The 72,089-nt window shown below is 45.5% G+C and overlaps 1 protein-coding gene across 10 annotated transcripts; it reads left to right on the top strand.

The window, feature by feature from the left end:
- Positions 1-12,149: 12,149 nt before the first annotated feature.
- Positions 12,150-71,505, top strand: LOC111639153 (myelin transcription factor 1-like). Of its 10 annotated transcripts, none has more exons than XM_023384950.1 (21): positions 12,150-12,294; positions 46,236-46,268; positions 46,576-46,618; positions 47,177-47,198; positions 47,262-48,433; positions 60,967-61,036; positions 61,115-61,152; positions 61,237-61,264; positions 61,542-61,604; positions 61,684-61,763; positions 61,841-62,063; positions 65,406-65,687; positions 65,761-65,889; positions 66,127-66,186; positions 66,369-66,509; positions 66,579-66,641; positions 66,716-66,805; positions 66,891-67,048; positions 67,744-67,889; positions 68,319-68,560; positions 70,497-71,505. In XM_023384950.1, the coding sequence occupies exons 2-21, from the start codon at positions 46,260-46,262 to the stop codon at positions 70,525-70,527; spliced, it is 3,090 nt and encodes a 1,029-aa protein (XP_023240718.1). In that variant the 5' UTR covers positions 12,150-12,294; positions 46,236-46,259; the 3' UTR covers positions 70,528-71,505. The 10 variants fall into 10 exon arrangements, with proteins under 10 accessions (XP_023240718.1, XP_023240717.1, XP_023240716.1 ...); XM_023384949.1 differs by having other exon boundaries at positions 67,744-67,895; XM_023384948.1 differs by having other exon boundaries at positions 66,354-66,509.
- The last annotated feature ends 584 nt before the right edge of the window (positions 71,506-72,089 follow it).

Here is a 72,089-nt window from a genome sequence, read left to right as displayed (position 1 = left end):
ATTAGAATAATCTACGGATTATTCGACGGAAACTTATTGGTTACGTCTATATACAACGTCGTTTATGGCGGATTAAAAAGTCCTACGGCTTATTTTCGTATACGGTAGTATTAAAATGCGTATCGAAGGGAAAGGAAACGATCCGACTAAAGTTACTAACGCTTTACTGTATCGTCGTCTACGTCGGACTCTTTAGGCTATATTAACGGGATTACACCGGTATAATAGGTCCTATTAATATAAACGGTATAACGTAGACGACGATATAATAAAGAATTTAATAAGGACGTACGGGCGGAAGAATTAGTAACGATTTTACGAAAACCGCCATAATATCGATAATTTGTCCGCATTTATCGAAAAGTCGTCGTTAGTTGGTCGAGACGTTTACTTCCCCAGCGAAATACGAATTCGAATTAATCGGAAACTTTCGTTTTTGCCGAAAGACGAAATTCGTCCGGTCGGGTCGAGTGGGAGGGAGACGTAAAGTTATCGACGGCGCTTTCCAGTCTCGGTGGTTGGGCGGCGACTACCGGTAAAGAGTAAGACGTCCGCCGTCTGGGGTGGGAAGAGGAGCTCCGTCTATTTTCCTCTGGAAAATACGGAAGCCACGCCACCGCCGGACGTAACCACCGGAAACGGTCTTTCTTATTTTCACCTATTTCTATCAACAAACCGGAAGGCCGCCGATACCGCCCTTAATCTTATTTTTAATTATTAAAATGATTTCGGTAGTCTTCGGGTCTGGGCGGCGTTACGTATCGTCGGTAATTTCGGTTATTACGCCGGTAACGGAGAGCGGGAACGAAAGGTTTCGGCGGAGGGCCGACGGAATCGATAGAAACTCTTCCCTCAAAATCTTTAGTTATTAAGGCCATTAAAAACTAAATTCACACACGGAATAAAACGCTAAACCGTAAAAATTTGGACCGGGGTATAAAATTGGTCGGAGTTATTATTCGTTTAATTCGGTGATTTTCTCCAAATACCGTAATAGTAAATAGGTTGGCCCACCCGGGTGGGCTTTACCCGTCCGACTGTGGGAACGGCGGAACGTCGGGCCGCGATTTTTAATCGTCTTTTAATTCAAAAATAGTGGCTGGACTTCCGATCCACACCGGAATTTCCTATACGCTTAATTGGAACGTTAGTTAACGGCCCGGATTTTCGTCCGTCCGGCCGGGCGGTGGAAACTAACGAAGGGTGGACGGACGAGTGCGAAATTCGAAAACTGCCACCAATAAATAGTTGTTAATAAAGAAAAGTAGCCTTTGGTATTTTCGTCTCGATATGCCAGATTTAAAACGTACCGGCCGGTTTAGGTATTAAAAGGGCGTTTTTTACACCCGATTTTTCCCTAGTACGCTAATTCGGAAAGCCCGGCGCAACGGCATAGCCTACGAAACCCCGGCCGGTGTTTCCATATTGCGCCGGTATAAAACGCCGTCTTACATTCGAGACGATAGACTTTCGGCCCAGTCGTTTTTCACCCGACCAAACCGGCGCTACAACCAACCACGCTCCGGTCCGGTGTCAAGATTCGTAAGCGCCAGTTTACACTTTTTGCATTTTGTTTTCCGCCAATTCCTTAGGTCCGTCTCTTTTCTTTCGCCAGGTAATATAAACGGAGAATTACTTGGTAATTACACAGAAATGATCCACTTACCGTCCAAGATTCTTTCCGTCTTTTCTAAATATCGATAGTCCGGACTAAATACGTCGGTTCGTTTCGGGCGGCGGCAATACCGGTCTCTATTCTCCTATTCGAATACGGGTACCCACCCCAACCGTCAGAGATAACCTCCAAGCGGATCGTACGGCGGCAGACGACTAAAAGTCCTAATAAGACGGTCGTACGCCTGGACTAAAGTCTAAGCGCGCTTTGTGGCAGTGGGTTCGTTCCCGACCTAACTGCTCGTTACGTAATCGACCAACCGTCCACCGGGGTTAACGTGTCCGAATTAAACGACGTAATGGTGTTGGAGAGAGCTTCGACCTGGGAACTTTCTTAAAAGACGACTTCCTCCGTCACCGGAAAGGGCGTAAGCGCCTCCGTTCTTCCGTCTTGGCCGCCGTTTTTGTCAGAAGCCGAAAAAAGGGGCGGACGGTCCGGCCATTCGTAGATCCGTAAGACGAGGATAATAAAAATCCCGGGAAATTCGCCGTAAAAGACCGACTCTGTCGTGACGTAAAAAGCGTCTTTTAAACGTTTACCAACAAGTTCACTTCGTCCTACTTAACGTCGAACCCCGCCGATACTGCCGGACTGGAGAGACGCCGGGGGCCACCGGACCCGCGGTAATAAGTAGGTAAAGCGTTTCCCATAATTATTCCGACTTAAAAGCGCCTTTATTAACTAATTAATGCAACGGATCCGCTTCCACCTAAACGAAAGACTTAAAATATTTCCCTCTCGTCCTTTCCCCGGCTCCGGGGATGGCCCATCTTCCCCTAATTTCGCTTCCGCCGGCCGTAAAATTCCCCGATATTAAGTACGAACGGTGGGTGGAACTCGACCCCGTCCGGCGCCCTCATCCTCCACCCCTACCAATTTTCGTGGCCCGGGTAATAAAGTTATCCCCGAAACCGTCTTTCCCATTTCCATTCTCTATATTAACCCCAGGTTCGACCGGTACGACCGTCCTTTATATTACGATAGAAATTCCGTTCGGAATTCGAATCTACCGAAATATCGCCAGTAAAAATAATTACAAACGGCGCCAACCGCGCATTTCGTTTTTGGGAATACTCGACCGTGTCTTACGGTTAGGACGCGTGTCGTTCGTATCGTTATTAAGACGCCGGGGGAGGAACCTTCTTCTCCCCATTCGACTCTCTCCCCTACGAACAGAGGGAATTACCCGCGTTATATCGATTAGTATACCGGGAGGGCACTACCTGGAGGGACCGTTCCCATTGTCGGCTTCCGCCTTTCGAGAAAGGGGTAGGAAGACGATCGGTCCGAATGGTTAAACTTTTCGATCGTCTCCCGGGTCTCTACCGATTTCGGAAGGTTTCCCTCGGACGAAAATCGGGGAATCGAGAAACCGACGAAAGAGGGACCCGGGCGTAGAATCGTTATTTTTAAAAAATGTGGCGGTAAGGACTTATTTTAAGCGTCCGCGTGGCCGAGATAAAAAACAGAAACGGCGGCAGCGGGAAGGGACGAACGGTGAGGAAATTTTTGTTACGAATAGTCTATATTAGGACTAAAGAGCGAAGACCGCGCGGTGGGCCAGCCCAGGGAGCGGACAGTCAATCATTCTTCGTACGAATTCGCCGCGTAAGTTTTATTTTACCAACATTTAACCAGCGTCAGCGGAGACGAAAACTTTGGGGTGGCGCGTCCGGAAAATAAGTGTCCTTTCTTTGGCCGCGTAACGTTCGGGAGGTCCGAAATGGAATCCGGGTGGGCGGTAAAGCGCTGGCCGTTTATTTAAATTCGCGCGGCTAAAACCAAGACGGAAGAATTAAAAGTAGGCGCGAAGACGGAAGCGTCTTCACCCGGGTGGCAAATAATTACGGTGGAGAGGAAGGGAACCCGGAAGAAAGGAGGCGCCGGAAGGGGAATTCCCGCCGGTAACCAGCGGAAGTAATAATAAAGGCGGGATTTTCTAAAAATATCGAAGGTAAACGGTTATCGACGCCTTAATCGATATCGACGAGACGGGGGAATTTCCGGGAGGGATAAGTGGGGCCCCGATTATTTTTCCGGGCGGAGGGAGGCCGAAAAGTTTATTCGGGCGAGTTTGGCTCGGACCGAAATGACGAGCGCGTCGTCTGTTATAAGGACTAACCTACTAATCCCCGTAGTGTATTTCACTCCCGAAGTAATTGGAGTAGGTGACTCGCCGTATTGATGGCGTTCGATCGTTGGACCCTCACTTTGTAGTTGGCGCTCTGCCAATTCCGTGCAGTCCACCCCAAAACCCGAGAAAAGTCGCCTTCTCTCTCTCTCTCTCTCTCTCTCTTCCCCCTCGGTAATTATTATTTACGTCTAATTACGGCGGCCGAACCCTCCCGCCTTTGAGGGACGGCCGCGGGGGATTCGGGTCGGAGGCCGATTTTCCCGGACCCCCGGGTAGAGAAGTTTTAAAATATTTGGAGAGGAGGAACCACCCGGGCCTTTCCGTCTTTCGTAATCGACGGATTCCGCAATTTAGGAATTCGAATTTCCGCCAAAGGTTCTTAATTACTTTCTTAATTCCTGCGGTGGAATTCGGAATCGGCTGGCTACGGGAGAAGAGCGCCCGACGCCTTTATTTACAGTGAGATAGGCGCTTTGGTGGGAAAGGAGGAATTTGGAAAAGTTTTCCACCTCGACATTTAAAATGTAAGAGGGGAGGCGCTGGAAAAAAGAGAGAGACCGGCTCGGAAATTTATTTTCATTTCCGAGTTCGATAGTTTAGAATAACAAAATTTCGGTTGCCAATCAATAGGAAGACTTCCACCGCCCAAATAATCGATAACGCCGGATCACTCTCGGTGGAGGACGACGAAAAAACCCCCCAGGCCGGGTGTGGGGGAGGGAGACGACCTCTACCTCCGCTCCTTAATTAACCGGAAGGGAACCGCTAAGCGACGTCTTACCACTTCCGCCCGGTAACCGGCCCACCTTCCGGGGGGTGGACCAAAGGTCGGCGGTTTTTGTTATCTTCTCCGGCCTAGGCGGAGAGTCGGCGCGACCGGGGGCCGGGGGGAGGAAGGCGGAGGACCAATTAAAAATATTAGGAGCCGAAGAGAAAAATAAGACATCGACTTATTATTAGTTTCGCGTTTCCCGAGAACGGACAAATAAAGAAACAAACAAAAACTAATCGAAAGATGAACAATCAAAAAATGACATTCGACCGCCGCGCGCCGGCCCGGAACGTTTCCGGTCAGAGTCCACCCCCCGAGAGGGGAAGAAGGAAAGGACCGTCCCCGGCGGCCGGAGAGGGAGAAACTGCGGGTTTTAAAATTGGAGAGGGTCGGCGGCGAGTCGACGCCCGTCTAGCGGAGAGGAAGTAAACACAAACAACGGTGGGAGTGCGGGAAGCCGAAGGGGGCGAAATTATCGATCCGAAGACGGACCGCTCCGCCGCGCGGTCCGACTGCCGACGACTAATCAAAGCTCTCCCGGATCCGCGGCGCTGGCGCTCCGCCGGCGCGTCCGGGCGCTTCCTCTCAGAAATTTTTCCCCCACCTTTATACCCCAGCGTCGACCCGAGGGAATTTCCGTTTCCGGGTACCGAGTCGACCTTCCGGAAAAAAAACCAAAAACAAAATTCGGCAACCGCTGTCCGGGAGACTCTTTTCCGCGGCCGGGCGGCCGGAAACGGGCGCAACGTCCGAAGGGGAAAGAATCCCCGGGGGGTCGGCTACCGAAGGACTCGGACGTAATTTAACGGCCACAAAGCGCTCGGCGGGGAGCGACAAATTGTCGTCTTTTGTCGAGACGACAAAAAATTCGCAGGCGGGGGAAGAAAAACGGCGGCGGCTGCCGGACTTTCCGGTTTTAAGCCCCGACGGACACCAGCACGGGCGGGGCGAGAAACAAACGTCCGGAAACTCGGCGGCCGTTTTCGGCACTTCCGAAAGAGGAAAGGCGTGAAAGGCCCGATTGGTTAAAACAAAGTTTCGGCGGAAGAAACAATCCATTCCGCAGTTAGGGTTTTCGGTCCCGGCAGCGAAACGACGGCCACGCGAACAAAAACAATAAGAGTTAATACTTTCGGCCACAATTTCCTAAAGTTTTCGGCCGAAAATCGCACCCACGGACGTGGTTAAAAAATAGAATCGTTTCTTTCCTTTTTCTCCGTTGCCGGTTTGCGTTCTGTCCACGTATTTATTTCCACACCGGGAAAAGAGCCGTAGTGTCGTTTAAGTTACGTAAGTAAATAACGAAATCCGCCCGGGCTTCTTCTCTCGGGCCGACCCGCTTCCGGGATCCCGGGTGGTCCTTTATTCCCCTACGGAACCTCGGGCCGGGGACGAAAGGGTTAAAAGACGGGAGGGTAATTAGGAGGGAGGCCGAGTGGCCCCGCCGTCAACCGAAAGAGCGGAGAGGGCGCCTCCGCCGGGATTTCCTCCCGCCCGACACCGACTCTCGGCTGTCATATTACATCCACTAACGTGACGCGCTTTTTTAACTCCTCCGGGAACCGGCACTCGCCTCCCGCCTCCCCCTCTCTCGGCCTCCGTGACGAAAATACTAAATGCCGGCTCGGACGCCCCACCCCCTGTGGTAGAAAGGCCCGGTCTCCCTCCACCCCCGGCCCTTCCGGCGCGGTGACCCGGAGAGCGCGTAGAAGTTTGGGGAGAGGCGGAAGACCGGTGGTCGGAGGTATTAGAAATTAAAATAATTCGAGCATTTAAAGAGGATTAGCTTAATTGATTCGAAAAATCAATTTTGGCGGCAAGGAGGGAAAAAAGAAGCGGAAAAAAGGAAGAAAGTCGTTATATTAAAAGAATGGCGGCCTTAACAATTTATAATTAAAGATAATTACGGAGCGTATTAATGCTCTTCGGACGAAATTTCCAAAATAATTTCTTACCGAATAATTAATTCGTCCTAAACTAATTACCCGCGGCGTTTAAGGGACGGGGATTAATCGCCTCCCAAAAAAGCGGCCCGGGCCGGGGAGCGCCTCCCGGGGCGGGTGGCCGGAGCGGAGCGTTTGCCATTCGGTCCACGTACTTTGCTTGATTAGAACAAACGCGGCTAATTCCGGACGCGTACGGTCAACAATATCGCCGCCGCCGATCGAATTAGACCCGCGCCGACGGCCCGGAGCGCTCCGTCCCTTTTCCCTTCCACTTGCCGGTCCCTTATTTCCCGGCTACTTCTCTCCCGGGGGACGATTTCCGCCTCCTCCCGACACCGAACGTGGCACGTCACCCCTTTGTTACGGGTCGGACCCGTCTACGACGGAAGAAGAGGGAAAACTTTCTTCTTAAGTGTATTGCGGAAAACCTAACAAAACTTACCTTCTCCGGGCGGGCCAATCCCTATTTCGCTAGGTCACCCGACACCTCCCTCTGCCAGTTTGTGGACTTTTTGCCGAGAAGAAGAGGGTCCCGGCCCGCTTCCCTCCCGAAAAATGTCTCGGGGAGGGCAATTTTACGTTTATTTCTTTTGTCAACGATTTTGTCCACCGGCGCCGAATTTCGTCCGGACCGGACTCTTTGCCCCGAAACGCCACGGGGCGGGAAAATTTGTTTGGCCAGGGAAGATGCGAAGAAGAAAACACCCGGAATTGTCGGCAAAGTTCGGTACCTTCCTTATTTATCGGCTAAAGGACTCGTTTCTTGGCTTTTGTCTGCGTTTGGAATAATTCGAAGGAAGACGAAATACCGCGCTCTCCCACTCCACGCCTTTCTTTCTACGGATCCACTTTCGGCGCTCTTCGAAAAGGAAGGAGTCGCGCCGAAAACACCCACCTACGGATCGGAAACCGTCGGGGATCCTTTCCACCCTTTTCCCTTCGGAACGGAAAGCGTCCATTTCGTAGTCTTTCGGTCCTCTCTCCTCTTCTTTCGCTCTCTTCCCCCTCCATCTCCCTCTTCCGTTTTCTTCTAAATTTGCCATTTTCCTAAACATTAGAGAGGTTGCGGCCGACGTTTTCGACGCGAAAACTCGTACGTCGGACGTTCAGCGCCGCCTTCCTGTAAGCCTAGAAGTTCGACAATGGCGTTTGGAAAGTCGAGCTATTCACGTTCCAAACTTCTAGGCTCACGGGAAGGCGGCGCTGAACGTCCGACGTACGAGTTTTCGCGTCGAAAACGTCGGCCGCAACCTCTCTATTTTTCCGGTAAAATCGGAAAAATGCAATCCTCCGGAAGTCGGCAACCGTTCCCGGACCCGACGGAAAATTCGTACCCACAAAAGTTACACGTTGCAAATTTCGTCTGGACCACGAAAGTAAAACGAAAAGAGTAGAAGGCGTTGGGTGGTCGTCCTTCCGGCAGGACACTTCGAACTTATTAAAGGTGCCTAACCAGTGGCGTAACGTGGGGTCAGCCGCCCGGGGCGGAGGAAAATTACGGCCCCCTTTATTTAGGTATTTCAATTTAAAAGACCAAAATTCAGTTTTGTCACAGAACAAGCAATGAAAAATTCGGTGGTAGTGCAGCGACCTGTTTAAAATAGTTCTGTTGGATATTGGTGGTGTATATGAACGCGAATGAATCGTACAAGCAAACAAAAAAAAAATGGTCAACGGGTTTCGCAGGATTTCCTCGGATGAAAAAATTACCGATTGCCGGACTGTCCGGACGATAGCACTATCGTAGGCGCCATGCGAGTATACATTAGGATGTTTCAAATTTTTACAAAATATTATTATTATTTATTGTGAAATTTTGCCGCCCCCTAAAAAGCGCCCCCACTACGGACGCCACTGTGCCTAACCGGGAAAGCGATGGGCGGTGTCCAGGGTATTTCCCTGCTCGCCAACGACCAGAGTTTTCAAATTCCTCTTCGCAGACTTCCAATTGGAAAACTTCCCACCGTTTCGGTTCCTGGCCCGGAAACTTCCGGTTTTGCAACAAGAACCCGGACGGGTGGCCTCTTCTCCGCATCCGCCAATTTCTCCCCTCCGCGGGGCCGTCTTCCTATCGTTCGGTCCTTCCTTTACTCCCTTAACCCGGAAAACAGAAATCGTCATTCTTACGATTATCGTCCGTCCTTTCCCCTTCGCGACGTCGCGTGGGGGCGGAGTAGCCGCCACCCCGCCAAAATCGACCGAAGGATCGATACGTTTCCGATTTCCTCCTCTTCCTACGTTTTCTTTACTAATTCCCGGTGTATAATAATTAAAGGCCGCCGGCGCCCCTCGATTAGAAAAAAAGACAGAGAAAAAGAAGGGGAAGAGTAGGCCCGCCGACCTCCGCCGGCATACGACGGTCGGACCGAAACGGCGGCCAAACCGTCTTCCGGTCTTCCTCTCTCACCGCATCGTCGGTGAGATATTTGAATTCCGGTGAATTTCCGGACAGTTGGAAATTCACGCGCGACTAATCTCCCGAGGATCACACGGTCACGTTCACTCGATTTTCCACGTCTGTTTGACCTCGGGGTCGACGGGAAACCGGTTTTCGGTTTCGGCCTAGGCAAATGCGGAGTCGGCGCCGCAGTTTTTGGCGGGCGCCCCCCCCCCGACGCCACGCGCGCGCCGGTCCCGGAAGAAAACTCTCCTCGGAAGTAGGACCGGCGGAAGAGGGAGAGCTCCGGCGGCGGGGTCCTCCTCTCGCCCTTCCCGCGCGCCAAACGTCGGTAACTAGCGAATTTCCTGAAAAACGGGCCAATAAACGCTCACCCCCGGGCGGGGTGGTCTTCCGCCGAGGGAAAGCCCCGGGCTCCCTCCCACCGGCCGATCGGAATTCGAATAAACCCGTCGACCACGTCCACGAAAATAGCGCGATTTACGGGGGAGGGAGATTCGGAGGTGGAGGGACGGGAATCTCCCAAACCGGAGGTTTACTTTACCCCCGAAAGCGCGGCTTATGGTCGGTAACGATTAACGGCGATTAAAGGGGAGAAGCAGTTTGGAGTTTGGCGGAGGGGGAAGAGTAAAACGCGATCTCGTGCAGAAATCGGAGGCGGAGGAAAAGCGTGCGCGCGGAGATTCTTCGACCGGGCGTCATTAGGAGGGCGCTCGGCCGGCTATTTCGTTTTAGCACCGGGCCCGGTGGCCGGCCGGATTATAAACTTCGCTAACCGTGACGTGACGGACTAGCGTGAGCCAGGGCGGACGCGCTCCGGCGCACGCTCTCCGCACCGCCCCCGCCCGACCTCTCCCGCAGCCGGCGCGTCGATATTAACGGCCGAGCGGCGGAAGCCCGCGCGCGGGGCCGGCCGACCCCGTCCGGCGCGCTCCCGAAATACCCTAACGACGCGTTACCTGGGGCCGGGACCGCGCCCCACTCCTTCCGCCGGAAGATTTGTCTCCCTCCCATTCGGGCGGGAGACAAATCCGATGGGATTCCCCTATCGGCGGAAGGAGGAAACTGTCCCGGGCGGGTCCTTTAAAATACGAAATTCTACTCGGCATTCGGACGACGTAATAACCGGTAGGAGGCAAAAACGGAGGAAAGCGACGATAAATAAGCGCCGAGACAAACATATTTGGCGGGCAGAGAAACAAGGGCTTTCGTTTACACGCCTATAGGAACAGGAAAATGATAGGAACGAGTATAACAACTTTTAAATAAGAGTACGGCCAAACAACTGCCCTAGAAATTACCGGGCGGAATAATAACGAGTACGAAAGATTTTATCCATTTCTCCTTCCTCCGAATCGTTATAAAAAGAAGCATCCCCAACACCCGTTTCTGCCGCGTGGCAAAGCGAAACTAAATAAGGCCACCACCCGGTCCCGGGTTCGTTCCCGGCTGGATATTTCCGGGCGCGCCGCTCCGAATTCTTCCTCTTCCTTTCCGTTCTTCTAATTACGGCCATTTAGACCCGGAGCCGAACCGGTGATAATTAGGGAGGGGGAGAGGAATTCCCGAGTCCCGGGGCGCGTTTTCCCCGCCGACGGAAAAAAAAGGATCCGGATGGGTTCCGCCACCCGGGAAAGACGGAAACTATCCGTCTCCCGGTCGGAAACTTTTCGCCATTTCCCCCTCGGGAGCGGCTAAGGCCGGAGGGCCTCCCCTTCGACCAGGCGGAGGGAGCCCTAAACTGGCGGGCGGCGGTTCTTTGTTTTTGGCGGGAAACGGCGTCTGATTTTGTTTGTTTTGGCGGTCGTCGCGTCGCGCGCGAGAAAAATATTTCGCCGATATTTGGGTCTCGGTGCGAGGATTAGGATTTCCCGGCCAACGTCTAGACAGTGTAGGTGATGGGAAAATTTCCGCTTTCTCCTTCCAGACCGTCTGACGTCAATTTCGTCTACCCCTACCCGCCGTCGGTGGACGCCGTTCCGAGGGTCCTCTTCCTCCCTCTTTCCGCACCCCCACCTTTATTCGTTATTCTCCCCGAAACGTTTCCCGCCGGAATACCCTTCGTTTCTGTTTTTTCGACGCTCGGCGGCGGCTCTTCGAAATACGAACGAGAGGTTTCCCTTCCCGGCCAAAGAAAAGATGATCCGCCCAGGCCGAATAGTACGAAAAGGGAGGGGTCTGCCTCACCCGGTTCCCCGGGGCGGTTGTTGGAGGGAGATTTCGCCCTACTCCAGACTACTTATTTCAACTAAACAAAAGCGGTGCGAGTGGGTAGTAAATAATTACGTTCTTATTTTGTGGCAGCGGCCATCGCTACTATTTGAATAAATTGCGATTTAAAAAGAAAATAAAAGCCGGGACGGAGACTTTCCGTCGGAATCCGAGACGGGGTGGCCGGAAGTTTAAAGCGCGCCGCTCCTTAACCCCGGGTGGTTTTTCGTCCCCGGCCAAACTCTTTAAAAGCGTTTTTAAAAATTTACGCGTCGGAAAAACACATTTATTTAATTCTGTCTTCCGCTGCCGTTTTCTCTACGCGCCGACCGAGCTAGAAACAGCTACCTCGGCCCCCCCGAACAAAGGGGGAAGAGTCGCGCTCTAAGTGGAAGGCCGTTTCGGAGCGATTTGTCGCCCGACCCAGCCAGGGGTCGAGACTCGGCCGGAAGACCGGGTAAGGAATTCCTAAGGGGTTAAACACGAGAAACGGATATTCCGACAAAATATCCCGCGATTAGGAATCGAAAATGCACTTTCTTTAGATTTGGACGGCGCCCGACCAAAGTTTTCTCTCTTTCCCAAAAAGTTTTTCCTTCCTTCCCCTGGCTCCTTCCACCCCTCTCCCCTTCCGTCGCTCTTCTTCGTTGCCGAACTAAGAAACCCCAGGAAGAGGTCCGGACTTTTCCGTCCCCCGTCACCCTCCTCCCGTCTAGGAAGGAAAAGGGGGACCGTTCGGGTCTCCCGTCCAATTTTCGGGCAATCGAACCCGAAGACCGCGCGGGTATTTTTTATCGGCGCACTTCCGCCGCCGGAAGCTAGGGGTGACGGGCCGCGGTCGGGGGGAGGCGGAAAAAGCGCGAGAAGAGTAATTAGGAGCGGAGGAGGGAGCGAGAGATGGCAACACGTTGTCGATAATACCTCGGGAGGGAAGTTTTGGACTCGCCCTGCCGTATCGACGGGAGTATCGTCGGAGGTCGGCGATCGATACCAGTCATTACTGCTCGGGAGCTGGTACGCGTCGCACCGCCGGCATACGGTGTGCGGCTCCGGTGTGGCCAGTCCGAGAACAGCTGGCAGCGGCGTGGTCGACGGCCCGGCCACCTCGTCCCTCGGAGCCCGGCACGGGCCTCTGTCTCCGCCTTCGGCCCGACTCAGGTGAGACTCTTTCTCTTTTCTTACCTTTATTTATCTTTCCGACGGCCGATCGACGGCCCGACCCACCTCTCGTCTTTCGCCACCTCGGCCTCTGACCTCGATCCCTTCCCCTGGCCTTCCGGTCTTCTCCCACGCTTTTTAATCCGTCGTCCTAGTCCGGTGGCGCCGGGCCCCCGAGAGGAGCCGGGGTATCGACAATAATAGAGACTAACGGGTGGCGACGCGTTCCCCCACCCGTTAGTCTCCATTATTTATCCACCTTGGACTTTTCGCCCCTCTTCACCTTTCGTCTCGCGCGGTCTCCGACGTCCGCCGGGTGGGCGAATTATTTAGGGAAGCGAAAAATTCTGGCGGCGGTCGCGTTGGGAAAATTTGGGCCGGGCGCGGAATATTTAAACGCGGATTTGTGCGGACCTCCCCGCGGTTGGGGCGAGGAAATAAGGCCGAGTGGAAGAAGCTCGTCCAGGCTTTTGTAACGAGCAATTAATTGCAAATATGCAGACTGGACTGTCCGCGGGGTCGAAGGTCGGAGAAACGAGCGCTATAAAATAGACGGGCTGCGAATCTGCCTTAAAAATCTTCGGTCGGAGATAAGAATAAGAGGGAAAAAAGAAAAGATTCTCCTTAGTGGAATATGACATAACGTTATGTTCCGGCAAGAAAAGGAAAGGTTTATTGTGCTTGGTTGCGAGCGATTTCGTGATGACTAAATAATATCTGTATCCATAGCGACAACCACATCTGCACGTGACAGCTGGTACTTTCCCATTGCTGCCAGTTTTTAGGTAATTTTCTAGTGTACACAAAACTCTTCAAGCTGATGAAGTCTCCCTCCCGGCATGAACGCCTGTAAATGTCACGTACGATGCCAACGCTGCGGAGAAGTATTGCCGGAAAGTCGATCCCTCCGTCCGCCAAGAAAACCTACGCTTTGCGTAACAGTAATTTGCGCGGCGCCCGACTTCCGGTTCTCTTCCTCCCCCCTCTTTGGCCGAAATTCGTCCCTCTCGGGGACCCACCGAAACTTCCCTTCCGGCTCCGGCGGGAGCCGTTGGCGGGAGGGAAGGGCGGCGGCTCCGGCGGGGACGACCCCCCCGGACCGGAAGAAAGAAGAGAGCGCGTGCCGAACGGGACGGGCGGAAAAGGGGGCGGCCGGGTTTTCGGCACGGGGCGTTTACGGCGAATTAAGCCGTTTTACGCCGGGAAGCGGCGAAAGAAAATCGTTTAGACGAAAATTAAGACGGACTAACATCGAATTTCGATTAGCAGAGATATGCGGAGTTAATAAAACATTCCTATCCAATTAGATTAAGACACCTGAGGCAATTTTATTAGAGAGGTGTCAAAATTCCTCTCTCCTCTCGCTTCCCGGCTCCTTCCTCTCCACCTTTATTATTTCGCTCGTCTCTCCTTTTTACACCCTCCTCCCCGACTTCTTTTCTCGTTCCTCCGGCTTTCGGACTTTCCCTCTTTCCAACCGTTTTATTCCCGGAGGGGGACGTAATTAAAACCCGGCAAAAAACGTCCGACCCCGGCCGCGTAATCGATGACCCGAAACCCCCTTTCCCGCTCCGAAATTTTGAAAGGGATCCGCAATCCGGAGGAGGATTCTGGTCGCTGGGTTCCGCTCCCTCCTCTTCTTTGTCGCGGACGTTCTGTTTACGGCTATGGCCGCGTAAGCGATTTTCTTTACCCGAACGTCGTCGCCCTCCTTTAATTTTGCTTGAGAAATTTACTCCGAAAGCAACACCCGGGGGGTTTACGGCATTTGTCTCCGCGGCGACAAAAAAGACAAATACTGGCCGGCGATTTTCCAGCAGCTACGATTTGCAGGAGGATAAGTTGCCAGGGAAGGCTTCCGCCCTCCGCCTTTCCGCGGGAATAAATGTTTTAAAATCATTTTCGCGACTAAATGAAACGAAATTCTACCATTTTGCCCCCAAAGTTTTTCTTTACGGGAATAAGAATTTAATAAAAGTTTGAGTGAGTCATTTATAAAAAATGCATCAGATTTGTTCCTTTGGCAACACTTTAAAAATATATTAGTTTTAGTTTTAAAAGACTTTTAAAGCGTTTATTACGTGCAAACCCCGAGAAATATTTTTAGATCTCTGGCTTCCCCCCGCCAATAAATATCGGCGCAGAAAATAAAAAGGATATCTTTTCTCCAATTAAACACCTCCGCCTCCCCCCCGGCCAAACGTTCCTAAATTTTCGCGCTTGGGCAGATTTCCCGTTGCGTAGAAATTAAGAAGGCGGAAAGGGGAGGCTTCCCGTCGGGGGGTGCGACCGGGGGCGGAAATAACCGTTGGGTGGAAATCCGAAACGATCCGGAAGGGAAAGACGCTTAGTGCCGCCGACCACGCGCGATGTCCCTTTAGTTACGAGAGTGGCCATTGTTCCGAGCGGCACGTGTGTGACACGGCCACGTGGTACGGCCGGTCTGACATAAAAGCGTGATAAATGAGCCTCACGCTAAGTGCGTGAGGGCAAGAAGAAGAGAAGAACAAAAAAGGCGTGACGTAAGAAGCATCTAAAGAAAGTAAAGGGGGAGAAACAGAGAGAGAGAGAGAGAGAGAAAGAAAAAAGGAAGACGGGGGTGGTCGAGTGGAGACCCCGCCAAGATCTGTTCATGTTGGGTCTGTTGTGTAGTATCATTCATATTTCATGAGTGTGCGGCCAGACACCAGATGGCAATAGACGACGTATTATTAGTTCTTCGTGCGGGGAATTCGTGCGGGAGTCGTAACCGTTGCACTCCGGATTAACACCTGTAGACACGTTCGTCACCCTTTGATTAGCAACCTCTTACCGACAAATCAATGCTTTTATCGCGTAATTTGTTTCCCGCCTAAAAACCGATGCCGTTCCGGGCGGAGGACGGAATTTACACGTCTCTTTACGGCAAAATTAAGCGCGGTTAATAACGAAAGAATCGTAAAACGGGCGACGACGAATTTTTAGAGTCCTCCTCCCCACGAATAAAATCCCGCCCGCACCCCAACTCTTTCTTTAATTCTCGTTTAATCGTCTCCCCTCTCCGCCCTCCGCGCCTTCGGCTTCGGCTCCTTCCCACCGCCGTTCTCCGCCAGGAAGAGCGGGGGGGTGTTCCCAGCGAACGGGAGGTAAATTTGGACGGAGGAAGGGACGGGGTAAGAATCGCTGGCAGAAAAGGGTGGTTTTAGAATTAAGAAAAAGAGAGAGAATGGCGCGCTCTAAAATCAGACGTCTTCTATTGATCACATCGATTGGCGATAAACGATTCGTAAGTCCGTCACTTTCGTAACGCGCCCGGTCGTCGACACTTTCTTTTTGTATCGGCTTAAGACGGATTAAATTGGGTGCCGGCCACCAAACGTTTCCCCAACGTCCGATCCGCGCTTTTCTTAAATAGACGTTTCCCCGGAAGAAGGGAATCTCCTCCCACCCCGGGTGGGGGATAAGTCGGTCGGAAGGTGGAAAACGAAATTTGCGAGAGGGGGAAGGCGCAGTCAATTAAATGATTGACGACGATGAATCATTTAATTTTCTTTAGACGAATAACAATTATTTAGTAAACACGGTGTTTTTTCTCCCGTCTCCCTTTGGGTATTATCCGGCGCTGCAGAAATTTATGAGGCGGATCTCGGTTTTGTATTATTTATTCCGGTTTAATATGACGTCGACGTCGTCGTTCGGCAACTTCCTCTCTTTTAATCATTAATAAGTCACAATTGTCTGAAGCCGACATGAAATTTTAACTCGGACTTTCCCGCCGATGGTCGCTGCCTCCGCTCCTCCTCCTCTCGTCGCTTCCGCCTCCCCACGCGTACGCGCGGATCAAGCCGTAGCCGGAAGGGCGGAGGGAAAAGAGGCGAGAAAGTTAAGTCGCCGGGAGGGAGGGAAGGGAGGGAAGGGAGGGGAGGAAGACGCGGTCCCGGCCTGCGTTAATCCCGTTCAGAGTTTGAAATTTTAATCGCGGGGAGTGGGATCCGGCCGAAAAAGGTCGTCGCAGCTCGGTAAATCTGGCCCGGAGAAATCGTCTTAAAAATTAATAAAAGAGCGAGAGGCAGAAAGAAATCATTAAAAATCGACTAATAACATTCAAAACGGGCGGCGATACAACTTTTACTTTCTGCCTCTTTTTTTCCTTGTCGGAGTTAGACAATTTTAAATGGCGAGTTGCGACACGTCTGAGCAGAGTTTCTCCCAGAGAATTAAATCTAGTCTGACATCCGCCAAGAAAACTTCCAGACAACATCAATTACTCCTTTGCTAGATTATGGACCGGCTGCAATTACTACATCGCGCCGGAAAATACTTTTAAAAACTTTACTTTCTCCTCTTGCCGGACGCCCCCGCCCAACCGCGCCGCTTTTTCTCCTCCTAATAATTAATAAACGCGCCAAATTTAACACTTTCTCCGCGGTGGGTAGTCCCTCCTCTTTACCGAAAACGACGGCCCCTAGTGTTGAAGGGTCGGCGGCTACGCCACGGCGCCCGCCGCCCTTCCGTCCTACGCGTCGATCGATGTCGTCTCTCCCCCTAACCCCAAAGCGCCAATTCGCCGGCGCGTTCTTTTCGCGCCGCCAGTTATTTAATTCTCCCTCCTTTAATAAGTACGTGCGTGGAGCGCGCGCCTAATTTGCCGAATAATTTGCGCGGAAAAATTAAAAGTAGGAAAAAGGAGCGCTTGGGAAGAGGCAAAAAGTGGAGGCCCGCTTCTCCGTCCAAATACTCGCTGGGAGAAACTACCGACTAAATACTAGCGCGTACATCGGGGCGGGCGGTAACCTTAGTGAAAGTAGTCACCATAAATTTTCACATCATCCTACAAATTGCTTTGTGCATTCTAATTACCGATAACACTAAACAGGCTTCTCTGCCTCTCTCGCTCTCTTTTCTAATCCTCTCGCCCGTGCGCCTGCGCCCGCGCGCCAACCGCCGGTGCGGAGAGGTGAGGAAAAAACCCCAGATTTTCCCGGGGAAGGACGACCGGAAGCCAACTTTCGATGTCGACGTTTCTCTTCCTTTTCTCACTCCTCCGCGCGGGAGAGAAAAAAAAACCGTCTAAGGACGTAAGACGGAAGGGGAAGAGAATTCGGAAAGAGGAGGGAGCGGAGGCGGACGAAAGAGGGTCCGGAGTTCGGGGGCCGAGGAGTGGGAAATTGGCCGCGGCGGGTCTTCCGGGAGAGGGAGTTTTCCAGAGAAACTCGCCGCCACCCCGGGAGAATTTACGGAAAGAGGCGGGGGGAGGCTGTTAGGGTTCGAACGGCGGGCGGGGTCGGGCGCGCGGTTTGTTAGTCGGGACCCGAATAAAACTATATAACGCAATTACCGGTTGTTTGATAACGGTGTAATTAAAATTTCATTAAGAGAACTTACTAACGAACCGCGGCTCGAACTTAAATATTTGAACAACACTAAAGTGCGGGACACAAAAGGACGAAGTTTTTCCTTTTTTGGACCCGTTCTAACTAAATTTAAAGTTGGAGTTGTGTGTTTTTTTAATTAGGGCGACGAGAAAGAGCGCGATTTCTCGCTTCTTTCCTCGATTGTTATCGATGTTTTAACCGCTAAATTATAGGCTTCAATTAGGAGGGAGAGCGCGACCGTGAATAAATAGCGTCGGCAAGATGATTGATTGGTAAACAGCGGTTCGAAAACGATAGCGGTCGTCTTCCCTCCTCCGCTTCGCACCTCGTCACCTTTCCTCCGGCGCACCTCCGCGCTTAATCCGCTGCCCAAATCCCCCTAAACCCGGTCGGGTTTGGTCCGGCCGGCGGAGAACCCCAGCCAAAAAAGCCGGATGGCGTTCAGCCGTTCAATTAAACAAACAACCGACGAAATCCTGCAAGCAAATCGTAATTTAATAATTCTAATCTTCTCGGAATAAAGCAAAAATTGCGCATTTTAAATGAAGTATAAACAAAGGGGGGGAGAGCCCAGCCGTCGCCGGGATTACCTTTATCCGAAGGAAGATTCTATTAAGAAAAACACTAATGAAATTACCACTCCGGACGGAATAAAGTCACTTAGAAAGGTTTATCCCGCCAATCGGAAAAACAGTCGGACGTCTCTTAATTAGTCGAAGTTTCCGATTAAGAAGTCCTTTCACACTTATTAAATACGTCCGCCTTGGTTAAGACCCGGGTTAAAATAGTTTCGCAGCTCGCGTTTATTACGGAAATAATTGAACGGACGGCGCGGAGTCGCGCGCGGTACCTATCGCTTCTCTCCACTCGTTACCGAAGCCCGTATCAAATTCCTTTAATTACCAATTTATTAAAAAGTCCGAGAAGTCCGTCGCCCCCGAAAACCCTAAAATTTGGGCAAAGGCGGCTCCGGGCGGCCCGCTTATTAGTATTTGATTGTTAATTAACCCGCATCCGGTGGCGGAAAGCGAGACGTGGGGTTTTCGTCCTTCCACTGTCGATTTCCTCTAATCTTTCTTCTTAATCCACTGCCGGTAATTTTCGTTTCGACGGCGCAAATCGTCATTAGTGTTTTCGGGAAGTCGGTTATTCGCCTGGCTCCCTCTCGGACGGACTTGTCCCGGTTATCGGGCCCATGGTCGGACGAAATGTTTCGATAGGAGAACGGTTATTTTCGAATAAATGTTCCGAGAGGAGCCCCGCTCCGAAGACTGGGAAATTCCAACTCCGGACATAAGGGACGATAAATGAGCCGACGGCGGGTAGAATTAAACGGGAGGCGATAGAAAAAATAATTCTAAACAATTAAAAGACTGCACGCGCGTCAAAGTAAACAATCAGTAATCGTTACGTAATCTTTTACTCCGCAGCAAATTTAATTTACGAGAGAGAAGCTTGATATTTCCGCGTACACAATACTTAATCACCCTCTCGGACGCGGCGGCCGAAATTTGTGTAGAAGAAGGAAAAAGAGGAAGAAAAATCGGGTTTTACCAAAGATATAATCTGTTTTCTCTGTCTTTTTTATCTGGCGAAGGTTTGATGCAAGTTGTAGAAAACACAAGAATTCTCAGGATGGAGTTACAAAAAAAGAAAATCCAGTTTGCACTCGTAATCTGCTATGTTTGATCAGAGATAAGACTCATAATTCCATCCGACTGAAAAGAGTGAAACAAACGAAAACTTTTAGATTTACTCGGATGTAAAACTAGACCTATATGTTTACCGGCCGAATTTATTTGCTTTTACTTGACAGCTTCCCTTAATATACTATTCCAGACCCGAATACAAGTACGCTCTGTTCCATCGATCTCGCTTCCGCTTTTTACTGCGCTTGCCCGGATGTCGACGTCCGATCGATTCCGCTCGAATTTTGCGCCTCGATTAATTAGGTGAAGGGCACAGTCGTTTGTAATTCTCGCGGACGCGCGCCCCTCGCCCCCTCCTCCCGTTTGCGCCCGATTCTATCATTCTTTCTTTAAAATTCTTTTGCCGTCACCTTCCGGGTGCCCGACGAAATTTACCTTCCGGTTTACTTTCCAAATACCGTTGTCGGTTCTTTTCCCTTCCGAAAATCCCCTGGGAACGGATAATTGCCACCTTATCGACCGATTAATTACAAATAGATCGATAGTTAAGACATTTTTTTTTGTCTCCCCGAAACAATCGGAGGTGGAAGAACAACGAAAGTATTCGGTTTACCGCCAGGCAGACGTTGCTAGGGAGGACCGGCCCCTGCTTAGGTGTTACTAACGCGTAGAACACCCGGAAAACTTTCCCGCCAACCCTCTATCGTCGGTATTAGTCTAGGCCGAAAAATGCGTTATTTGCCAAAGAAAGGTAACGTACAGTACCGTATTTGTAAGAGCCGGTTATTTCTGGCCTTTCCAGGGAAGAGCGGAACGGCGTATTAAGGATATTTTTCTATTTCCCAATTTACCCCAGGCCAGAGTCCCTTTCGGCCCATGGTTAATTTACGTTTCGGAAGATTTAACCCGGTCCCGATTTACCATTAAGCTAAATAAGCCAAAGCTCGGGAGGACCCGTAAATTTTTATTTTACATTATATTTTGTTTAATTTATATCGTATACGTCTTAAAGTTAAATCAAATAAAAGACCCGGCTACGTATTAACAACCCGCGTAAATAGACGGGCGCGTCTTTTTTACACAATTAAAAAAATTGGAGAAGGGGCCCCAATTTTTTCTTAGCTTTACCGTTTAGGCTAATAGGTTCGATAAGGCCCGCCCACCCAGACCACGTACAGTACGTACTGTACGGTGATGCGCGCGATATTTCCGATTTAAGCAATCTTCCGTATAGACGTACGGTCGGGACGGCCGACGCCAAATTCTACGTCGTCCAAACCGCAGACAGAGTTAAGCGCGGACCGTCCCCCGGGGTTTTCGACTAGTTTCGTAGTTTAAACGACGAAGTTGTCGATACCGAACGGGGTTTACGTAAATTATTTATTTGTAGCGGCAGAACTACCAGTCGCAGTCGTAATACAGTAGAGCGTCGTTTATCCGAAGGTCGGTTATCCGAAGGAATTTCAGTCGACAAATTTAAATTTTCTTCAGTGCTGTGGCGCTGTAATCTTCGGCTATGTCTCCGGCTACTCAAATATTTTACGTTTTTGATACTAAATTAACTTCTGAAGTATAATTTTTTATTGTTTTTATATTTTTCAATATATTTATTTTGTTCGTACAAAATAAAAAAATAATTTTTAACGATACAATAGTCTTAGTTAGGCTTAACATGGACGAAAATTCAACGACACGCAGCGGAGAAAAATTTCAACACGGTATAAATTAATATATTTTTTCGTACATAATCGGTTATCCGAACAACCCCAGTCCCCAATTGATTCGGATAAACGACGCTCTACTGTATTACGATAAAAGAATTCTTTTAAATTTGAAAAAAGTTAAAGTCGTAATAATAACCGGGGCGAATATTTCGTTTCGTCTGCCGAAACATTTGGTTTCTCCCCAGAAAACGCCAAACGGAGAATTCGGAAGCGAAAAACGTACGAAAGTTGCCGAGGAACGTTGGCCGAGTTTCGGTCACTGGCCATTTTTCTGGCGTTTAATTGGCCGCGGACAAAATTAAAGCCTTTACTGAATATTCCGCATCAATCCGTAGGTGTTTCTGGCCGAGACGACTTTTCTCGCGCAAAGTGTCGCCGCTTTCCCCTTTGGCTTTTAAAACTCGTAATATAAATCTTTAATTATCTGGGGATACGTAGGGAATTTTTTAATAGAAGATTTCCTTCCGACCCCTCTCCGTTCCTCTATTCGCGGTCACGGGCGGCGGGCCACCGAAAAGCTCGTAGTTTCCGCCGCGTTTTAAATCCCGGCCGAGAAAATTTCCGACGGTTTTAATTAAATTCGGGTCATCCGGTTAAAGTATTTAAAGAATTCATTGGAAATTTGAAGCCGGTGGCGCCGGGACGATTCGGATCCGGTTTAGTTCGGACGGAGGATTAAAATCCCTTTCATCTCGTCCCGGCGAATTTCGGATAACCTTACACCTGGAGTGTCGACGCCTCTTTAAGACGTCTCTACACCGTTATTAAGATCCGTTTCGCCCGTCGATTAAGAAAATTTCAAAAACTTAATTAACAAATAAGGCGGGTGGAATTAATCGCTCCACCCGGTTACGATTTACGCGGCAGAAAAAAATACGGGGAACGGCCACCGGGAGCGGTTACGCTTTAGCGCGCGCCGGGCAACGAATCCCAAATGAGTAGGCCTACCCGACGATAATACGAATTAATGCGCCGGCGGTTAATGTACTACATCGGTTAACAATAGTCACTCCGGGCCGCCGTTAATCCCGCACCCTTCCCTTCCCCGCAAAAAACCGAATTTCGAGAGGAACGGAATGGACGAAGAGTACTTTTTGCCACTTCCCCAACATCCGCGGAGCGCGGTTTAGTTAAATTTGCCCCCGAGTTTAGACTAATAACCGCGGCAATCGAGAGGGGACGAAGGGAGCCGACTGCCCCCGAAGAAGCGGGCCCCTACGCCACTCTCTAAGTTTAGCCGCGATTTTATTATAATGGCTTAATTGGCTAGTCCCGGTAACGAAACGGAACCAAGACTTAGGAATGTTTTTATTGTTGTTTGGGAATAACTTACGGAATAAACATTGGGCGGAGCGCGGACGGCTTTAATTACCGAGCCGAGTTTTGATAGTTTGGGTGGAGACGCGTCGGGAAATTGATTTATTTTCTGCGAAGATAATCTGCCTCGGACTACGAGCGCCTTAATTAAAGATAATTAAATCTAAAAATGGCGACCGGGTGTTCCGCGGGTCCGGCCCGCCGTAAACCGTAGAGTGCTGCCGAGAGAAAGCGTACGTCCGCGGGGTCGGGGAAAGTTTCCCAGTCGCGTGACGTAACTAAGCTCCGATCGATAGAATCTTTAATTGGAAATTTGGCTGCGAAACGAGTTGCTTCTAGTAGGCGTTTCCGGGCCGATATCAATGGCGAAATCGGAGAGAATTTGTGGAAAAGGGGACGGGGGCGCGATCAGGGTAAAAGGTAGGAAAATAATTTGATGGAAAGAAAGGTCGAGTGGAAAAAGCGGTGTTTTTTTGTGTGTCCGCGGCGTTGCGTGTTAAAAACCCGGGGAAAGAATTGTCGGACTAAATTTTGATCCCCGTCGAGAGAAAAGCGTGGTATCCGCTTTCTTTCCTCCTTCCTCCCCGAATGGAATGGCGTAACCCTCCTTAGCGGCCCGTGTATGCTGGTAAGTTAATCTTATCCGGGCGAGGCGAAGAAGGGTGGGAAGCGGCTGCCTAAAACTGACACGACCTCGACTTATAAGCAATTGCCTGGTAAATTTACTGTCTCGGACGAGATTTGTAAATGTAAATTTTGTTATCTGAGTGCCGAGCTAATCTATACCAGCAGCAAAAGTTGTCTTTCCCCGAAACTCATCTAATGAGTGATGGACCAACCGGCAGGGTGTCTTATCTGTCCTCAGATATCCGAATATCTGCGATTCCTCCGCCATCTTGTCTTAATGACGCCCAGATAACAGGAACCGCAGTAGTGTGTCATTAAATTCTGGAAGCAATTTGATTGGAGAGTAAAAAAAGAAAAAAAAGAGGAAAAACCTTTCGACCATATGCAGTTTTCTAGGTTGCCCATTAGTGTACTTCGCCGGCTGAATTTCCTCTGGCAAAAAATTTTTAGGTGTTTGTTATAGTTTGAATTTTGTCCGCGCTCGTGGCTCCGGTCAATATTAAACCGGAGCGGAGGAAAAATTGTTCCTTTAGCGGAAAACGGCCAAAATTAGGTTACGCCGGCTAATTCGGGCCCGATATTACGTGGAATTTGGAAATAAAAATGATCGGAAACCGGCAGAAGTTTGCCATTTAATCCAAAATCGATGGGTGTTAATTAAATTTGATTTAGCGTCGAATGCGAAGACGAGTGCGGAAGGGGCGAATAACGATACAGAAAAATCACAATTTGCCTTTAATTAAAATCAAACCCCGGACGAAATTTTCGGGGGGGCTGGCCCGGCTTAACGGCACCCAACTATATTAACGTTTCGTTTCGTTTCCGATCCGTCGCGATCGATAGAGAATTCTCTATCGATTAAAACCGCCCGGCCCGGTATTGGCTAACACCGAGAACGGCCACCTTCTTCCGAATAAGGCGTTCGAAACTTAACGTTAGGAGATAAGCCGTTAACGTTGCGCCGACTACGACACTCCACATAGCGGACAATAATCGCCGGTGTTTTTTACCCCGGGTGGAAAATTCGAATCGTTTAATTAATATTCCGCATCGGTCGCTTAACTTAAACGGAACCCCGTCCTTTAGCCGGGGTTTATTAGGGCCGGCAGTCCGTACGGGTAATTGGGGAGAGGGCAAAAGACGTCTCTTTTCGTCCGTCGGCTACGCTTTGCTGCCGGAAAACAACTTATTAATTCAGATGGGCCATACAAAATTAGAATTAAAATAGCATTTTAATAAGGTTACGGGAGATGATAGCTTCTTCAGTTTAGCTTAAATGAATCGAACGTCTTACGAATCGGTTAACTTTCTATCGTCCATCATAATTAAAGCTTCGTCTTGACAATGAAAATTCAGAAATTGCCGATCCGCTTGACAACTTGATCGGGTGCGCAACCGTCCTAGATTAAATTTCTTGCGCCCGCATTCTGCATTTTTTCCGTTCTTAACCGCGTAACGGCTATTGTACCAGTCGGGATAATAAGGCGCCGCCCTAATTGTAATCCGGTGAAGTCGCCACCTCCGAAAACCGCGTCCACGCCGAGCTTTTGTTACGAGATTATGGATGGGACCGTCCCGGGTCCCGCCGGACCGTCCCGGCGTTATGAATTGCGAAAAGATTTCCGAGACGTGATTGGACGGAGATTGTCGAACGTTAGTTTTTATGTCCTCGATGGGGTTAGCCGACCGCCCGGTCTGTTTTACTACGAAATTTCCCCAAAGAAATTCCTTTTCCTACCTTCTCTTTCTTATCCCCTCCGGGTCTTTTTTTAAAATATTTTATCGCTTTCGGCTTATTGGAAAAATTAAAATTTACACCAAACCCCAACCTTTCGCCCTTCGAACAAAATATAATTACCGAACGGGAAAGAAAATTCTTCCCCCCCGAATACCACGCGCTCCTCTGTTTATTTATATATTTTCAAATACTATTTTGCATTTGCCAAATCCTAAGCCGCGTTTGAACAAAGCAATTTCCTTATCCAACATTATCGGAATTTCCTAGTTTCGTAGAGGCATTAGCCGCGGTTGGGCATCTCGGAACCCCCGGTCCCGCCCCTCGGGCAAACTCGTCAAACGTAGCTTTCCCGGTTTAAGTACACTATTGTCATTTTTGTAAGTTACGGTCGACACTTAACATCGGCAACTACGAAAATTTTATCGTCCGGGGTTCGTACCCGGTGCCGCCAAAGAGCGTAAACTGCACCGCCGGATTGATCATTTGTATATTTTCCCAGGCTGCGATCGGTGTGGTCCACGCCCGGTTGCCAATTTAAAATTCGGCGTCGCTGATTTTCGCCGCTTCCGTCCGTTTCTTTGCCCACCCGAAACCTTCCTGTATCGGGGAATAAGAAACTCGACGCCAATCCGGAGAGTCGTCTCTGGCGTGGAAGCGCGCGTACCGCGCATAAATTATCACGCGCGTCGGGGCGAGACGGCTAATTTCCGCGCCCGACGTTTTCCGCCGCAAATCGTAAAGCAAACGTTTATCCGAGATTTTCTTCGCCACTCTCGGCCCTACCAGAACGTTACCGACGGGCGGTAGATGTTAAAAAATTTCCGGGGGAAAAATCTCCACCCTCCGCACCGGGCGCTAAACGTCGGACGACGTTACGCGGCGCGGGTGAAGTCGAGGGGTGGGGAACCCTCCGCCGGGAAAAGTTTCCGATCACCGAGAGTAAAAAGGTAAAGGGAGTCGGCGCGGTGGAAAGGCGGGAAGAGGAAATAGGCCGAAGCGGGAAGGGAGAGAGGGAAGGGTCTCGAATGCCATTCGTCAATTAGATAAACAAAGACGTAAACCGGCCGCGCCCCGGACGGTCGATACATCGGTTATTATCCGAAAGAAGTTAAGCTAATTCCCATCGACACAAAATGAACAAAAGTTGCGGCGGAACGGAGTAATTAAAAATACAAAACGTCGGTCGACGGAGAAGGAGAGAGATTCGTAACGAGGCATTTTCCGTTTATAAAAAAAGGAGTGGCGAGGGGGAGGAAAAAAAACGGCGGAGAAAAAGCCGTCGGAAATCTACGCCAGAACAAGAAAACATCTGCCGTTATCGACTTGGCCTTTACGCTTCCTTCTCCTTTAAGACGCGGCCACCTCCGACGCGGCACCGGGCCACCCTCCCTCTCCCCACTCCGGATTATCGACGATTATCCTCCGATCGCCGGTATTTTCCCTTAATTAATCTTTAAACGGTCTCGTTCCTGGCCGATCGTTTTCCGAAACGTCCCTATTTTACCGGCCGGGACCAATTTTTTCCCGCGTAAATCGATAGGGCCGCGAAAGGAAAGGAAGTTCGAGTCGGATTAAGTAATTATCCGGAAACGGTCCGTGGATTTAAATAGAAAGGTCGAAGGCTAATTACCTGGCCGGGTGCGAATATTCGTCTTTAAAGACGGCGGATAATATTTTCGAACCTTCCCTCCCTTTCAATAATAACCGGGTTAACTCCGAGTGGCAACCGGATTAACGGGCCGACATTTGGGTTTTTTCGTCCGTTGCCTCCTTACCGTTGTTCGACTGGTAATTTTTGTCGCCTCCGCCCAACCAACGCTTGGCCGTTTGTAAATGAATTGTTTGCGCGGAGATAATAAAATATATTCAAATTTGGATTTGATTTTGCTTGCCCGACGATATTAATCGATGCGTGCCGAATGTGTTTTCTGCATAATAATATCGATAATATTAAGCCTGGGAAATCTTATTGTTTTGCGGACGTTTTAATTGGATGATTAGGGAAGGGCCCGGCTCTTAAGCCCAGCAGCGCCAAAATGCCAGCCGGTTTGAACGAGAGCCGGAATATGGCAAGCTGCAGAAGCGCGTAGCGAGGAGGCGAGACGACCGGATGAATCAGAAGGGCGTGCGGTGTGAGAAGTGGAAGGGTCTTTGGCGAACTGCGCCTAATCGAATTTAGCCGGTAGCGGGGCCACTCGTTGCCGGGAAGAGGGGGGCGACTACGGCGTAATTCTTGCCCCTCTGCCCACACGACACGAAGGGGGAAGTAGTACACGAGGGGTGGAAGCTCCTCAATGAATGATAGATCCAATTCCGGCAGTATTGGTGGAGACCGCCTACTCCTGGGATCAATCCTGGAGCCTTTCTGACTTTTTTCCTCGGATGTGTAGTTCCAGCCTGCTAGGTTGTGTGATAACGGTTTCCTGCAGGGGGTGGGGTCAATCGTTAGAACAGCCGAACTAGGTAGAAAACCGGAAGTCCACTAGATTACTTCTTTTTTTCTTCTTGGCTTCATCCCGAAGATCAATAATTGTCCCGTTCTGTAGAACACAACACAAGCTCGCTGCTCGCTGCACTTTCCAAAAGATGAAATGCTCGAAATGATTGAGGGATTCGACAATTGCATCCAACACCGGCTTTTTACTATCTCTCTTTTTTCCCCTTATTATTTCTTAACTTATAGAATTATAAAATATCCAGAGAATATTTTTGAAAATCTCTCCCCCTTTTTAAAGAATTCGTAAATAATAATAATAATAATAAATAGATAGGATAAAGTAATTTCTGCCGGCTTAAATGGCAATTAGTAAGCCGAAGAAATGGATAATCCGGGATTAAGAATTTATAAAACGGACGTTTGCGAAATTTGGCCGTTTTAGCCGGGTGTGCGGAATAATTTTGCAGCTTAATTATTATTAACTGGAGCCGTTTACGCTAATTAACGGAAATGCAAAGAGAAGTAGCGGAATTAATGCACACAAGTCAAATTTAAGACAAGAAAAACAATTATTCTGGCAAAAAAGAAAAAAAGAAAGAGACTTATACACGGCATTCAGTTGTAACGAAAGGAGCTAATTCTATCAATTGGGCAGAAACAAAAATTGTCTCGTCCACGTAACTCTTCTTTCTTCTCTTTCTTTTTAGCTACTTCGTCACGTCTTCTTTCTTCTTAGCTCGTCTCTCTCTCTCGCTCGCTCTTCTATCGCATCTCCGTCGCAGCTCGTACAGTCGCATAAGAAGTTGCCAGCGCTACCAGGCTTTGTTTAGTAGCCAAGCGGCGCGAGGACAGAAATATTTTTGCATTTTATGCATCGCAGTGCATATTAAAGCGGATAATCATCTTAGCTTAGGTGGCCCGTCTCTATATCGGGCTTATTCCGTGCCGGATAACGTAGCCGAATACATTAGAGCAAGTAGGAACGAGACCTCGGAGAGAGGTCGTTGTCTTATCTTTAGACGAGTTTCTTATCAGTTAATAAGGCAAGTGCAGCAGATAACATTAAACGAACAATAGACTTTCAACTAGAGAAATCGATTATCCTCTTTTAATATGCAAACTATGCCATTAATTATAAAACAATTAATGTTATCCGGCAATCCGTTTCTCCATTCGGAATTTTATTTTAACAATATATTATTCGGCTAAAGAACAATAACCACGAAAAACCTATGGGCAAAAGTACCGACGAGTTTTCCAATTGCAACGAAAAAGAGAAAGGTCGAAGAAGAGCGAAAGGTTAATTGAATGATGGATGAAGGGTTCGGTCGAAGTATTAAGGATTCGTCGGCATTAAAATTCTACCAGGAATAAGGGACGAAATTTCGTCTGGCAATAATTTCACCGAAAAATTAACGGACGACTTTATTTTCTTATAAAATCCGACACTTTTTTTATTTTTCGGCCGACCTTATCGATTGTTGTACTGTACATCCTTAGAGAATAATCATTTTTTCCTTAAGCCGTCTGTGCTCGAGATTCACCATCCGAACTTCCTCAAAACTGTATCCGAATTTACCAGAAAGGACGTTAAATTCCATTATATCGTTACGAAATTAGAAATTAAAAAAATTGCGTAAAAAACAGAGGAAAAAGGTTTTTTTTCTAATAAATTTTGTAGCAGATAAAATGCAATTCTAAATTCTATTCCATTTTTTTTTTTTAAATTAGAAAGATTGGGAATTTTTTTATCCAAAATTTCCAAGGTTTGAAAATTTGATGAAAAAGCAAAGGTCGACGGGGAGAAAAGGATAATAATAAACGGAGTAAATAGATAATAACTAATTTAACACGTTTAATTTCGTATAATTACGCTTGATATAATTTAATCGAATCGTTATTATCCCGTAACGTGGAATAATAAGTCGGGATAAGGGCCAACTCCATTTTTGAATGGAGGAAATAGGTGGAAAAAGCCACCTTGGCACTTAAGAATATAATAATTATTGGGTTTTCCGTCGGTCGGACGACCCGTTAAAAATCGAATTAATTAAAGTGGAAACTTAATCGAAAAGTTTAAGACGGAGGCAAAGTTCGGATTGTCGTCTCCAAAATGGCCACTCGCCATTGCCAGTCGAGGAGAAGGAAAGAGGAATTAAGAGGCGAGGATAGGAAAAATTAATTAAAAAGAAATCGAAACGAGGCTAAAATAAATTAAAACGGAAATAATGCGGGCCCCTTCCCGGGCCGGCTGCCATGGAATTACTAAAGCCGGCCCTTAAACCCGGCATTAAAGAAAAAGAAAAAAGGCAGAACTTTGGCGGAGAATATTAAAACGCTATAATTCCAGTTATTTAAAGAGGGCGGAAAGGAAAGGGGAAGGAAGGCGCGAAGCGCGTTTTAAGACCCGGCGGAGTGGGCCACCCCCGGCATCCGGCAGCGGCGAAAAACGGGAAATTTGATTACGTACGTGTCAGATAGTAAATTAACGTGACTCGGTCACGGGGCACGCTCGCCGGTCGGGATAATTGTCCGGTCCCCGGAGGAAGCTCGGCACGCGTCTACCTGGCCGTGATTGCGCCACCTGATGTCCATCCCGGGCAATTTGTTTGATCTCAATTACTTAGCGTTGCTTAGTGTTTCCAAGGATTCCAACTTTTCTGTCCGGCTGTTTACTAGAAAGACGGTATCGATCGTCCACACCGGCTTCTATCTAGATAGCTTTCCAAACATTGCACCAATCCTATATTGCATTTATAGCACGATGACACTACACCTCGTTAATTTTGCATCCTCTTACTTCTTGACGTCATGCATATTCATCCTTCTCGCTTTGCATATTGTTTTGAAGGAGGAACGAGCTCTCGTTATATTTCCGTGCCGAGAGGTTAAGCAAATCCGGGCTTTATTAACGTTGGCTCCTCCAAATTACTTCCATCTCCTCCGCCGGGCGGAAGAAAAAGGGCCACGGTCCGGGGACCGTCGGTGCCGGCGGCGCGTAGCGCCTACGCCGAAATTACGGGCGCCCGAGGTGTAGCGATGGGTGGAAAGACGCTTTAATGCAGGAAACGTGCTAGGGAGTGATGCATGCGGTTTTGTTTTCGAGTGGCCGGTCGGTCATTTAACATCGCTTCGTCATTTGCACTGGGAGGAGTTGTTGCCACGGCAACGCGAAGGGTGGCACCGGCGGCGTCACGTTTGTGTTGTCGACAGTCCCCCTCTTTACCCCGGGGACAAACTCCTCCTTTCTCGCCGTGTTAAAATTATTCGTGTCCCGAATTAGGTGGCCGCTTTATCGACTGGTCGACCCGATCGATCGACAAGGTCACTCCGCGGACCCAATTTTTCCAAGGCGGGAACTGGAAGGAAAAGAGCCGCGGACGACCTTCGACCTTTGCCCGAAAGGGAAAAATAGGGACAATTGCGTAGGCGCTACGGATACCGGCGCTTTTTTCTACCCGTCTCGGCACTCGTCCTAACCCGGGGATTAAGCAGCTTTGCTACCGTCTGTCAGACACAATGCATAGGAGACAATCAGTTAGTAGATTGTGGATCGATGATGAGCGACCTTCTACTGGAGGAGCTAACAAGTCACAACTCTCCCAGGAACTGTTTAGCTGCGACCATTTAAATCGTGTCAATACATTCGCTCCTGGCAAGACCCCGTTTCAAATCTCCACTTTTTTTTCTTTCTCCCCAACGTTTGCCGGCGCTTGGTTGGTAGGGGTCCACCCTACGCGATTTTCCAGTTTCTTTCCTTCGTATAACGATAAATCCGCTTTGCCATAAATTAGCGCCTGGGTTGGAAAGTATCTGGCTTTCGTACATTATTAATATTTGCCGAAATATTTACGGGCGTAAGAAGTAATAGAGAATGTGGGAGTAGAATTTATCGAGACGAAGAGATGGATCGATACCGTAGATGAATTCCAAATTAAGAGTAGTCTATTCGAATTCTCCTGCAAAGTTTCGTCGGGCATCGATACCGCGCTGTAATTTTTGGCCGTGGCGAGAGAGGAAAATCGATATCGAGTAAATGTTTCGAACCAAAAAATTAAGACGTAAACATTCCGATCTCCGCGGCTTTTACCTTATTCCCCGATTAATACGTATTGATAATATTCTACCTCGCACCACGTGGTATTTATATATCCGTAGACAATACTTATTATAAATACCGTATAACGATTTGTTGTAATGACGTCTACGCGCTTATAACTACACGAATAATTCCAAAGAATATCGTTATTCTTCGTAGGGGGGAGTAATTAATTGTAAGAAACTCGGTAAAATATCTGTAAGAGAAAGTAAAACGTTTGGCTCTCCCGGCCACTTTGGCCAGTTTCTAAATATTAAAATTAGGCCATCGCTGGTAACATTTTAATGATTTCGTACGGATATTTTAATGAAATTTCGGTGTCGGCGAGAGAATCGATTCTCGGCGGTCGGGCCGAAAATTTCGCCGGCACGTCCCCTCCCCCTTAAAGGCCGGAATAAAGTCCAGAAGGTATTTCCTTTACGGCGTTTATTAACGGGCAGGAAGCGACGCGTGCCGCCGCTTCGTCCAACGACCCGCCCGCAAAATTTCGATATAAACTAACGTAATTCGAATCGAAAGGCGAGAAAGTGGAGGACGTGACGACACGACGAGATGCGGCGGGTGATTAAAAATCGAGAAGACGTCGAGTGCGACGACGAAAGAGAATTAGGCGTATCGATTATAAAATAGGAGAAACTCGAGTACGGAAGAGACTGGCACACGTACACACACGAAATTGCTAGAAATTAAGAACGTAGAAAATGGAAAAAGTCGAGAATCTATAAAATCGGAGAGAAGCAAGAATCTATAGAATTGGGAAAAGTCGAGAATCGCGGAGAGCCATGATCTATTGGATTGGAGAAAGGAAAAATCTATACGACTGCAAAGAGTTGAGAGTCTGCAGAATTACGGAAAATTAGAGCCAATGGAAAATCCTTCCGGATATTCTTTATAATTAATAGCCGAGCTCCTTTAAAAATTTCGCCCAATCGTATTTTTCCGCCATCGAAACCGTATAAAAATAATTATCGATCGTTCGGAATATCTCCTATTTAAATATAATTATTTTAAAAAGCCAGACGTTTCTCCAAATCTTCGTATTTTCTAAACTACGATAATTACGTCGTAATCCAGAAATCGATGCCGGATTATAAGCGATTTATTCCCAAACATCGGCTAAACGCAAAGAAATTACGGGCCCGATATTTTCCGTACAATTCGCCGCCCACCCATTTTTAATCTGGCCAATTAAAATCGCCAATGATCCGGAATATTTCGGATAAATGGCATTCCTGATATTACGTCTGATCCGAAGAGAAAAAAGACGGAATGCGCGTTTTATCTACCGTTATAATTCGAGTGGATTAATGGAAACGACCAGAATCTATGCGCAATAATAAAAATGGCGTATTTAGAATTTCGGAGGTTATCCCAGACGATAAGCGTAATAATTACGTAGGGGGAAAGATAACGGAAGAACGTCGACCGGATAATTTGGTTTTAATAAAAGTTAAGAACGACGTCGACGGTTTTGGAATTATCTAAGAAAACGGATGACCCAATTTCCAGCCAGATAAGTTCACCTCTGGTCCGAGTGCCGGGGAGCGGCCAGTATTTATTTCTTTTTTAAAGTGGCGGCCAAATAATTCCGGTCGACGAATGGTAAGAAGGTAGAACGTCGGTGGAAAGGAGGACAGAGGCGAAAAAAAGAAGAGCGAGCGCGAGAGAAAGGCCTAGATGTTGGATGCTTCTCATTGAGACATTTCATTACTGTCTGAAGCTACAAGCGGCGTGTGGCGCCCGCGTGGAAAGATAATTTCCGTCGCCATGGCAACGAGGTGGACTGCAAGGATGGTGTGCAGGGGAAGCGCCTCATCTGACGTCGACAGTGAGTAATATTATTTGAATTTACAGCAGGTTGTGATCTGCTGGACGCTGCTATCATAAAAGTTAGAAGAGACGGCACAACTCGCTTTTCTTCCACCTCACCGAAAAGCCGGCTAATTAAGGTTAGATCCTAGAAAGAAATATATGTATTTTTTACAATTTTTTAATACTCTTTCCCCTATTTTCTCCATTTACATTCCACTTTTTCCCTTTTAATTTCTATTTTAAATTCCCTATTTCCCCTTTATTATTAATTGGAATATTTTTCTGTAAATTTCGTTTTTTGACTTTATAACAAACATATTTTGGTTTTTATTTAAATATATGTATTTATCTCAATTTATTAATCATCAAACTTATTAGATTGTGCTACATTTTGGTTGATTAATTTGGCTAAAAATTTATCAATAGAAACNCCCTTTATTATTATTATTATTTTAAATAACATAAAATTTGGAATTTTAATCCCCATTTCAATTTGCGATTAATCGTTTTTTAAACGTCGGTTTTGTTATTTTAAAGCCGATTTAAAATATAATTAACGGTTTAACCACCGAAATTACGTAGGAAATAAGCCGTTGCCCATTGGATATTTTTATTTCCGCCTAATTTTAGGAGGTGTTAAATTTATTAACAAGTTTTATAAAAAAAAGGGGGAGGATCGATTGATTGGGAGCCGAGCTCGAATCTTTTATTCGGTTTGCCTGGCATTTCCGACCCGACTGGTTTACGTACGCGTGATATTCGTAATTAGAGAAAAATACGGCAAAAAACGGAATGTCTCGCGGTTAGTTTTTATTTGTAAATTGCCGGATGGTGGCGAGTTGGCTTTTTTCGGTACCCGTTTCTATTAGTGTAGTTATTTTGGTAGATTTAAGCGTGTCTGGAGTGAATTATACCTCGATGTTATCTCGGTATCTACTGCGGATTGTCTGTTTTGTATCACTGGCTGTCCTCTCCGCTTCCTCTACTATTTTGTTCTGCTTGTCTGAAGATAGAAAATTGATTGCTGTATTATACAGTATGACGTGTTCTGGAACTTTGATTTTAGCACTTTTATAAAACATACAAATATTGTCCCATGTCGGCGATACACTGGCTTTTTTGTTTCCAAAGTGACGAATAAAGAAGAATATGCAAATATTCTCCAGTCGTTCGGTAATTAACGTCTATCCGCATTTTACAAATGAAAAAACGACACTCTTTTGAAATTCGCATCGTATATAATTCTGTAAGTACTGTACGCAATGTAGACCAGTGGATAATTTAAATTGGGATTTCTATTTGGCCGTCGATACAGAAATAATTCGGGGAAAGACGAGTAATTTTTGCTGCTATCGATCAAACGGATGCCAAAATTTGCTGGGAAATACGTAGACTTAACTAATATCGGACAGAATTTTAGTGTGATTCGGTGTTTATTTTGAAAATTCCACGGGTTTTTTTAATCTTCGGCAGGAATCGATATTCGAAGGTTAATTAATGGACTGTGTTTGGGCGGAGGCGAGATGCCGGAGGCACAATGGCTTTTTTGGTGCCGTTTGTCATATTGTGTTACAATTGTTGGCTTAATGTTCGGGTTGATCACGTATGGCGCGAACAAAAGTCAAAGTAGTCTGGCGAATGCGGAACGAGTCGGGTTCATCTTTCTTCCTCTACTACGTGTAATGACTACATATTGGTGTGTAGCGAAGCCGTACGATGTTTTGCACACTAATGACGTTCAAAAATTGTCTGGATCTAATGAATGTCGAAAATTTCCGATAAGAACACTCGCTTAATTAAAAATATCGGCGTCGTTTCTTTACTAGAAAAATATTAATTATAATTGGAAATATCCGTATATAAAATAGTATATTTTCGGTATAAAAAAGAGCGTCGTTTCTGCAATTGCCATTCCGTTTGCAAAGGTAAACCTTTCTAAACGAGCGAGTAAAGAACCCTTTGGGGGAAGAGCCAGTCTAGCTTTGCCTAATTACCGAGCGGGGAGGAAGAAGAAGAGTCGAGAAAAACTAGTCTCGAATGCGGAACAACTCGAATGTTTATGAGTTGGGAGGAGGGGGAGCCGGTTATATGACGTACGACAAGTCGCCAGCAATGATAAAGCGTGGGAACCGGTGGCGGTAGAGGCAAATTGTAGCGCGTCACGTGATACTGGGCCGACCTAATCTGCAGCGACCCACCCACTGGTGCGATAAGGCTTCCCTCTGCACGCCGACTGCGGCCGGAATTAATCCTCGTCCCGTTGCCATGGCGACGCTAACTTCCCCTCGGGTCGATTTCCTTCTAAAGTCCAACCCTCCGGTTACTCTCTTCCCCCTCCTTTGCTCTGCCGCTCCCTCTTTCCTGCAGTCGGCCTTCTATTACACTGTCCGTTCATTTTCCTGTAGGTCATTCGGAGTTACCCGAACAATGCCATAGAGCAATAGGTGCAAGGAGCAGGCGCACTGCCCCAACATTACCTTAATGTTGGGAACGAATAAATTAATTCCGGAATTAAAATTTACAGAGAAATTACCCAGAAAAGAAAACACTATTATTTCAATTACGAATTTTATTTCCACTTTTATATTTAAAGGATAAAATTAATTTTTTCTTCCTCCTTCCTTAAAAAGCTATTAGAGATTTCTTTAAGGGAATTTACCTAATGATTTAATGGCATTTAAATTAACTCGAAACTATTTAATTATTAATTTTGTTTTTCGCTGATATTTTAAACAAACATGTTGTTTCTCCCAATATTTTTTCTTCGATCCCAAATTGCTGCCAACTCGAAATAAACAATAGAAAATCGAGTGACTTAATTCTCTCTGTGCTCAGCCAGAAAAAGGCATTCAAATGCCAGTCGAACAGTTAAATTTTCCAGCAGGAGTACGGCCAGAGAGCGCCATGCCGGTGCCGTTCTTATTACGATTTGTGACGAAATTCGGCGCATTTATTAACGTATTGGTAATAAATATTGTAGGTGGAGCGGGAGAAAAAAGAACTGTTCTTCAAGTTAAAAAAATCGAGTCAACCTTAATGGGAAATGACGCCTAAAAGTTGACGAAGCTCATCTTCAATATTAAATGATCCATGACTCGGCACCGAATGCGGTCGACTCCGGAATCTTATTTCTGGTTCTTTATCCAACCGTTAACAAGGAACATTTTATACATTCAGAATTGTAAGTAGTCTCCAAAACGGTATACACTTTCATCTTTTAGCTGCACATCCTCTAAGGAACCGGTAGGGTTTTCTTTACTTCTTGATGGTGGCCCAAACCCTAGGGAAGATTCTCCATGTTGAACTCATAAGAAGAAAACAAAACTCGAGTGCGTGTAGTTGACAGGAAATGTGCTGTAGGTAGAAGAAATGGGCTTCTCTCACACGAAAATAACAGCTTTACTCCTCCGCTATACTGCACTTGCCTCCGAAGAAAAAATAAGAAGTTTTTTAACCTACTTGGATGTTTACCTCCCGTGATTGGACCATCATTTCCTCATTCCAATTTTTACTCCTTGTATTGCGAAATGACGAATTTTCTACTTCTGCATCTTGCACATCACGTGACGTAATTACGGGAGTGTGTACGTCATTCCAGGCATTATACGTAGGAGCCGGGAATGGGAATGGAAGGTATTGACGTTTCGAAGACTCTAGTTTTGAACGATGTGGTAATTTGTAATCAGGAGAGAGTCGGCGGCGCTTCCAGTTAAGAAATTCGTCAACGCCAATGATATTAGGGGAGGGAGGAAAGGAAGATAAAGAAAAAAAAAAAAAACATTGTTTAAAAACGTATGACTTTTCGTCCAGATATGTTATTCTTACATGAAAGATTCAAAAGGAGGTGAATAAATAACAAACCGTAAAAAAAGGAATATAAAGCGATACTAGATCATTTCTTTTCCTTTTTTCCTTTGTTCTAGAATAAGGCTCATTTTAATGTTAAGCTGCCAAGCAACGCTTTCCTATCATTGCTATAATGATAAGCCGCTTAGTGCGTGTTTGTTGTTGTCCTCCACCAATTAGATTTCGTCTTTCCTACGCTGGCATTTATCGTCGAAGCACCCTTACGTCGTCGCTGCCTCTACCGACGCGAATTATTATATAACGTCCCGGTTGTTACCGCAATAGTTTGTTTTACGCACGGGCGAGAGGATTCCGCTCCTAATATCCGTTTATCGTTCTTAATGGCGGCAACTCTCGAGACATTCCTTTTCGGTGCCTCTAAGTGGATACGCCAAATTCGACACTAATAAATTTCGCCTCCCTCCCACCCGGCCATTGATTAGTTACAACCAAACGCGGCCCGTATCGCCCCATTTTTCGTATACTCGAAATTTACCAAATATTAACGAACTGGGGCGACATTTTAGACGATACTCGGAAGACGGATAATTATCGACAGAGGTGGTAAATTTTCCATGTGGCCATCGCGTTATATTATTTATTACTTTTGTCGGTCGGTCGAAAAATACGTACTGTACTTAGGAAGTTATATCAGGGAGAATACAACGAACATTTGTATTCGTTAGTTCGATTTCTTTATTTTATATTATTATTTTCTATAACAGGCAATATCGTAACGCGTACATTTCTGTTTGTATCGGGCGCCCGGTTGTTATTTTTCGTTTTAAGGTTATAATATTAAAACAATTATTAGGGAATATTGGCCGCTGGGGCTTGGTACAAGGCGGATGCAAAATATTCTTTCGGAAACAATAAATATCGGTAGAAATTTGGCCATTGGCAGTAATACGGAAGGCGAGATTTTAGAGCGAGGAAAGGGAAAGAGAGAGAATTGGTGGGGAATCCAATCGACACGAAGAGAAATTAAGGTTTGCCATCCATTTTTGTTACGGTAGCGGTATCGACGCTTCCACCCGACGATCAAATTCGCGGCCGCCAGTGCCAGAATAACCGATAAATATTCCAAAGTTTTCGACTTTTAAATAAACTGGAAAAATATTATACCCTGCGATTATTTTACCGGTCCTATTAATTTCGATACTTAATTGACTTCGTTTTGTCATTTCCATCATTAAATATAATTGAACTTTAACCATCGAACCTTAATTAATAATGGTAAAATACAAAGAAATATCTTTATAATATATATACCAGCCTCTTTTTATATATAGACGTTCGGAGACAACCTTCCTAAAGAAGGTACAGTCGATATATTCCTACCGTTCGACGAATTCCAACCAACGTATTATTACTATTAATCATTCCCATATTTTTGTATAAGCTATAATTATTACGTAAAGAAATGATCTGTATAAATAAAAATTTCGTCAATTCGTAATTAGTCTGCCGAGACAACGGAGCGCTTCTCTTTCTCGAATGGTCTATATTAAATATAATTATTAATTATATAAAACTTTCCTTCCGTCGAATTGTTCCTCCGTCGTTCTACGTTCGTTTACTTTCTGTATAATTTATCCCGGTGTGCCGCGGACAAAAGTAAAATCAAATTGTCGAAACATGGCGCGAATGTATACAATATTAATAATAATGATTCGGAGATAAAAAGCGTTCGAATCCGATATTTTATACGGATAAATACTTAATTTATCATTTTAAGGAAACGATTATCGTCCGTCCGTTCCGGAGTTAATCAAATTTAATTAAGATTTTCCTTTAAAAGAAATTTACAGAAAGTTAAATTTAAAAACACCAGCCGTCTTTTACCTCTTAAATACGACGGAATGTTCGCCGTTTTTAGTAAATAATATCTTAAAAAAGGGGGCGAGAAACGGCCTCGTCTTTATAAGGAAAGGCGTTAAAAACCGGCGTAAGCGTAATTACGGCGATTTAATCGTTTACCTTTATTTGGACCAAAGAGTGGGAGGAGGGAGAAAAAGGAACCGATGGAAAATTAGTCGTTTTAAAAGGTAAAATTCGGTATAATTTATTAGGGTGGAATTCGGTCATTAGCGCCATCTACGGCGAGGTAAAATAAGTAAATTGTATTAATATATATAAGGGATTTAAATAATTACGGATAAAGTAAAGCGGAGAAGATGTAACCCGGTCGACGGTTCATAACGTATCAAATGGAAAATGTTTTATGTATTAGACGAATGTTTTACTTAGCTTAAACCGCGGAAAACAAAGTACGCTTCGTCGATCGATATTTACAAACTTTGCTTATTTATTTTTTTCCGCTAAGAAATTAACTTTTTGGCTTATAATTAATCCCAGTCGAAGATTCGGACTTTAAATCGGACCATTTTTTTTTTCTTTATTAAATGGACGACGAACTCGCTCCCTTCGGTGGAATTTCGCTACTTTCGGAGAGAAAATTCGACCGTAACGTCGCCATTAGGAGACAAATAATTTTGGTAGGAAATTCGGCGGATTCCACTTTCGATTTCGCCTCCCCCATCCGCAGAAATTGGTCGATAAGTTCGAAACGTCGGTGGCTTTTACGAAACCGGTCCGAAAATAACCGCCGCCGAATACTTAGACAAAAGTGCGCGGGCGAATGAGCGTCAAAAAATAAAGCGAAAGGTAGGGGGGGGCTACGCGTCGACGCGTGGAGACGGCGTTATCCGTTAAGATATTCGTTGGAATAGTAAAAATTATCTCTGATATTTAAAATATTAAAGGCGGTAGTCTAGAGTGATAAATAATAGATCCGCTTCTACCGACTCCTGATCGATATTTATTTACAAACTTCCCACTATAAAATAGTTATAATCCGCAATATTGTCATTGGCAATTTAATTGTAAAAATATGATTTATCCTTATTTTCCTTCCAGTCTGATTCCGTTCTTCCCATACGTTATAGCTCTATTACGTACGCGCGCGTAGGCCGTAAAGTTCTCCGGGATAAATTGTCGGCCGCTTCGCTCCGAAGCTCGTTCGATTAATTACGGAAAAAAAGAAATCGATCGATAAACAACCGCGGTTACACGAAAAATACCACGCGTGACGTATCGTAACGTAACAAAATTCGAATTACGGTGGTCGAAACGTACGGAGCCGTAATTTCTTCCGTCGTAACTTACGGACCGTTCCATTTTGTGTAACCGGGTGACGTAACCCGGCAACCACTCCCGTTACGCGCACCTGGCAACGCGCACTATACCGGCGGTTAATGTATTAAAAGTAGGGACGTAAATACTTTTTACGGAAATTTATAAATAAGACGACTCGGGCGATAATCCCCGGGTTTGTCTTAATTACCGGATAATATTTCGAGTGCGGAAGTAAGATTTGGGCAGTAAAAGCCACACGTAGGGCATTCGATCCACTCGTCCTCGCGCCGATTAGACCGGTTCCGGTGGCGTACGCCACGGTTTTCCATCGACCGCTTAGGTCTAGGGCTTTCCGCCGGAGTCTGCCAAATCGAAGGCAATATATTTGGCGCGGGCGGCGCTTAAAAATGCCGGACTTTGAAATTGGCGTACGGATCCCGACTTAACGCCAATCTTCCCCCGGTTTAACGATTGTCTCCTTTCTGTCGCTTCGACGTATCCCGGTGTCCCGCTTTAAATATTTCGCTGGACGCTGGGAAATTGTAAAAAGCCAAGAAACCGCCGTAAAAAAGACGATATTAAATGAACTTGTTCGGAGATATTTTTAATCTTTCGTCGTCGAGTAAGAGAATTTACTAAATGGTCGTTTGAATAATACCGATTAATTTAAAAACGTCTTCTTCCCTCCTTGGCCCGAAATTACTTGCACTTTTATTCGTCTACGACAATACGTCTTTAGACCGCGGGATTTAATAAGCGGGTGGCGTAACACCAAAAATTCATATAATTACGACTTAAATAACTGCATCGGACGTCATTTATTGTTATATAATACTCCGTTCGTATAATTACGGAATAATCGAAGGTCGATCGATTCCCATACGAAAAAATACGAAAATCTCGTAGCCACCTTCGGGTGACCGAAAGAAGCGGTAGATTTACGGCACCGCCGCCTTCCGGCTCGGTCTCATTCCCTGTTAATATCGACGCCGACTGATCAAAAATGCAAAATATCCGATTAGATTCGAGTTTGGTAAAAAGACTGACATTTTTCCACTTTGAGATTATCCTGGAATTTAAATTCCGAATTCGACATTAGACTACTGTTCTGTACGTGTACCGTACAGTACGTCGGTATTTATAAAAGTAATACGTAAATTTGGAATACGTCTTCGAACCTCATTTGCGCAGTTTCGGAAAGGACCCTTTCTTGACGTTTGGCCAAAAATACGCCACGATAGAATCTGGCATACGACAAACCTTCCGTTTCTATTCTCCGCTCGCGCCGAATAACACCGACGGGTTTCCAGAAAAATGACTTAAAGGTCGAAAACGAAAATTTTGACTAAAACTTTCGGATCGAATAGCTTTTACCTCAGATTTTATAAAAAAAAAAAGAAAGAAAAGAAAAGTATAACGAGTGGGCGAGCGGTATTTAAGGAAGGACGGACCACCTTTGGCCAACGGAATAAACGTATTCGTCGTTTACGGTCGTTGTTTTAATGCGAATCGCAACTAATCGCGGCTTACGGTAAGAGAACGTATTTGTGGAAACAGATTCTTCCTATTGATTGGGGAGGAGAGTTTACGGTCTTCTGCCAAATGCCGAGAAACTTCGCTTCGACTGCTGCCCATCAATTTCTACTTTTATGCAAATCGCATTTTTAATAAATTGATTAATTAAAGACCGAATCTAATTATTACCGAAGTATTCGAATTTCGATACCCGACCGACCCGCCTCCGTTAAAAGTCGTTAATCGTAATAAAACAGAAAAATTGGATTTTTTTTTAAATTTACGAATTAGAAAGATGTCTTTGTTTGTTAATTCGCGACTGGGAAGGGAGGACGCGGTCGAACTTTTTCCCTCTTTTTTGTAATTTCGACGAGTTCGGTGTGATAAAAGACGAGTGAGGCGCGCCGAGTCCCACGCTTCTAACAATTAATCAATTTTTCAAACTAATTCTATACCCGTATTCACACGTACGAATATTAATCATCGTCATTATCCTGGCATTTTTCCTCTATCGATTATCATAAATTTATCGAACGTGGCGTAAACTTAAAGTAATTGTGGCGGCGACAAATATTACGAAAATTCTACCTCTAATTCGAGTGCCGGGTGTCGATTGGTAATTAAGCCTCTGCTCGGATCTGGCCCAGGAATATTTTGTCGGACGGATATCGCCTTATTAACCTTAGGCGCATTGCCGCGTAGGAGATTATATTTACATAAATATTTCGTCTAAAGACGTAGGCTAAGCGGAGATGGCTGACCAGTTTCCGTAGTCGTAAATTACGGTGGCAATTGGTAAAGAAAAAGTGTTAAGTCTTTATAAATATCGATTGCTGGGTTTTACTTTTAAAATAATTTGGTAAAAAGACAAAATCGATTTTATTTAACGAATAACCAATTCGAATAATTTTACAAAATCTAGTTAATATCCGGATTTAAAAACAAATTAAACCATTGGTTAATAACTAGCAGACGAATTTAGCCGGCTGGTCCCCATTTTCTCCCTTTCCCGGTTTCTGCCAAATACGAAAACTGCCGGAGCTTTAGCCCAAGTATTTGAACAGTTGGGAGCCGAACGACAAAAAAGTCGATATTCGACAGACCACCGACGATCGGCCCTAACATGGCGCCCGACATTCTCTATTTAGTCTCGGTCTACCTTACAAAATAGGCAACGGCTACGTAAATGTCCGCAAATATTCTTTTACGTAGTTTTTGATTTGGCAACGTCGAAGTGGCGATTAAGAAAGAAGGGTCAATCCCGGCAAACTTGAAGTAACGTTTAAAATTACACGCGTATTATCTTATTGTTTACTAAGAACAAAGACGCGCCACTCTTTCGCCCGTGAAACTCGAAGCTGGAACTAGGAATATCGAGAATGTCGAATTAATGGCAGATTAAGGATCTTCCGTCGGTGGTAATTTTTGATGGGGACGGCCCGGTAGTTTCTTTATTGTATAAAAATCTACGGAGTAATAAATGGAGCGGATTGCCAGTCTAGCGGTGGTCCGGTGGCGCCTTTTAATCCCGGCGTAATTTAAAAATGGGAGAAAATCGAATTTTGCGAAAAATATTAATTCCCCGGATAAAGTAACGAGACGATTGATCGTTACTTCCCAACTACTCGAATTTCAAAATCGAAGCGCCTCGTCGTCCTCCGACTCGAATCGTTTCCAAACGACAAATAACCGGAGACGTGGCAAATTGCAATTTCTCTTTACTTTTTGTCGGGGTTTTCCCGGTGTCGACCGTAATTACCGTATTCATTGGCACGATAATTATTGTCGGGAAGACGAGTGGACCGAGACTAGGTGGGCCAGGATCGTCGTCGTCGTCATCACCATCATCATTGGGCGCGAAGAATACAAAAAACGATTCGGACGATAATCGATATTAGAAGGGACGGCGCATCTCTTCGGGGAAATTTAAAATCGACGATTTCGACTCGATGGTGTGGCGCTTATTATTGCCTCTTCCCGTAGAAAATTACGGCCATAACGACCGTTATACTTTATTTTATCGAATAACCCAGGATTAAATAATTACTTTTATAGAAAAAAAGTCGGAAACTATTAAAGGAATAGCCAAATTGCAATTTTAGTAGGATTTGATTTCCGGAGACGGTAACGACCCTCGTAAAACTATCCTTCGATTATTGTTGGTTTATAATTAAGTGTAATCCTATATCAAATTATCCAAATGATTTTTACTTGGCCGGCGATAATTACGTCCAGACTCGCGAAGGGCCAGCGCCGACCTTTATTACTATTACTATTTTTAATTCCTAGCGCGCTCGATTCCCACTAGCTAACAACCCCAGCGCCCACCATTCTGGTTACGGTTAATCAAAAAATCGATATTTATATGTTAAACATAATTTAATTTTCGGGAAGAAATTTGGAAATTTTGCCACGTCGACAGCGCCTTGCAAGGTTTAAAGTGAGAAAAACTACCGATATAATCGTACCTTTTAATTTCTTATATTTCTCTGGCCGGAAAAGGCCATTATTTTTTAAAACAATGGCGAAAAAATGCAATTTTCAATCTTCTAATTTGTTTACTTTTATTTTTTCCTCCCTCTCGTTCCTATAGGACTAGACTGTAACGTCAATATTGCATTTCTTAGAAAATATGACGATGCTATAAACATGTTAGAAGAAAATGATACGAGAACATGATATCGACGTTAGAGAAAATGTATCGATGTATAACGTTTCCGTTCATCCCCACCAATGACTATAAAACGTTAAACAAACTACGGAATACGAAAAGACTGCCGAATAGGTGGGCACGTATTTTCCTCTTTCGCCACAAATTTAACTTCCATTACGTATCTCCGGTCCAAAAAATGTATCTGCCCACCGTCGGCTTAATATTAATTATTTGTACGGTGTACTCCACGCGCGCATTCGTTTATTTATCCGGATATTTCGGATATTATCCGCATCTCGTTAGCCGAGTTGGTCGCCAGAGAAAAACTTCCGACACTTAAAAAGTTCGCTTCGTATTAGGTAGAAAAGGGACCGATTGTCGGGCCGTAATCGAAAACGATTTTCTTACCCTCTGTTCGTTTCTAAGGAGAAACGATTACTTTTCTTCGACTTCCGCCATAGTCTTGGCTTTAAATGAACTTAAAACGACTGGAAATTTATTTATGCGAAAATTAGAAACACGGGGTTGAATGCCTTACGCGTACGCCCCAGCCCCCAGACTTTCGAAAATTACAAAATACGTTCCGCCAGGAATTAGTATTAAATTAAAATTCTAAAAACAATTCCGTTTTTTGATAATTGGAGAAACGTGGCGATATAAACGACGTTATTTACGAATCGATCGGAAAGGGACTACGTCACGGCGGTCAAGGAGGAGGACGTAGAAAGAAGGGCGGAGCCAAACGAGGAAGGAGATTGGAGCTTTAACTAGCGTAGTTGTGCGGGAAAAATCTCTCGTTTACTTGTACTGGTGGAGGAAGACAGCCGGCGGGCACGTCCGTCATCCCCACTCGGCTTTAAAACGCGACTCGAATTAAAGTCGCTTCCTATTTCTTCCCTTTTCGAAATTAGCCACAATTTCCCTCCCACCAAAATTTAATCGGGTTTTTAATTACCGATTCTTCCGGAGGTAAAAGATCCCTTCCTTTCGCTCTTTCTACATTTTGCCTCCTTCTAAAACATCTGTTTTTCCCATTTATCACCGTGCCCCGTACTACCGGCGCTATTTATTCGGGCGGGGATTGGACTTCCGGCCACGCGCTCCGCCCGCCCCGAGATCTTTTTAATCCGGCGTCGACGGCGCGCGCCATCGCGCCCCACGCAACTCTCCTCTCCGTCGGGCATTTCAGAATTTCGCTCCCTCCACCCCGGAAAAAGGCGCGGAGGCGGCGCGGAAGGGACTTTTTACGTCGGAAAGTCAATGGTTGTTAATTGTGGCCGAGAAGAAAAGCGGCGGCGCACCCCCGCCGAGAAACTTAATATAGTCATTAGTAAGATTCTTCTATTAACGGCGGAATTCGAAAAAAGGGGAAGGAGGGCGAGGGGATCCTCCCGGAAGTGGGAAATGCGCGGAGGTAAACGAGTGGGCGTTAATAAAGGAAAAGTTTGAGAGAAATTTACAGAAACCGAGCGTAATTGTACAATAATGATTCGCATATTTGAAAACTGATGTTATCTTTGCGCAGTTTACTGTCGAGCGACGTTCTAAATGGCAAATTGATTGATGTTTAATAAATGACGAAACTGTTATTACTCGGCTTACGCGGCGGTCGCTGCTCTTTCGCCACCCCTGCACCCGCAAACGATCGGCGATCGATCGATCGATCGATCGTGCGGGTTTCGAGTGCCGACTCGATCCGGGAGGCCCGGGGAGGGCCAGGCGAGAAAAGTTTGGGCATTTACCCGGGCGGAAGTGGAATTATGTTTTCTTATCGATCTTCGCTCCTATAAATACCGGACGAATCTCTCGTAGGCAGCGCGGTAATTTGTCAATCTTTGCGAGCACTGGCCGGCAGCCGGCACGACTCGCTCCATCTGTCGGGCGCGGCGAGAACTACCGGGAGGCGATCGATTAATTAAATCGATGGCCGGTGTTGGAGTAAATATCTATTTGTTTAGGTTTTACTGTTTTAAACACAAGTTTCGTTTGTATTTGAAAAATGCATTTTAACACTGGCTTTTTTTATTTTCAGTTAATTCCTATGGAGAAGTGAATTATGGAGAAGGTAATGACGTAATTAAAAACGATTATTAGTGTTTAAACGATATAATTATACGGAAAGCGGAGTAAAAATGACGGAATAAAGGCGAGAGAATTTTCTAATTTGATAAACGAGCCGAAGGCTTTAAGTGTTTAAAAGGCGGCCTTAATTTGGACGCGTCAATCTCGCATCGAAAATTGATTTTAATTAATTAGGACGGAAGCCGGGCCCGTCCGAAGGCCAACGCGTCGAATTAAAGGCGTAGAAAGATAAAAACTCTTTTTAAGTCGATAGAAAAGCCTTTAAAAATGCCTCGCTTTCTTCTTTTCAGATAGACCAAGTCTCCGAAGAGTTCCAATCGGGAGGACCACCAGGTAAACGTTTCCTTGGTAACAGGGGTGTTTTTCCGGATGATTAATCACGAGCTGTCTTGTGGCAAGACATACCATTCGTGCTTTTGACAGTCCGAGATGTCGTTGACGTAATTACTCACGACACCTGTGCAGCAATGTCAGTCGTTTGAGGAACCGAAGGCAAATCTCCTCTCCTCCCCACTCGAAAGAAAAAAGCGAGAAAAATACTTTTCCGGACAGCGATCCTTTTTAGCGCACTTAGAGTCAAATTAACACTCTCCTCGTCTCTACTCCGAGATTCGGAAATTCGTGGATTAAACGAGGAGAAAAAAGAAACGCTTTAGAAACTCGGTTAATGGGAAGACTTTTTTCTCCTCTTCTCGGCGAATTGCGCAAAAAAAACGTCAACAAGAATGTAAATGGAATCTGTTTTTGTCGGCGGTTAAGTAAATGCCCAAGCTTTTTAATGGAGTGCTTATTGTTAGTTAATTCTTAGTCATTCGATTAACCGGATTCGGATCTCTTTCCCTCCCTCCAATTAATTACACTCACGCTCTTTTTTCTCTTTGCCCTTTTCAGAGGTTCCCGCCCAGGAGGCCACGTGAGTGTTTCTTGTCTCTCGCGCGATTCGACTGGCGCCGTTCTAACCATGGTTTCATTTCAGAGTCGAAGCCACACTCAACGTTTCCAACAAACGAAAAGAGCCGAACGAAGAGACGTCGGAGGAGCCGGCCAGCAAGTGTTTGCGAGTGTCGGAAGCCGTCGAGACCGACAAGGGCCGGATCGAAGAGTCGCGCCATGCGGAGCAGGCGGAGCGCGCGAGGTATGCCGAGACGGAGAGTCGAGTGGCGGCGGAGACTCAAGAAGCCGCGAGAAAAAGCGAGCCGGAAGTGGACGAGGACACCAGGATCATCAAGGAGGCGGAAGCGGCCTTGAGAAGCCTTTCGGGGGACTTCGGACAGACGGAGGCCTGTCCCTTCTACGGGGAGGCCGACGACAAGCCCATGTTCGAGAACCTGTTCGAGAAGAAGACCGACGGCAGACCTTCGGGAGAGACCGTGACCAACTCGTGGAAGGACATCGTCACCCTCAGCGCCTCCTCCAGTTCTTGCGGCAGCCTGGAAAGGTCGCCGCTCAGATCGCCGGTTCTGTCGCCCGTCGCCGTGGTCAAAGTGGAGAAGAGGGACGAGAGAGAAGCCTGTTCCTGTTCCTACGGCGAAACCCGGTGCAAAATAGAAAACGTCAAAATGGAGGACAAGACCTGCAAAGTTCTGGACAACTACGCCGCCGCCGACAGGAACGACTCCTACGACGTGGAGAACTTGCTGAAGATCGAAGAGGAATGTGCCAATATTCAGTCGCTCATGTCGACTCACGACTATTACATGGACATCAAAGAAGAGCAGAAACCGTTGGTTCCGGTCGTTAATCACGCCATGAAACAGTGCTTGACTAACGATCTGGCCGCCATGCACAGGCCCGGCGATGCCATGTCGTACGGCCCCTGGTGCCAGGATCAGGATCAATGCCAAATGCGTTACCAGACTCAGTACCAGTGTCAGATGAGTGCCATGTCCGCCATGGACGGCACGCAGAGGTACACGGTCCTGGACGGAAGATACCAGGACCAGAAGAGCTTCGAGGAGCACCTCTATCCCATTCCGGACGACGATAATCCCCTGGTGATAGACGAGAGCAGGCTCAGGTCGACCGACGACGACGACACCACCGACGATCTGCCCAGTCCTCAGCACTACTTGGCAGCGCACGCGGACAGGATGAAGGTGGAAGAGTATCCCGCCTGTCAGCTGGGAGGACACGAGATGGCCTTGAAGGGTGAGTCTTTTCCCAATTTACTAGGTAGATTTCCCGGGGCTTTCTCGCGCACAAATACGTATTTACCAGCGTCCGGACGATTCTTCCCATTACCGATAGATGGCGGGAGTGGAGAAATGTTTGAGCGGGCGGTTTTTCACGTTTATCGATAACTTGTTTCGTGTAAAATTTATTTAAAAGTCTTTTAAAACAGCTGCAAATACTTCAAAGTGGCCGAAATAATACAGTACTTAAAACATTTCTCCAAAAGTTTGCAAAGTTGTAATTGCACCAGTCGGGAATATAATACCAATTGTTATAAATTTATTTTTAAATTTGGCATTTACATTATTTCGATAATTATCCCTCGACATAGCGCCTCTTTCAGATATTGAATTTAAAAGTGCCGTACATATTTTCAACGTAACTTACTATACTGTACGGTACAACTGGAAATTTTAAAAGCGTAGGTTAAGAGGAAAAGCCCATAGTCATAGTGTTTATGAACACGAATCATAAATATTTTACTGGGAAATGTAGGGAGACTTTTCGATACGGTGCGGTGGCGCTAATTCGAACTAATCGAGACCGGTGGTAGTTGGATTAACGAAAAGTTCGGATTAACGAGGGTATAATAGTAAGGATACGATGTTTACGCTCGGAGGCCACTTTTTACTGTCGTAAAGTACTGTACGGCGGCAAACAAGGTCGGAATCGTTAAATCAAACCGGGTAGGAGAAAAAGTGAGCAAAGATGTTCGCAACGAGTGACTTACGTTTACTTTATACGTAAGATGCAGGCGGACGGATGACATTTTAGTTAGGGGAAGGGTAGAAGCTGTTCGGATCGGAGCCGGATTGGAGCGATACGCGCCAATCGGGCCCCGCAGCGCATCAAAATTTATATACAGTATTTAAAAATAGTACACGTTACAAAAATAAATATCTAGGTATATTATTATTAAAAATATAACAACATATTTCAATACGTAAATTAACTGTAAATTAATTTCGTTATTTAAAGTTTGAGGGAGCCGCAAAAAAAAAAAATTCGATCGGGCCTCGCACCTATTGGATCCGGTATTAGCGCCACCGTACTGTATTTTTTAAAAAAATACGTAATTTTTTGTCGGTGGTTTTTGGCGGAGAAAAGAATCAAATGGCTGCGATTAGTAAGTAGCGTTATATCAAACACGTCTCTCGATCAGTTTTCATTTATATCGCGTAGCAATTCCCCTCGTCCACCGCCAAAGCTTTCAATATTTTTAATCGAACGGCCGAAGCAAACTTTATTCGTTTTCTACCAGCAAATTATTTAGCCACATTTAAACGAACGAAAATATTATTTTTAGTTTTCGAAAACGAAAATTTACACCAATGCTTTTAAAGTTACGTCGATGACCTTTTGAACTTTAAATGGAAAAGCCAAATCGGTTATCCCGTCGGGAATTTTAAAAGTCGACGGTTGTCCTTCTCGACGCCATATTAATTCCGATTGATAACCACCCAATTTCTATCCGGGACTCGATTTGTTATATACAATTATTGGCCAATTAAAATGCAAATATTCGGCTTTAAAGGTTCGAATCTTTTAACTAATTAAATGAAGTCGCGTAACTTTACCGACAAAACCATTTAAAATTGCACGTGGCGCCATCTGTTGAAATGCTTTTAAATTAAAATACCGTATGATTTTAAATACAGTAGAGCGTCGACTATCCGAATCAACTGGGGACTGGAATGTTCCGGGGGATTAATCGATATTTCGGATAACCGATTATGTACGAAAAATGTATTAATTTATCCCGTTTCTCCGTTGCGTGTCGCTTCGCGTTGAATTTTCGTCGACGTTAAGCCTAACGAAGACTATTGTATCGTTAAAAATTATTTTTTTATTTTGTACAAACAAAATAAATGTATTGAAAAATATAAAAACAATAAAAAATTATACTTGAAGTTAATTTAGTATCAACAACGTAAAATACTTGAGTAGCCCAAGACATAGCCAAAGATTGAAGCGCCACAGCACTAGCGAAAATTTAAATTTGCCGACTGGAATTCTTTCGGATAATCGACGCTCTACTGTATTATAATACGTCAAAAAGTTTAATACGAGTTTTCTAAAACATTGTAAATGCTAATAACGAGTGATACCTCGGTCGAGTGCCGTCTCACACACGACACGCGACTCCTTCGACCTTTAACCACCAAAATTTAATACCATCGATCCCCGTAAAACACAAACCAGCTGCAAAATTTCAGAAATTTTCGACAAAAGGACGAAAATTATTAAGCTTCGATGCGAACCGACAAAACTGCCGTACGCCAGCACGCTAATACGCAGCGCCCACTAGTGGCCGAGTGAATAGAACCGCCGAACGTCGGTAGTGGGTTGGCGTTTGTAACACCCAAACGGGAGCCAGTTTTCCATAGAAAGTCCTCCCCTCGTGGATTACCCACGCGTCGCGTTGTCCAATCCGAATAAAACTAAAACCCAACCACTAACACGCCTACAAACAAGGGGAGGGACATTTCTTTTACACGTTTCGAGGCGCTCCTAGTCCATTTTGGCATTTTGAGGAGGGTTCAGATTCTGACGCACGGCAAACTTTCCCTTTGTTTACATATAGGACAGGAAAGTAATAGGATCTTTTAAATTAATTTTGGAATTCCCGTAATCCAGACCGAATCGCCTTATTTACTTCGTAGTTTATCAAATATAAATATAAATACCACGAATAGTAACTCACATTTCGCCTCTTCCTACCCGAAAGAATGGCAGAAAATAGAAACTTTTTCGGCCGAACGTACGCATTAAAATATATTCCGTCGTCCATTCTTTTACCTCTTAAGTTATTACAATTTCGAACGGTTGTCGATGACGAGTAAATTTACCCCAGTTTCCCCACACGATTGTTTTCTCTCAAGACCGCTAGATGGCGCCAACGTACGGACGGTTGGCAGTCTGGGGAGGAGGCGATTGGAGGAAAGTGGTTGACGAAATTATCCGCGGAAGTTCGATACGACGACGACGGGACTAAATTTTAATAGGTTAAACACAAATTACTTATCAAAATGGGAACCGATGAAATTACGGCTCGCGGTTACTGCGATAACTCGCTTTTCTTGCTATTTTTAATTGGCTGCAATTTGAAAATTGAAGACCTTGGCCTACACATTCTCACTGCGATCTTTATTAATCTCGAGAACGGAGTTAAACGGACGGAAAGTTTAGTCCCCGCAGGCCCCGATTAACTGCGCGCGAATTTCCGGGCTGGGTCGGAAGTCACGTGATTTTTTAAATTACACGATGGCGACCACGTCACATTAAAACGTATTTTTTAAAACGGAGTTGTAGAAATTTTGGAATTTCCCCGGTAGTCCTAAACCGGCGGTTGTTAACCTTTTTAGTGGTCGGCACCCCTTTGAATCTGAAAATAAGCTCTCGCACCCCTTAAAAAATGTGTGTACGTTTTTTATCTAAGAAAAAACATTTATCTCATAAACAAATGCAGTGTTTATTTACGATATATCTATACTAATATTATAAAGAGGTAATGTTTGTATGTATGCATGTAAGTTTGTATGCATACATACGGGTAATCTCCGAAACTACTCATCCGATTTCAAAAATTCTTTCACCGATATTTAAAATGGAACCTCAGGGTGGACATAGGCTGTATATTATTCCATTAAACATTCATATAAATTAAAATATATAATCTAGGTTAAGGCTTTTATGTCCAACAGATGGCGCTACGAGTACGACGCCCTAAGTTTGCTTTTCTGCCAGGTATTATGCTTTTCTGTGAAAATGAACTAAAGGGGATCATCTTCTATCTATTTACATAAATAAAGATGTAATGTTCGTTTGTTCCTACCGATTCCTTTGAAATTTTGACACAACGCCGCATTCGAATACGCACGTGTTTTTATATAATATACGTGTCGAAATTCCCGGACTGAAGGGAGATGGTTAGGATTAAAGCTTACCGGTAAAGAACTCTGCTTCTATTTATACTATTTCAGATGCGGTTTTTTGCGTTTTTGACTGTGTTTTAATAGGATACGTCAACAGAATGTACACTAAGAAGAAATTTTTCGAAAAATTCCTCCCCCCTCCACGGGGGAAGTGTTATACATTTCTAATAGATACATTTTGAGCCACAACAACGCGTGGCGGGGTCTGCTAGTATTACTATATAACGTAAAAAGCAATATTTAAATTTTAATGGCTAGGTTGTTATTGTTTATTCACAATAATTCTATTAAAACGAGGCTGTTTTTTCGAAAGAGACACGCGTAAGATACCAGACGCGTTTACGCGATTTCTGGCTTTTGTTTTAATGCGCAAAAGTGCCGTATTCGAGGTACGCGAACGCGTCTCGACTAGTTTCTGTACTGCACGTGACAATGTGACTACATTAACCGCGTGTACCGACGACTGACGACGAGCGCTATGTGCCGAGAGACGGTAGAGAACGAAGTGGGGGTGCCGTGTTGCTGGATACTACGGTTTGTAGAGAACTTGGTCGCCTCGTTCGTATTTTTTATTTATTTGAAATTTCTCTCGCACCCCGGGTTAAGAACCGCTGTCCTAAACGAACACGCGACGGAAAGCCACGAAATCTTAATTCTGTTCCGTCCCTCGGTCGGAAGCGTTAATAAAATTCGACCTTTCCCACCACGTTCGGAAGAAAAAGTGAGATTTACGTTTTAAGTAAAAAATCGTTTGTCTGTTCTTCAAAACTCTCTCATCTCATATCTCACAGAGGAGTGTTATAGCTATGCGCTTTTCACTCCGGAAGAAACAGGAAGGAAGAGTCGGTCTTGTTCTTCAAAACATCCCGTCATTTGTTTCTATTCGTTTCGTCGTAACGTTTTTGTTGTTTCCGAAAAGGGATAACAGATGGCGCCTCCGTCTTACCCTCCATTTTATCTCTAGTCTATTAATAGCCACGACGGGGGTGGCGTCGTAGTCCGCCCGACGGACGATAGAAAAGAATTCACCCGTTTTTCGCTCTTAACAAAATATTTCCGTCTAATTTATAACGCGGGAAGGAAAAACTTTCTCGTAAATCGTTCGTCCGACAAATGCCAAACTACGGTAAACCCTGGATTTAACGAAGAAAAATTTAAAAGCTTATTTTTTATTGGCAGAGGTTGCTAAAAGCTGGGAACGATGATTTTCCGAGTATAAATTGGCCTAATCGATCTACGGTACGTTAGGCCCGTATAATTTTATTCGTACTTATACGTCGTAACAACATTTAAACGCAATTTAGTAATGTTAAAATGAAAATACGTTTAAAACTCATTCGATTTAATAGACTTTCGGCAACGGCCACACCCCTTTCCTCCAATTAGTCCGTTGAATCCGGGGTTTACCGGGTGAGTTTCTAAATTTCTCTTTTCCCGCCGACCGTTCCCGGGGCTCCCCGACCGGGTCGATATTTTCCTTTCTTACGGGTCGACGAAAGTTCGAAAGGGAGTGGACGAGCAAATTAGATAAGCGTTGTAGGCGCATATAGAGCGTTTTAATATTGTTTTCTTATTTAGTAAATAACAGTTATTTAGTAAACAGAGGAAAAGTATGGCCACGGGTCAAAAAACGATCCCGGAGATTTTCGCATTTTTGGACTCGGGACACCTCGAAACGTCGAGAAATGCAAAACGACTCGCTGGGTAATTTCTGTACGTACTGTACGCGTGGGGGCACGATTTTGTTCACCCGCGCTTTTTGACGAAAATTTCCGAAATTTTGCGCGGATGCCATTAAAGGTTAAAGTTCGAGGAGTGGGGAGATAAAGGAGTCGTGTACCGCATCTCGAGTAGGGTCGGACTTAATGACGATTTTGTTGGTTATTACCATTTATAACATTTTTTTTTTTACAAAACCCGAAATTAAGCTTTTTGTCATCTATATCAAGGGTGGGCAACCTTTTTTATAACATGGGCCAGAATAAATTTTACGTTTTTTCCGCGGGCCATAGTAGTTAATTGACACCTTGTGACCTGTAAATTTTTAGTCTGCAAATATGAAATAAATAAATAAATAAATAAAAATAAATTAATTACTACAGTCGACCCCCCTATAACACTGTTGATTATTCCGTTTTATATGAATTCCATGTTGTATGAGTCACTTAGATTTTACAAATGCGTGTGCCGGGCTGTGAACGGCTCACCTATTTGTAAAATCTAAGTGACTTTAAACACAATAAAAACAGCACTATGTAGTTGGATACGACAGACATTACATTTTCTAATTGCATAGCTTTTGCACATAGATTTTCTTGGTGGATGATGCGATGAGATATAATTTAGAAAAATTCTGTTCTCCCATTTTTTGTTTGAATAAAGAAATGACTCCCTTATTTTTTCCTGTCATTGCTGCCGCAACACTTCAGAAAATAATATTCAATTTAAACTAGACGAATTACATCAAAAAATATTTATTTAAAATTTATTCTAAACATCTCGCAGGCCGGATAGAAACTCTTCACGGGCCGTAACTGGCCCGCGGGCCGGGGGTTGCCCACCGTTGATCTATATAAATGTAAATATTGGTTTGTTCAAAGTCTTAAATCTCCGGAAGTTCACCCATAGCTTTGAAATTTTGAAACAACGTCGCATTCGAATACGCGCGTGTTTTTATAGGCTATTACGTAGCCGTCGAAACTCTCCCCGCGGGGGAGAGAGACAAAATTAAGACTTACCGCGAAGAACCGCTCTTCTATTATACTATTTTAGATACGGTTTTTTGCGTTTTAATAGGGTACGTCGAGAGAACGTACAGTAAGAAGGGATTTTTTGAAATTCCCCCCACCGCGGGGAGTGTTATACATTTATAATAGATGCATTTCGAGCCTCGGCTAGTTTTATAACATAAATATAAAAAGTTTTAAAACTAAAATATCGTAACAGATGGCGCCTCATACTCAGTTTTAATTTTGCCGGGAAAGCTAAGCGACCGGTTGCCGCATTTTATCCGCGTAACTTGGAAAGAAAGATGATTGGGAAGCGCTTTCATATTTTCTATATTACAGGAAAATTTCTGGTAGTTTTAAGTTCCGAAAGCCGTCCGCGATATTTTCTTTTTCCACTTACCACCGTTTAATTCGCTTATCGAAGTTCTTCGCTATAACCGGATAATTCGTTGGCGAATTTGCGACAGAAAGTATTTCGCTTTTCACTCCTTTCTTTCACTTCTACTCTTTACAAAAATTACCAGACAAAAAATTAACGTCTTTACCGTTAAATTTTTTATCCGCCGATTAATTCCGATTTAACGATCGCAACTGTTACATATTCTACGAACGTCTGGCGTTCGTTTCCGTACATTCGCTAACGTAACCTACGACGTTGTTCGCGGCCACGTGGCAAATAGTTAGCTCCAAATTCTCTACGGAAAATTAACCGGTAAAACGACGGACCCTATTTAAATTACGGAAAGATCCGAAATAAAAGTATTAAATACCGGAAACGAAGCGTTAACGGCCTCCCCCGTAATAAAACTAGATGGACAGACCGAACCTTACGGATGGATCGGCCCCGCATTCGATACCCGGCGGTGCCGATGGAAAGTCCGGCCACGGGCCCTAAATCTTTTTTCGTTTCCAAATATAAAACGGGGTTTGCCGCATCCTGGCGGGGAAATCCTTTGTTACGCCATACGGCGCTAGTAGACGCGCCTAGCAGTTACCGGCTACTAGTCCTAAGAATTTTACGCGGCGTAAATTCACCCAACGCGGGCCACCAGCCGCTACCGCCTCCCACCATTATAACTCTGGTCGTTTCTACGCCATGGCGCGCCGAATTACGTCATTTTCGCCCCCGCCATTTGTCCGCCCGACGTAGAAACGGCCGATCGGCAAACGATTGGACGTAGCCAATCGGCGAGTCGATCGGTTCCATTTTATCCCGGCATTGGCAAGAAGCGCGTGGAAGATAGAGACGGGGATGGTCCGCCATTTTCGCTTCCGCGGCAGTCGATAATCGGAAGAGACGCCGACGTCGGGCGTAGATAAACGAACGGTTTACGAGTCGAGCGACAGCGGGCGGAGAATCGTATCGAAACGGTTTTAGTTTTGAAAAAGAACAACAAAAGTAATAACGGGGCCATCCCGCCCAGTACAATACGTTGCTACGGGGACGGCGGGGTAGGGCCACCTCCTAAAACTTGGTTAATAGGCCCGGCGTCCCGAAAGCTCGGATCTTCTACCTCCAACTAAAGCTAAAAAAGCCATTACGCAAATAAGAGGAAGAAAACGTCGCGGAATTAAACTTAAAACGGGAATGCCGGTCTTCCGCGCCACTCGATTATCCGCCCGACGTAATTTGCTACTTATTAACGTTTAATTGTTTTTCGAAAGAGGCGGTTGCGGAGTAGGGGGAAAAACACCCGGGGTAATTAATTATAATTAATGCCGCCGGTCCCACTTTCGGCATCCCGAAAAAAAGTACGGAATGGAGAGAGAAGCTTCCCGTTTTTCTCTCCTACGGTCGACGGTGGGAGGTGGGGGCCGGACGGGCCACGGGTCGCGATTCGTCCGGGGTCTCCCGACTCGTCTCTTACTTTCCGGTGGTGGGAATTTGGCCGGGATTAATTCCTCCGCACGGTTATATTCCACCCAGGCCCGAGGTGTCAAAAACAGATAACCGAATCGTCCTTCGGTACAATTGTTTCCGGTCCGATAATAATTAATATTTGAACGGATAAATATTTCCGGCGCGTTACGTAAAAATTCTCCGTCGCCGTCCTTTATATAGCGTTTAAAAAACGTCAACGTACCGTACACTACACTCGGGCGACTTCTCGGACGGGCCGACGCCTTTCCCGTAAATCGCCACCTTCCTTATTTTTACTCTAATTTAAAACGCTGCCGAAACGGGTGAAAGTCGCTGTCCGGCAGAAAAAACACCGGCTAATAGGTGCGAACGAATACACTGGATACAAAAATGGCCGGTGGGAAAAGGGAAGAGGTAATATAACGGAATTTTTGAAGGTTTTAAATGTTACTTCGGTATCGGACGATCCGGCACGGAATTAAACGGTCGGAGACTTTACGGGGTTAAAAATTTGGCTGATACAAGTGGGCCGGCGCTTCCGTTACCCTAAAGAAGTATTAATATTATAGAAAATATGGGTGGGAATAATGGCGTGGCTCGTATTCGAAACAATAGTAAATTTCCAGTAGACGTAGCGTATAATACATCGGAGCTGTCCTACCGGCGAGAAACGCCGGCGGGGCCGGATTGGACCAGCGGCGGCGTTTATCGATAGCCGTAAACTACGGCGCGCGCCAGGTAATTGGGTGCCGATCTTCTTTAACGAAAAACCACCGCCGGTAATTTCGTAGCCAAATTGCCGGCAGCGAGAAAAATCTTAGGGAAAGAACGTCGATTGGTCTGACCGCGCCGGAAAATTCGTCGTCGGAAATTCCCCATTTGCAAATTAAATCCGCTAAAAGAAAAGGCGGGGGGGGGTAAGAGAAGCCTCCCGACCACCAGAAAATAATCTTTGTCTTTTACCCAAACTCTGACCGAAGCGCGGTTTCTGCCAACTTCCCCGTTTGAAAGTTAAGTTATCGACTCTGGCCGGGTTCTTTCCTCTCGTCCAAGACGGAAGAGTACCCCCACCCGATTCGGTGGCCGGATTGTTAACGTCGGAAAGACGCTTCTCTTCTTTAAACAGTGGGAACGAAAATAAACGGCAGATTCCGAATCCTAGTCTCTTCTCACCCTCTTCTCACCTCCCTCCCTCTTCTCACCCTCTCGCGCTTCGTTCTTTCCATTTTTTCCCGCTCCTCCGAAAAGTGTGGCGGCCCCACCCAGTCCCGGGCGCTTCTCGCCCTCTCGGTCGGCAACTACAAACTCCACCGCTCCCGGACCCGTCCTCGACTTTAGCGGAAACGGAAGCGGATTCGGAAAAAAACTAGACTTAACAGCGACTTCTATCGGTACTTTTCCGCGCCGACCGGGGGCAAAAGCGGAAAGAAGAAGAAAAAAAAAACACAAACGAAGACGAAAGAGCCGCGTGAGATGGGAGGCGCCGACGTCTAAGGCCTTAAAAGCGGTTACTTTCGTCGACGGAACCGGGCGGGTCGCGGATGGCGGTCGGACTCGGTGGTCGTTTCCGGTTCCGGTCCCCCTCGGCGTAATTCCCGTCTTCCCCGCCTGGAAAGAGGATCGGCCCTTCTCCCACGTTCGGCTTTTTCTCCCGTCTCCTTCCCCGACCGGAAGTAGGTTCCTCCGCCCGACTCCACCAACGCCACTTCCGGCATTGCCCGGTGCGTTACGCCCCCTTCCGCTCCGGGAGTCCTCCGTCGGCCGACCGCGGCGGGCCGCCGCGGACCAATTTCCCATCGGCCCGGCGGGAGGAGGAAGGAGAGAGGGGTGGCCGTGGACCGCGGCCCGGCCCGATTGGTCCAGTCCCACCGGGCACTCTTTTCGTGGACTAACTCGGGCGGAGTCCGGCCGACGAAATTTCTGGGGGCGAGGTAGGGGGGACTGCGCTTTCCTTCCCGCCGGAGACTCTTTCCCGCCAAGAACGCGGGCATCGGTCCGCTCGACCTTCGCCCTTTCCAGCGGCGGCGGCGGCGCTCCGAGACTTAATGAGTCCGACAAATTAGTTATTTCGGAATTAGTCCGGCGTTCCGACGAAAGAAAGACCGAGCGCCGGATAATTACCGGCGCGCGCGGTCGACTCTTCTCCGCCGCGTGGCGCCGACGGTCCGGATCGGTCCGACGCGCCTCCCGCACGCGACAGCGGAAAGAAGAGATTTTCGGGGGAGGCGGCACTCCGTTCTAACACATTCCTGAAACTGGCGGCCGACGTAGCAATCTCCCTCGCCTATTCCTACCCGAAATAAAACGAAATCTCCCAGTCGCGGGCCAATTGCTCGGGTTCCGGGATTGGACACCCCCTCGGCCTCCGACGACGGACGATTGAAATTTCGGCAGGACCGTCTCCGCCCTTCTCCCTAATTAAAAGTTAACTTCCGAAGGCAAACGATAAGAAAGCGCGACGGCGTCGATTAACCGGCGGCGGCCGGTGGTTCGCGCCGGAGTGGCCGCCGGTACGGACGGGCGACGACGCGCATTCGTCGCCCGCGCGGCCGTCACGTGATTTACGAATCGCGTAATAAACGGACGGATAGGTTAATCCGGTGGAGGGGTCGGAGGCGGCGCTGCCGTCGGACGATTCGTAATTATCGGAGGGGCTCGGAGCGGCAGCGGCTCGTCAGTCGGTGACGGAGCGCACGTGCGATCGCTCCACCGTCATGTACCATCCGTACCTGTGGGAGAATTTCCGCGTTCTTCGGGCCGCGTGGTTGGTGGCCGTTCGAGGTAGGTCTGCTCGTCGTTCCCCCCGGCGGGTGGTCATCCGCCTTTAAAGCTTTACCGCCTCCTTCCTCTTCCCGTCCCACCCGTCCCGCTCCCGGCCCGTGGCCGGATCGAGCTTTTACTTTTTCTACCCGCGCCGAGAAAACCGCGTCGATTTGGGGACGGAGCGTCCGTTCGGGCAGGGGGAAACCCCGGGCGAAAACCCTCGTCAATTGCGCCGGGTTCGGAAGAACGATTGACGACGGATAAACGATGACCGTCGACCGACTTAATCTTTTTCGCCCCTCCTCGGCCGGGAATTCCCCGCGGCTGGGGTCTTAAAATGGAGAAAATTAGCCGGAAATTCCCGGGGCGAGGTCGGACCGAAGCGCGAGACGGACGGAAATGAGTTGGAAATTCGCAAAACGCATACTTGCGCGTTTAAATCCGGGGAAGGTTTTTCGATTTAAAAGCGCGCGCGGTCTCCCATTAAGTCGCCCGCCGACTTCCGAAAAAGGCAGCCACGCCGCGTCTCTACCCGTCGGCTTTTCCAATTCCGATTTCCGGATATTATCGCCGGAACGAAGCGATCGAATCGCCGCTTCCGCCGGAAACAAAACTCATTCCGATCTAATCGATGGAAAATTGACCAGAAATTTTCGACGCCGCCCGCTCCATCTCCTCCCCTACGGGTGGCCCGACCCTGGCCGTGGCGCCCGTTCGTTCCCTAGTCCGGGAGAAATTTCGGCCACCTCCCGACCCCGGGAAAATTTCCCTAAAGAAAGGTGGCGAAATCGGCGCCGGAAAAACGGTCTTCCCCGTCCGACGCCGGAGCCTGGCGGGTGCGTTTCTATGCCGTCGCCCCCGAAACGGGAGTCCGGGGGGGGGATTTAACGAAGAGGGGAACGGATTAATTTCTGGAATTGCGCTCGGCGGATCTCCGGTCTCCGGGGTGGACTTCCGGCCACCCGAGCGTAATTAACGCCTGCGATTATTCGTTCCCGTTTATCCCGCTCCTCTCGGCTTCGGCCAGAGGTTTTGTGGTCGCCCCCGAAGGTCAGAGCTTTTCGAAAGAGAAAAAGTCGCGCGGCGGTCGTTTCGGGTGGGAGAGGTTATCGATCGGCCGTGGTTAATCGTCATCGACGACGTATTTGCCGGCAGAAGCGCGCGCGTGTTGGAGACTTTTACTTTGTTTGGCGAAAGTAACGTGGTCCTTTTGTGTTTCAGACGGGAAGTGTTCGGCGGCCGAGTGCAACGGAAGCGGTCACCTGACGGGGATGTACTCTCAGTCCAGAAGGTGAAATTCGCGTCTTCTTGTTCTCTTTGTTTCTGTGTTTAACTGGTAAGGGTAACCGAGTGTTTTCTCGCCCCGCAGCGTGACTTGTTCGAGAAAAGAGCGAGCGACGCCGGACGGTGAGTGTTTTCCACTTATTAGCGTAACCGTGACGTTTAGACACGTATCCGCGAATTAACGTATTTTTCCATTATTAAACGCAGCCTTGGCAATGAACGATGTACTAGTCAAGTAAGTGTAATATAACTTTTAGAAAATCGTTATATTCGGCCGAGTTACTATATTAATTAGCGAGCGTTGCGCGGAATGGCCGTGCATCCCATTGCAGTACCCGTTTAATTGGTCCGACAATCGATGCGGACGGAACGGATCGGAATAACCACATCGCATTATAAACAATGGTTTCTGTTTACGCGTGAAATGTTAATAACTACTCTAACGAACTGTCTTTAACTAATGCCGTTTCGCTCCGCTAATTACTCTGGTTATTTTTTTTTTAACCCGCCAGATGCCCCACTCCGGGATGTAGCGGCCGCGGACACGTCAATACCTGTAGGAACACGCACAGAAGGTGAAAAACCTTTCCTAAAAACGCTAATTACCTCTTTCCGCCCACTCTCCGTAACGCATTCTACTTTCTCTTTCTTTAGCATTTCCGGTTGTCCCATCGCCGCCATGGAAAAAATGGCGCAGAAGGAACACGCATCTAATTACAAACCGCTGATTCAAAGTAGGTATTTCTCTCTTCTCCCGTGGCGAATTTAAACCCGCCGAGCGATTAACATTCGAGCGGAAACCCGATTGCAGGTCCGACGTCTTTCGACGGCCTTCTTCGACCTTCTTGCTACAACAAACAGTTGGAAGTGGACGACTACAAATACCCGTGTTACGTCAACCAGCCCGAAAAAGAGGACGTGTACTGTAGACAAATGTCGCCCCAGTCGGTGTACGGTTACGAAAATTCCAGGTATTATCAGAGATACGTAACGCCCAAAGCCAAAATGACGGAATCCGACTTGGACAAACAAAGGTGAGACTCTCCCGTTTTTTCCCCATCCTTTCTTTTTACACGCCAAGCACTTGTACTAAAACATCGTAAAACCCAAATATGGCACGATCGGGCGGAATATTTACGTCGCCACCGACTCCGGCCGGCTTTGCCGCAGAAAAGGAAGAGCCTGCCACCTTTCCGTCCCCTTCGACGTTAAATGAAAGGGGAATAATTACAGTTTGGTCGTCGCGATTTTAAAGTTAGATCTGAAAATGAGACGAGATTTTTCTTTTCTTCTCCTCCCCTCAGAATCCAGTTCGAGTCGGCGCCCACCGCCATAAATCTGTCGACCAAGAATTCGGAAAGGGAGGTGGATCCGTCGACGACCGCATCTAGTGCCTTTTCTCTTCCACCTGTCGACCTAAGCACCGACGGCAAGTAAGTGCACCCGCACACGCCCGTGCCACATTTGGGTTCCCCTTTATTATAAGTGCTTCCGTTCCTACGGCGGCGCGGTCCGTCGGTAAACGGGACCAAACGTCCACCGCCCCTTCTTACGTCGCTCTCGGCCCTTCCTCCATTTCTCCAACTCCGCCGATTTCGGACCTTTCGAAAATTTTTCCGCCACGGCGCCCGTTATACCCCGGAATTACCCGATTGGTTCTTTCGTACCGGAAATTCCGCCAGTCCAAGAATGTAGAACACATCCGGAAATCTTGTGTAAGTAACTGGCGGAATGCTGTCGTTTCTTTCTCTTTTGTACGCTTTAGCCGAAATTAAGTAAGTTGCACCCTAGGCAATTACCGACGTTTCCCGGAGTCTTTAAGTCTACTTCTATTAAATGTTTAGTTACGAAGGGACGGGTTATTTATCCCGTCGTAGCCCATTCCCGCTGGCATTTTTCTCCTTTTCGCCACCGGGGGGTGGTCGGGAGACACTTGGTTCCTCTACGTAGCCGTTTCCACCACGATAATTATCTTTTTAGCTATTACTTCGGACTGCGGCAGACGGGTGACGTCAAAGTTTTCTTATCCTTTTACCTAGGGGGAGCGTTAGCCGGGCCTTTTCTGCGCTTTTCGTACGATCGAGTCGTTCTCCAAAATTCCATCCATCGATTTCGAGTAAACTTTGCCATTTCGCCTAATACGAGAGCAGGAAATTAGAAATGTAATAAAATTCGGGGGTCCGCCGTTTCGTTTTCGAGATAAGGCGGGGTCGAAGGGACGACGAAATTCTTTTTTGTTTCGAGAGGCCCGAAACAATAGGATGGAAGGGCCGGCGCTCGGACCCGATTCTTGGCCAGAAGAAAAAAGAGGTAAAAGATGTGGGGACGGGAAGGCGTAAAGGCGCAAAAGCTTTAACGAGGGCAAATCAGATTAATGCCAACGGACGGATAATCTGGTCGTTTGGCGTCTCGATGATAACAATGGTTATACGTAATGATTTATTTTACATATCATTAACGTCGCGAGCTATTTGCAGATATTTCCAAATATGTACTCGGATTGTTTCGACGAAATCGGCAAACAGCGGTCCAACGGTACAAGCACCGACATTAGCACTTTATGTTCCGTATGGTTCTATAATAAAGACGTTCGAATTAATAACGTTATGCTAATTATATAGATCGAGCGCCTTTCCCTTTAAACTGTCGGCGCATCGTTGTCTCTGCCACTGATTAAACCCGCCTGACCGGAAATTGACGCAAAAACGATAAACATCTCCAAATGCCCCGTTTTTCGAAAACCTTTTCCTTTGTAAAATAAACTATTAAAGACTTCCGCACTTTAATTACTTTCTTCCGCGGACGATTAAAAAAAATTATAAGGGGAGGATCGCTTCGGGGAATTACGGTAATAAACGAAAATCCAAAAAGTGCACTCGTCCGAAATAGTGGCGCGAAAGAGATGGAAAGATCCGAGTCCAAATAGGTTTGTCTCCGGGCTGGAGGGATTGTCTTTCCGGACGTCTAACACCTAGTTAGGAGTGGCAGTTTCCCTTAACACGTCCGACAGTCCGATTTTTCGGAGATTAATTTTTCTAATTATTTCTTATCTAAGAATTTTTTCTAATTTTATCCTTTCGTTACGACCAATTTAATAACGCGTACGCGTTTTCCGGGGGAGGGTGCCACGAAATACGGCGCCGTAACACTTTTACGCCTAGCTTATTACTAAAAGTACGAAAATCTGGACCACTGTGCGTCGTTAAAGCGGATCAATTAAAAAAACAGCTTAATTTATTTATTAACTTTTTGAAGGAACTCCGGCCATATAAAAAATTTCCGAGTTGCGGGTGAAGGATGCTTCTCCATCTATTACGGAAAGGTGGAAAAACGTCTCTGTAGCGCATTATACCGGAAGAGCGCGAGAATGGGCCACGTAACGGCTAACTTTATCCCGGAAAAATATTGTCAATTCTTAGCCGTTTTTTAAAAATAGGTTATTCCTAATTGGGCAAAAATATGTTTTCGTCGGAATTTAATTCTTTTCCCCACAGAATTAGCGATTAATTGCGCTTTACTAATCCGATTGGGTGGAAACTCGTAGCCTAAAGCCCATTAATTCAACCGCTCTCCGCCTTCGTCCTTTCGACCGCCGGAATATTTCGCCCGCGAAAACTTTAGCATCGACCCTGAAAAATATTCTGGCGATTTCTGAAATCCGCAACTTGGTAAAAATTCTCCGAAATACCGACTTTAATACGAGAAACCCGATAATAAAAACAGTCTTACGGATAAAGAGGAATTCGTTTGGATTGGGTTTGTTGGTCCAAAAAATGTTCTGCCGATAAAACTTTTATCTTTAAAATGGGACGAGCCGAAAAAAGAAATTTGCGGATTTTGCAAAATTATTTCCGAAAAACTCTTCCTTGGCCACAGCCTATCGCCTTCCTTTCCGATTTTCGCAATTCGTTTCGTCGAAACGAAACGTCCTTTGACCGTAAAGGTTTTACTTTCGAGTGGAAATATTTTTCTTCGCGTAATTTTTGTGTTCCGAGTAATAAAACTTCGTTGTCCGATTCGGTTCTCCGCATTATAACAACGCGAAACTTTGGAGTTTTAAATAAGAAACAAGCCCCTGTGATCTTTACGTTTACGTTTAAAAATCTCCCTTTGATCGACGATCGCAGTTTTATTCGTTCGTAACGATTTAAATCCACAATTACGTTACTACTCGCTTAATCCAGCCATTTTAAAGTGATTTTTTAACCGCTGCGAAATAAGAAAACGGTGGTTTACGTTCTTCTTATTAATTTACGTATATAAGCGCAACTCCTTGTCCATTGTCTGTATTCTTTCTTACGCCCGTGGCCGAAAATTCGTGGCTTTGCCGGCTACGAAAAGCGAAACTAAAATGCCGTGTTCTTTTACCCGTGCAGTTCTTCGCAAATATACGGAGTGGGCAACGACCAAAGACCATCCGTTCTGGTTTCTCCGAAATCCATGTACTCGATCGAAGCGGAACAAACGGAACCGGTAGACTTCTCCACCAGTCACGCCGCTCTGAGAACTTCCCCCGTCATGGGCGGGCGATGCAGCGCCATGGATTCTTCGGAACACTGTTTGGCGCGACACTCGCCCTATCCGCAAATACAGAGCCCGGTGGGCCATCAGGATCCCGGACGACCCAGTACCTGCCCGCTCAGTACGGACCACGATAAGTAAGTATCCTCGCCTTTCCGTCGTCCGAAACGTACCGTACGTAAATGCCTTAAGAATTTAAATTCTCTTTAGGACGTTACCCCCCAAACTGGTCAGACTGACCACGTCCAGGAGTCGCGAAGGACGAGAACTGATTCACTGCCCCACACCCGGATGTGACGGCATGGGCCACGTGTCCGGAAATTACGCTACGCATAGAAGGTAAATAACACTTTACGGCTATTAAAGAAAACAGAAAAGGCGTGAGAGTTAAACTTTTCTGGGGAATTACGTAGGCTTACGTCAAAATCCTTGTGTTCTGCTACATATAAGGACATGTTAAATTAATCTTAACGAAATACTCTAAAATTAATATCAAAATTAATTTTCTTTTTTTTAAACGGAGATTATTTTTAACGGAATCGCAGCAAATTAAAGTGCCGTATGTATATTTTACAGTATATCAGGTTGTCCTCATGCAGATCGTTCCCAAATCCAAGCACAACACCAGGAATTGAAGTAAGTTGCAGAAATGTACTTCGTAAAATTACTGTTATGAAAATTAACGGGAATGGGAATATATTTTTTAATTAAACCAATTAAATAAATTTAAGATTAATTAATACAATTTATTGAAATGGTCGATGCCAATATAATAACGTGTAACTTGACGTCACAATCCACAGTCATTTCCTTGCCAGGTGTCCGACACCCGGATGCGACGGCTCCGGACACGTCACCGGAAACTATTCTTCTCATCGAAGCTTGTCGGGATGCCCCAGAGCCAACAGACCCAAAAAAGTGCTGCACAGGGACGACAAGAACGAATCCGAACCTTTACGGTAAGCCTAATTCCATCCACCCTCGCCGGCCAACTTTTCGTTACTTACCGCGGCCATTTTTTCTTTCAGTTGTCCAATTCCCGGGTGTGGCGGATCTGGTCACGTGACAGGAAAATTTCAATCGCATCGCAGGTAAATCCTACTCATTTTTTACTCAAAAAATAAAATTTGGAAAGGCAGAATTGAAATGTCGCGCCATTCCGCAGCGTATCCGGCTGTCCGATGGCTAACAGAAATAAAATTCGACACGAATCGGTGGCACCCGACGGAAGATCGGTGAAATCGGAAGGAGTCAGGTCAGTTCTTTTAGTACTGTATTTAATAATTAAAGCAAATTTGCACTTTAGCGCGTCTACTAAAGTGGGCCGTTGTTTCGTGCAGCTGTCCGACACCGGGTTGCGACGGGACGGGACACGCCAACGGCACTTTTTTGACACATCGAAGCTTATCGGGATGTCCCAGAGCACCGCATTTATTGAAAAAGACAAAACCCGTCAACGACGAACCTCAAGCCGTTTCCGTCAAAACGCAACCGACAAGTAAGTGACTTTAATAAAACAAACCTCCTTCACTCCTATTTAAAAAACACACTCAAAGGGAAACCGACACACATTCTCCTTCCGAAACTGCCGGCCTTTATCCACATTTACAATTTATTTCGAGAAGTTTGCGTGGAAAATCAATAGTAAAAATAGAAATCTTTTGTCGTCGAAATACCAATTTATTTTTCTACATTCGGGCCTATCGTAGATGGCAATACTGAATCTTAAAACTTAAACACCAAGCGAGAAATGCGTTGGAAACTCGGACTAAAGTAAGTCTCGCATACGTTATTATTTGTTTAGACGTGGTCAGAGACTTTAATTCACACTGACGCGATTAATACACCAATTTCCCAACGATTTTATTTCACAGCCATAAAAGATAAACATTTAGCAATTTTCAGTATTCTCTTATTGGATACGTATCGGATAAAGTGTAGCGTGAGTACAAAACAATAAAAGAATCGAAAGGATAATGAATAAATAAACAAACGTTAGAGTTAATTAGAAAGAATTAGGCCGCCGTACGCGTACACGCAGAACGTGGTATGACGTGAACACTAGTGGAAACGGAGGGTTTATCAGTCACACAACCCAGATACAAAAAATACAAATATACAATGATTAAAGTTATGATCAAAACCCATTCAAAAAAGCAATTAAGGTAAGACGATGTCATTCTCTTTGGATAGATAACACCGAAGAAAATGCGGACATTCAGGCATTAGAAGAAGAAATAATGGAGTTACAAGAATACAATGCCAAAGTGGAATCAGAAATGAACCGTCTTCGGACTGACATCACCCAAATGGAACAGCATATACGTATGACTGTCAGGGTAAAAGTAATTGCGATACTGATGACCCTATACACACGTGAAGGGAACTGGTTAATATATCGCAACCATACAGTAATTGTTTTTTAAAAAATACGCTAGGGCCAATCCTTTTATTTTCTTTAATTTTTTTAATTCACATCTAATTCGCTTTAATGCGCTAATTCCCATTTCTTAATTAAAATTTTAAATGGGACTTGTTTTGTTTTTAATATTTGTACCGATGGACGCATTGGATTCGGTTTTGATCTCGTGCCACACGAAACACGAAAACCGATTTTAACACACACACGATATTAAAAGACTGACTCCGTTATTTGTTTCTATTAGCGCAAGTTCAACAACGTTCGAAATTAATTTAAATAATAAAACAAATTAATAAATTAGGATGGTGACGAGTGAAGATCTCACTTTTACCGTTCTATTACTTAGGACAATCAATCTCTGGCCCAGAAGACTACCCATTTATCTGAATATTACGAGTCTCTCCGCAACAATTTCATATCCCTGTTAGACCACGTCCGACTACCGAATTTTGAAGACAAACCCAATGTCGATAATTTCGATACCTACCTGAATAAACTTCAGTCCCTGTGTACAGATAACTACAGACACGACAACAAAACCGTTTATTCTTCTGTCAGACAAGCTCTCCAAGAATTCAACGTACCTGTGTGAGTATTCTTATCTAAGTTCCGTATTTTCTTCTTTCCCTCCACTGAGACTATTTCGTTTTTTAATTTTTAATCATTTCTAATAAAATAAATCGCTTATTCCTACTAAATTGCCTTTTATCGCCATTCGTTTTTTCTCTATATAATAATGCTAATACGTTTTTAATGCCATTATAATAATTTATCATTCGTCAAACTAGACAAATGAAACTACAGTAATAACTGAACAGACGTATCTGTAGATAATTAAGAAATATTTTTCTCTGTTAATTATACGTTAATGTAAAATATGTATACACACACACATATACCGTATTTTCTCCATTAAACTGCGGGGGTTTGTTTTTAAGACATACTGTACGCGTGCCCCGAGTTTATTTGAACTTTCGGGATTTTTTACCTCGCAGCGCATTAAAAATACCCGAATTACTTATACATTTTTGGAACGTTTATTGACCGTATTTATGGATTACGGTTACAATATTTGAAAAAATCCAACTTAAGTTTCGAGTTGCTTCAATTTCCCGGCTATCTGTTACGATATTTTATTTTAAAAAACATCTTTATATTTTTAACTATTATAAAATGGCAAAAAAGTTAATTTTGGGGGCAGTTTTATAAAATATTATAAATGCTAATAAGCGGTAAAATCGTTATTAAGTCTGACCCTACTGGAGGTACACGCCATCACCTTTATTTTCTCACCTCGTCGACCTTTAACCGCCAAAATTTAATGCCGTCGATCTCTCTAATAAACAAACCTCCGCGCGTGTCAGAAATTTTCGATAAAAAGCGCGGGAGTTATTAAGCTTCAAACGGGGTGAACAAAATATTGCCCCCCCACACACATACACATTAACATCCATATGTACAGAAGAAACCCCCGAAATTTTTTGCATTTTTCGACTTTTCGAGGCGTAAATGTAAAAATCTTGCGGGTGATTTTTTGACCCACCGACATCTTTCTCTCTGTTATATATAACAACCGGAAAAGTAACAATTAGTGCTTTCATATCGAACCCAATTCGGTTGTTTTGATGTCTACCGTCTCCAATTCGCGTTTTCCAATTGATCTCTGTCCGATACGCTTTCGACTTACGACTTTCCCACCCTCGATTTCGACAATATAGCTAACTTTATTTCCAAAAATGCCCGGTCGCTCTAGACAATTCGAAATGGTAGAATTTTCATTTTCTTATCTGTGGCTGTAAACTACATTATCGTGTTATCCGTGCCTTTCAATCCGAGGTTTAATGGAGGAAATACGGTATTTTTTTTTACTTTAATCTCTCGAGATAAGTATATTTTTACTTAAATTTCAATTCCCGTTAAGTGTATGCAAACTACAATAACTGACGTACGAAAACAAAACAAAACTCGGGTCGGTTCGACCGAATGGGACAGCGCACAATTTTACGTAAATTTGATGGAATTCTTTAGAATTTTTCGTCGTAAAACCGAAGTAACGACGTCAAATTGACGCAAAAATGTCGCCTTCCCAAACAATCGAACACGGCCGAATGACGATGCTAGATTATATTTAACTATAATCAAGATTTTCAATAAACAAATTTATTGAAATAAAATAAATATGACTTCAAATATTACATTGGCACGACAGACGACTGACTCGTAGCAGATACGAGGATATAAGATCGATGAGGTGATGACGATAGGATTTTTCAAATTTTCAAGTACAGAGTAATAAATTTATATAAAATTATTGTAGTTTTGACTCGACACTTTATCGACGTTGTTGTCAATGGATCCTTATAATCGATTACGTCGTACGGGTACAGTGCTGTGCATCCTGCACCATGTAACCGATTTCAAGGATCTGTAATCGCTATAGAAAATTTGAAAACGACGAACCTAGTTTACCCTATTATTTTTAAATAAGTAGAATAACTTAATCTGCGTACTTATATTTTTACAGACAAAACTCGAATGGTTGGGTGAGATCCTGAAAACTCGGTTGAAGAACCAGAAGTATCTTCAACAATAACCTTATGAACTTCCATGCATCAATCGATTATTACAACCTTTACAAAGGCGATTTTACATTTATATTTTCTTCGTTTCTTCCATTCTTTAATTACCATTTATACAAACACATACACGTACATATATACATAGACATATATATATATCTTCGAGGAAAAAGTTTTAAATTTAACTCTCGATTCTTGCTCGTCTTCAACTGGAATAACGTTAGTTTAAAAGTTTAAAAAGAGAATAAGAAAAAGGAAGAGCAAGACTAAAAGTCACCAAGTGATGGAAGAACATTCAACCAAAAAATATAAGAGCCCAATTTCAAAATCATTATACAAAATAACGCAATATAAATGGCAACTATTGTCTCCCTTCCTAACGTTGTTTATGGCTGTGATTGACCATTACAGTGCTGTATCGTTTCATTCACACAAATAAGTAAATAGGATAGCGCAAAGCCCCTTCGAGAAAATTGTTTAAAAACGCGTATGCTGTATAAAATGCTATCATCATTGTTTTATTGTTCACGCAACATTACTTCTGGACTACAGGGTGAATTTTGATCAGTCATAACATTATTTGTTACATGCGGTATGGTTTATTCCAAGGGACCAGACTGGTTGTGCGATATTCTGGATATTGTTATGTTAATGTTGAAAAGCGGAAAACACGTGTTGCGGAATGGATACAAGAGAAGTGTTTAAATACCATTTTTATTCTTTTATTTTTTATGATTTTTTGGAAAAAAACGAAAAATATCATTCATAGTCGACTGCCATGTTGTGATTTGTTGTGATACAGTATTGTGTAAAGACGACTCTGACGTGTCTACTTTGTCCCATAGAATATTTAGTAATCATTATACTCTCCCATTAAAAAAAGATTAAAAACAAAAAAAAAAAAAATATTGTAATTGTTGCTAGCAAAGTTGCCAAGGGGATTCCCATTAAAAAGAGGTGAATTTAGATGCTCCTCGAAGCCTTAATGTCATTCTATAGCGGGTGGACGAACCCGCCATTGTCTGTGATCTTATGTAGTGATGCACATAATTTTCTAATTTGTTTTTCTTTTTACGGACAAAAATAATACAAGAAATAATGAAAAAGATAGAATTTGCGTTGTGTGATATTCGTTGTGCTAAAGATAAAATTTTAAAGAAATTTCAACTTATTTTTATCTCATCCGAATCGATTAATGGCGAATATTGTGAAAAAAAGGTTTTAAACTATACAAATTGTAAATAGAGGTAAAATATTATCTTGGACATTTCATAATCAAAGTTCATTTGGTTGATTTTCTGCTCCGGAATTGTCCTTTGCCGTGTTGATTTTTACTACCTGGTATTGTATAGATACTGTGGTTGTATTATACTGTTCTGATTTGTGATTGCTTATACACTGTTCTCCATTGTATCATGAGACTCTAAGCATTTTATTGTCAATAAAGCAACATAAGTTTTAAAAACTGATTCGTAAATATTTTAAAATAATTACAGTCGACCAATAAAAATTCCACTATCAAAAGCAATGCTTCGTGC

The sequence above is a fragment of the Centruroides sculpturatus genome, unplaced genomic scaffold (genome assembly GCF_000671375.1).
Source record: "Centruroides sculpturatus isolate CEXI.00-Female unplaced genomic scaffold, Cexi_2.0 scaffold1024, whole genome shotgun sequence".
In the NCBI taxonomy this organism is placed as follows: domain Eukaryota; kingdom Metazoa; phylum Arthropoda; class Arachnida; order Scorpiones; family Buthidae; genus Centruroides; species Centruroides sculpturatus.
The sequence above is the reverse complement of the archived record's forward strand: the minus strand, read 5'-3'. Positions and strand labels throughout refer to the sequence as shown.

Bases quoted from the DNA above. Each gene is read 5' to 3' on its own strand.
- LOC111639153 (XM_023384945.1), top strand. The intron at 65,688-65,760 runs GTAAGTATCCTC...AATTCTCTTTAG, and splicing joins CTCAGTACGGACCACGATAA to GACGTTACCCCCCAAACTGG. The intron at 66,806-66,890 runs GTCAGTTCTTTT...TGTTTCGTGCAG, and splicing joins GTGAAATCGGAAGGAGTCAG to CTGTCCGACACCGGGTTGCG.